The sequence below is a fragment of the Hibiscus syriacus genome, unplaced genomic scaffold (assembly GCF_006381635.1).
Source record: "Hibiscus syriacus cultivar Baekdansim isolate YM2019G1 unplaced genomic scaffold, ASM638163v2 tig00018568_pilon, whole genome shotgun sequence".
NCBI classification, from domain to species: Eukaryota; Viridiplantae; Streptophyta; class Magnoliopsida; order Malvales; family Malvaceae; genus Hibiscus; species Hibiscus syriacus.
In genome coordinates, this window is record NW_024062439.1 from 10 (window position 1) to 72,098 (window position 72,089).

A 72,089-nucleotide genomic window follows, 5' to 3' on the forward strand; every position below is an offset into this window, starting at 1 on the left:
TGTGGAAACCGATCGTGGAAAAGATCCAGTCTAGGTTAAACTGGTGGAAAGGCAGATCCTCTCTTTTGGTGGTAAATCTCAAAGATATGCATATATAAGATTATCAAAATGATATAAAATATATTTTTGTTAACGGTGATAGTGATTGATCTTTATATAACTTTTTAACAACAGTTGATGAGACAACTTGGAGTGGTGGAGAGAATTCTGGAGCCAAAAAGTGTAGCAATGGTGAGAAGAAAGCTTCTAGTTGAGTTAGGCCAGTCCCACTCCAACTAGTTGTGATTAAACTAAGATGATTTAAAATAATATATTTAAATATTCTAATTATTAGTAATAAACATCAAATACTCTTAATTATTTAGTATAAACGTCCAATTATCCATATTATATTGTTGATACTCAAACTTAAAACCTTTAAAAATAATAATCATTTTTAACTACTAAAATAATTTAATTTATACACTTAATTCATATTTTAGTTGTCATTTTTATTTCATTATATTTGTAAAAAATATTAGTCCCAAAATCACACAAATTTTGGTCTATCAGTCAATACGGAATATTCATCTAATCATTCAACTTTGACTTCAATAGTATCAATATCAGCTCATTCTTATATCTCAGATTAAAGATACAAGGTTGGGGGTCAAAATGGATTGGAATTGAATCTGAATCGTAGCATAACATATCTGGGCTGGATACAATGCATCACACAACACAGGTAGCAAAAATACTTTGAACATTCCTAGTAAAACACAACAAATTCAGTACTTCGGCCTCTCCAAGTAATGCTTATTCACCGTTACTGAAAAATTAACTAGCGTATAAATCTATTGCAGATGTTCCTCCTCTAAAGGAATCAAATACATAAGCAAAAAAAAAATCTCTTTTCACCGAAACTATGTTCATATATCCCCAGTCGCCTCCCTCCCAAAAGAAAAGGATTTGGTGAATGGAATCAGAAGCATCATGAGGCCATAACTGCTTGGTATCATCTCGATTAAATAAACCAAGCCATCTACCTTCATTTGTATTGTTGAGAGACCTCCCACACAAGCTTGTCCATGAATTGGCATTTTTGTCGAATCCCCAACCAGGGTTACTCTGCTTTATAAGATTCGCCCATATAGTAACCAGAAATTAGACTAGTCCAAGATGGATTTGGCAATTTTAGACACAAAACAAATAGAACACGAATATACCAACATAATTACCCCATATAGTAACCAGAAATTAGACTAGTCCAAGATGGATCTGGCAATTTTAGACACAAAACAAATACAACACGAATACCAACATAATTTCCACCATATAGTTTCTTAATGCGACTTCTGTTCTAGTAACAAAAGCTCAACCATAAAAACTGTGCCTGTTAGTCCCATTAGCCTTCTTGAAGTGCCAGGATATCCATGGCAGACATGTTGTCTCATATGTGTCAAATCTATTATACAAGTCCAAAAAGAATGCAAGGAAGCTAAAGTTCAGAAACCGATATCTCACAATGTACATCCCAGAAAGCATCATCCTCAAACGCAAATTGTGCATGAAAGAAAATTAGTAAATATAAATAGTAACCTGAAGAGAGAGAACCACGGTTTGCAAAGTTCTTCACAGAAGCAGGTGCACTTTTGGGAAGAGTTTTTGCAACTCTTTCCAACTCTTCTTGCTGTTTCTTTGCAGTTACTCTATCAGGTCCACTGTAGTGATCAATGATCTCTTGCAGTAAAGGTACATTTTCCATTTTTTCTTTGATGGCTTCCTGAAAAGTTAGAATGTGGAAAACATAGTATAAAGCTATTCATGAAGAAGTCATCTAAAAAAGACTATCAAGAAAACAAATTAGGGGCCTTTTTCAGAAAATGTTATCACACACAAAATAATGTGGATTTCACAGGTTAACTATTCAATTTATTATGAAAAATTTTGTGTGCTAAAAAACAATTTCTCCATGACCTTAATTCCTTATGGTGATTTTGTGGATTAGAAACTAAATGGATTTTGTCTCCATTAATGTAACTTCAGCCTTGTCCAAGTTCAACTATAGGATTAACTTGAAGCAGGATGTCCTCTAAAATTGAATAATCTTACTATCAGTAAGAATAAATATTTTAGTTCTCCATGTCATTCATACGGAAGAAATACATCCAAAGCAATGAGAAAAACAACCATGAACCATGATCAAAGCAATAGAACATACCTCCACTCTTCTTGATTTTGAATTCCTTCATATGACATGAGGAAAGGTTTCACCTTCTTAAGGGCATCTCTAAGAGACACGGGTGGTTTCTCATCAATATCTGGGTTAGTCTCAAAATCTGCCATCAAATATTCAGGCTCAAACTCTATCTGCAAGCCAAACAAGTAGATAAATGGTTTAAGATCCAGATTAACCCCAATAAATCATAGTCTGGCAATACAGTCGAGGCTGCAATGTAAAATTAATTAAGGAAATGGTTGAATTAGTTCAATATTGTTTCACGTGTTCTTTTACAAGTGCATTATCAGTTTTATCCACCACCACAACAACATAAACCTATTTGTTAGCAATGTTTACATAAGCCTTTAAAACAGTGATTACTACCAACAAGAAATCAGATATTCGATGGCTCACTAGACCAAATTGTTAGCACAAATGAATCATAAAAAATCAGCAAAAACACACATTAAATTATGCCAGCCTAACCAGAGGATGCAGGACTGCAATGTGAATATAATTTTACACCAACCAATTACTAGTATTACCACTTACCAGCCTTGCAGATTTAAAATACACCATTCACTGAGGCACGTCTTTCAGATTAAAACCTATTATTGTAATTGTCACCCCTAGAACCAATTTATGTTCTTGTTCAACGTAATGGTGTTTATTGACAGTTAGAACAGTTTGCTCCAACCCAAGTTTTCATTTATACTTTTTCTATGCTAAAAACAATCACCAGGCCAATTCCCATTTTAGCTGATAGCATACAAAGAAATAACACAATTTAATTTCTAATTATAGTGAACTGAAGTAATAATAATCATCCTTGCACAAATTTCAAAAGGTGAACAACTCACCATAAAGTTGGTATGCATCGCTTCCATGTAAGCATCGTCCAGAAGGCATGACTCTACTGGAAAGCTCTTCAAACCCTTCAACCAACTTAGCCATATTTTCGGCTCCAATGGTTTGGGCCAATTTCTCTCCATTCGCATCATCTCCTAAATAAAGATCATCTTCAAGCTCTTTAGCATCTTCTTCCAATTTCCTTGAGTATCCTCCGCGCCCTCTTCCCCTTCCCCTACCCTGTCCGACTGCCTACCTCTTCCTCTTCCTCTACCTCCACTCAAACCCATATCCTCCTTATATCCCTCGCTTCTCCTTGAAAGAATCTCCTTGCTTTCTTTACTGCTTCTTCCTTGCTCATCTGCGGCAATGGAGGCGGTTGCTGCCGTTGCTGCTCCTGCTTCGCTCGGATATGCCTATTTCTTCCTTCATCTGCAAGGCAGACTCCGGTTGCTTCAAGGGCTTGCCTCGTCCAGCACCCGATAATGATGCGACTAAGGGCATACTAGATGGAAGTGTTGGCTCCATCGACTGAACCGAATCGGTGGCCGGCTTCGCCGGGGAATCAACTTCGATTTCATCCTATTTCTTTACAAATATCGGCACTTTCGGTTGCCTTGGAGGCGGCACTGGCTCATTGGTACCTCGGCCTCGACCGGACGCGTATTGGGAAAAATGAGAAGAGAAAGGGGGAGTTTGGATTCGGAGGATAAGGGAGTTCCTCTTCCACGGCCGTGACCTAATCCGACGAAAGCCGATTCATTTGAGTCGGACCTTTTCTCCTCTGATTCGGATTTTGCGGTGGCTGGAGTGAATCCATCAAAGGAGAGTTTCCCCCAGCAAGGCCACGGCCGTCGCCAGATCTTGAGGAAGCGGAGAAGGGGGAGGATTGGAGGAAAAAGAGGTTCGTTTGGTAAGATGGGTATTGATCGTACAGGGTCCTGCCGATGGTTCCTCTCATCTGGGTCGGTCGACTCAAGATTGCTCTACACTCCCGCTACAACTGAAATGAGATCGTAGGTTATTATTAGGTTACACCCAAAGGAAAAATAGCGAAAATCCTGACCGTCCGATAGGATAGCAAGAATATGTACCTTTGGATCGAGAACGAGAAGTACACAAAGAAACAGTGAGCTACATATGCATTATATCTAAATTTAATCTTAGATAAAATTTAAATTCGATTTGATCTTGAATAATATTTATTAAATAATAATATTTTATTTAATAAAAAATAGAGATATAATTAAAAAATATATAAAAAAATACTATTATAATTATTTTTAAATATATAATGTAAAATTATATTTTTTAGATCGAATATTTTTTCCCCTAAATTTAAACCCAGCCCAACCCAAACTAAATCAATATAATTTTAAAATTCCAATCCAATCGAATTAGGTCAGAACCTATTGGATTCGAGTCTTATGTTTATACCTAATATCATACCCCTCTTATTTACCCCGTAAAAGTAATTAATTAAATCATTATTAGTTAAAATAAATTTGTTGATGGATTGATTACTTCACGAGAGAAAAATTTATATCAATTTATTTTTTATTAAATCAATTATATTACAAATTTTTAAATAATTAAATGGTTGAATTTTTTTGAATAAATATTATCTTATTTTAATCACTATTAATAAAAGAGGGTAAACCACACCAATGATCACTAATGTTTGAGTAAGTTTTTATTTTTCCCACTAAAGTTTCAAAAGTAATAAATTAGTTACTAACATTATCAATTTGTAACAAAATGGTCACTAGCGTTATTGATTATAACAAAATGGTCACTTATTCGTTATCTCTATTAAATTGAAGACATGATAATGTTGATAAAAAGATTAATATTTTAGTTTTATCCCTAAGCTATAGCTAAAACATCAAACAATTCCTTAAACAATAATTTTATTTAATTTATCCCAAAAATTTCTAATTTATAGTTTTTTTCAAACACCCCAACACTATAACTATATTCGAACCACATTCTTACAAAAAAAAAAACCAATTGTATTGATAAATGGAGTCTTTTCATTATAAAATACATGAGTATTTAAAGTCATATATCCAATTAATTTTAATGAAAAAAATAATACTTTGGGATGATTTTTGTTTTGTAAGGAAAGTGGTTAGAATATTTAAAGACAAACGAAATTTTGTTCAAGTGTGATTTTTGTTTTGTAAGGAAATTAGTTAGAATATAATTGAAATGATGCAATGTTTGAAAAAAGAAGTTAAAAGCTTTTGGGATAGATTAGATATAAAATCATTGTTTAAAGACATATTGATGTTTTAGTAATAGTTTAAGGGTAAACATAAATGTTAACCTTTTTATTAATTGTACCACATCATTAATTTAATAGAGATACTGGTAGAGTGATCAATTTGTTATAAATCGATAATATTAGTGACTAATATACTTTTTAAACTTAATTAATATAAATGAAAACTTACTTAAATATTAGTGACCATTATTGTATTTTTCCTTAACAATAACTATTTAATATCTCGTGAGATAATGCCATATATATCGTGAGTGTAGTAACTTGGTCGATATATTGCACAAACTGTAACAAACCCTTGATCTGCATACAAAGGCTCGGGATTCAGCTGAGATAGAGAGGAAGAGAAAGCGCAGCCAAATGTCGTCGCTTTTGCAGTCACTTTTGGATCCGAAGAAGAGCTGGTTGGCATCTCTGCATATGAAAACCCTTACCAGCCGTCTCAGCAAATACGGTAACGATTTTCCTCAAAATCTTAACTCTAAACTTTCCCCCTAAATTTCAATTAAATTTATTGGATAATTTGTTCAGGCCTTCGTTACGACGATCTGTACGATCCTTACTACGATTTGGATATCAAGGAGGCATTGAACAGGCTGCCTCGTGAGGTCGTCGATGCCCGTAACCAACGCCTTAAGCGTGCAATTGACCTCTCCATGAAGCACGAGTATCTCCCTGAAGATCTTCAGGTTTCTCTCTCTCTTTTTTTTAGTAGATTTTTGGAGAATCTTATTTGAGTATTAATTTTGGAGGATTGATTTTCTTTTGTGTAATTGTGAATAAGGATTAGCTTTTAAATGTCAGAAACCTAATATGAATCCTATTATAAATCCAATTACCTTTAAATCTGTATGTCATTATTATTTTGGGGGGGGGGGACTTGATAGAGTACATATGAATATAGTCTTTCAAAAAGATAGAATAATTATCCTGATTTCTATGTATAATATGGTTCTATTATTAGTTGTTTTTTTGCTTCCTAAAACTATAGGTAAATACCATTAGAATGGAAGTTGCAACACCGAACAAAACTATGTTGACATAAAACGCTCAATCCTTGTCTAAGGATTGAAAAATATTATACGGGGATGAGGAACTAATTTTATAATCTTTATCAATATGATTAAGATATGATATATTATTTTTGTCAACATTAGTAGATATCTTTATGTTTATAATTATCCATGCATGTTGCCACCCTTTTCATTTTTTATTGAACATGCATCTTTGCTTCATTACTGTGCTTTGAGATTAATTATAGTTCATTGGATCTTATCATTCCTTTGCAGAAAATGCAGACGCCATTTAGGAGCTATCTTCAAGATATGCTTGCTCTTGTAAGTTCTTGTACAGTAGAAGTTATGTTGATAAATTGACTTGAATTTTATTTTGAACAGTTTCAAAAAAGCGCACCTAAGAGCACAAACCATGTGCCTGATCAAAGCACTTCGTTCAAAAGGGTCTATCGTGCTTTTGTTGTCTGGTGCCAAGGTGCAACACCTTGATGATGCCATGTCAAACTGCTAGATTCTTGGTTATTAAATTCTACTTTGCTTTGCAAAATTCTATCTTTTGCACATACACATCATATTGTTCAGCGTCATGTTTGCTGGCAAAGTTTCTGTTTGTTTTTCACTTCGTTTATGGTGTAGTGTTAGAATTTTAAGCTGTGTGTTTTGACTGAAGCAAAGGCTGAAAGTCGATGTGAAATAAATGGATGGAGTTGGAGTATGTATTAAGAATTTTTTAATTGAATCTTGTAAAGAAGGAGAATGCAGAGCGTGAAGCTTTGGGAGCTTTGCCTCTGTATCAGCGAACCATTCCTTAAGGGTTTTCGAGTTGTATCTCGTAGTTAGCTGTTGAAATATTTGTTCAATTGATTTGCATGTCGACTGGTATTCCTATAGCAGAGCTGGACTGTGAATTTCGCCTTTTCCTAATTTTGGTTGGTTACACATTCATGTGTCAGTTTTTGAACTGAATTTCTGATTAAGCTCAAGTCTGTTGGCAATGCCCTAATATGATACAGAACTATGACCGCAATTTATGCTTTTGAATGCAAGCAAAGCCATTTTAGAATAAACAAACCTTTCTGTCAAGAGCTTTTATTGTAACTTTCATTTATAATTCAAATCTTAACTGATTTTAAGGCTTTTACTTTTTTATACATTTCACAGAAGAAAATAGTCTTAACACGAAAATACCGACAGTATGTATGCAGAATCATGTAGCAAAGAACCAATATTTGGCCATAAAATTCACCTTATAAAGGGGCCATTAAACAACAACAACAACAAAACCCAATTCCCATATGTATGGGGTAAAGGGGAGGTAGGGTAGTAAGCTGCCCCCAACGTCAGGTTGAGAGTAGCTTCCGTGGAAGACCTCCGGCAGTCAGAAAATTAAAATATAGATAAAATTCAATGCATATATAAATAAATACATAAATACATAGCTAAACAATATTCATATCAGTCATTAAAATCATATGTCGTCTGGGAATTAATCCCTGCATAATAATCCCTGCAAAAGAATCTCTGCATATAAACAGAAACATAAGACCATGCTAAATTTAAAAGAGAAAACATGAGGAGAATGATACACAGAAGTCAACGATAGCAAGCCCAGTTCTAATCCTTCATAAATACCAATAACAGAAACGTATAAAAAGTAGAAGTCATGAAAAATACTACAAAGACATTAAAAAAGACAGAGATGATACACCCTATAAATGTGACCCACACTACTCGATTATCCTAGTCTTTAACCTCCATATTTTCCTATCAGAGGTCATGTCTTCGGTAAGGGCTAAATCCCTCAAATCATATCTCAAGCAGTCTTCCCACTTCCGTCTTGGTCGTCCTTTCCTTCTGGCACCGTCGACTGTAATCGACTCTACCCTCCTGACCGCATCCGACGGTAGTCGCCTAAGGACATGCCCAAACCACCGTAGTCCTCCCTCCCTCAATTTTTCGGAAACAGACACCACCCCCAAGGACATCCTAATCGCAGAGTTGTCGTCATATCCCACAGAGTCCTACCACATGTCCATCAAAGCATTCTCATTTCTGCGGTCTCAATCCTCCTTACGTGATCTTTCTTGGTTGCCCAACATTCTGATCCATACAACAGCGCTGGTCTTATTGTCATTCTATAAAATTTTCCCTTAAGTTTTAGAGGCACCTTCTTGTCACACAGAACTCCAGTAGCGACCCTCCACTTTAGCCATCCCGCCTTTATACGGTGTGTAACGTCATCATCTACACCCCATCTTTATGTATCATAGACCCTAAGTACTTGAAACAATCCTTTGAAGGGAGAACGTATCCTTCTAGTCTTGAGAATTTCTTCTACTCTCATTACGGTTACCTTTTGAAGGCACAGCTTTTAGCATGAGCTTACGGCCACTTCTTAGTGGTAGTGAAGAGCTTGACCCAAGCTCATGCAATCCGTGAGGAGGTGAAACTCACTTGCTGTTCGGGGAACTTGTTTTCAGACTTAGGTGTAGAGGTGCCTTGAAACTCTGGTGTGTCATTTCCGTGAATGTCGTACAGCCCATCAAATTCAAGCTGCATACCTTGTGCATCACTCCTTGGCATTGACCGGGCCCTAGGAATTTCCCAGTTATCATTGTCCATTCCCGGCATTCTCTGAGTTCCTGGCATTCCAGGCATCAAATCTCCTGTACCCGGGCATGTGATCGGAAAGCCCCCAGGACCAGGACTCATAGGATCAACAGAAACATGACTGTTTCTAATACTTGCAGTACTTGTTGTCTTTCACCTGCAAAAATCCATACCCAAAAAAAAATGGAGTTATCAATAGTAAAGCCCATTCACACGGGCATTCCAACAATATCTGTCTAATCTAACCCATAAAATTTGACGGAATTTGTAAGCTACCACCTCACGTCTGAGAACCCATTGGCTTGCCTGAAGGTCAAGAAGATCACAAACCATAAATCCCAATCTTGGAGCAAGCTGAGGACTTGTAATCAATTCCTTAAATCTGCTGAAGTTTGCCATAAGATCGAGAACATCATGAACCACAGTTCTCGATCTTGGAGCAAGCTGAGGATTTGTAGTCAATTCCTTCAATCTGAAGCAGCAAACATCTTTTATGCGCTGTGATTGCCTGTCAAGCTGTTTACCAAAAGTGATTAATAACAGACAAAGGGCTTCAACATTCTCCTCTGCAGGGCATCCTCCACTGTCAGTGCCCAAAAGTTCCAGTTTGGCACAAAGGAAAAAAAAATGAGTTTGCATAACTTACTAAAATTCCAAAATCCATTAATCACAAAGGAAATATCGGCAATAACCTGCACAATGTGATAGCCTATCCTCTCAGGTACCATTTTTTGCTTCAGAAGCTCACCAATTAAACGAATATTTCCTAGAGTGCGGAGCTTGACCATCCTTTCTTTGTCTCTACGCTCCTCTTTCTCAGGGGCAGTCATCAGCTGCACTTCTTCTTGTCAGCTCCCTCGAATGCCTCCTGGAAGTTATTCAGGAGGACTCGCTTAAATGTGATATGTTTTCCGCCAGGTTCATCGGAAGGAAATGAGGAAGCTTATTATTCAGATCAGAACATAGGAGTGCATACATAGGACAGAAAGTGGGTTCCAGCACAAACTTGTCAAATATTAGACAAACAACCCCCTGTAAAAGCAGCATTGAAACCATCAGTGATTTCTTTTTACAACCTGCAGTAACTCTGTACATGTCTATGGATATAAACACATATACATACATACAACAGCAAGCGTGAAATGTACATGTGTGTGGATATATATACATACAGAGAAATAAATACAGAAAAAATATGCACCAATGTCAAAAAAATAACACGAATTCAGAAATAATAACCTTCAAGATATCAGCTGATATGATACCAGAATGAATAAGTTGGCTCTTAGAAAGATCATAATTCCCGGAGTCAGCTTTTTCAGTATCCTAAACAGAGAACATACACATTGAGAATAACAAGTAATTTCACTATCCAACAAAGGAAAGGATTGCCTTTCCCATCATGCATACTTGAAAATGAAACCACTTGGCAAGTTTGCAAGTTTAAAAAAATGTCCTGGCTAATAAGGAAATCAGATGACATTTGCATCTTTTACCACATAAATGACTTGCATCCGTTTAATTTAATAAGAAAAAGTTGTTCCTGCTACATGGGTTTGTTACATAACTATTAGGGCAACATAATGCGTCATGCAAGGTTTCTTTTATGGTTTGGAATAGATATCAGAAATACATACATGATGAAAAAAACTAAATATCAGAGCAAAACAGGTTTTACTGTGTTGATAAATATCAGAGACATATATTATGTAAGAAACATAATTCTAATATATTTACCCTTTAACAGTCTTTAGAACACGCTCTTTCTCGGAAAGATTGCCCCTTCTAGCCAACCATGGCACCTCAGCCTTGACCAAAGCTGGAGTAGGTCCTCCCTGGTTCAACAAAGGAAACCCAATTTAATACCAAAGCCAAATAACATAGATAGCTTGCTGAAGGGATTGCTAGAAATAAAAACAAAGCCAATGCGAATCCTCTATTAATTACAGAGTTCCGAGAGTTGAATAGATCATGGCGATTTAGTTTGTATGCTTCTGGCTGTCTGGAATCAAATCGGTTTCCCAAATCTCTATCCCGAAGAGATTTCCAGGACCTCTTCTCTCCAGCAGGAGGAATCTGTGCCGAACATCTAGACCAATCACATTAGTTTGGGCTCAGAGTAACACTTCTGCCTATAACTTGCTGGATCACAAAAGTACAAAGTATGAAGTAACAGGCGTTAACAATGAATTCGCAAAATTAATTGAAAATACAAGAACTTCATCAAGGAACTTAATTGCTATCAATATATTAAAATGTAAGATGCAAATGAGCGGTTAGATAGTACATTGCTTTCTCCACAAGCCCAGATCTTCATTGAAGATTTTCCCTTCAATATCTCGTTTTATTTTAATAATCTCTTTAGCAACTTCTATAGCCTAAAGAGAAAGAAAGAAGCATAATCACGTTTAATTTCAACATAATATATATGGAAAGGGGTATGAACATTGAACTACTTATTTTCATGATCATCTCACTACAACTGAAACAGGATGGTAACAGCTTTGAACAACTAGTAAGCAGATAAAAAGCATAGATTTGTTCTTTTGTGGATTGTTTTGGAAGTAAAATGAAACAACAGTTTGCTAATGCAGAGGCTAAACAAACTACTAAGCAAAAGTATGCACAATTACCTTCCTAAGCTGTAGGACCTGGTCCATACTGTACCGCACATGTTCACGACCCTTAAAGGAGCGTTTGGATGGGGGAATGTGGGATGCTCATGGGAATGGAATCCACATTCCCCGTTTAGTTAGTCCGGGAATCTCATTTCCGGTAATGTAATTACCAATAGTGGATTTTTTGAGGTATATTATCGGGAATGTCATTACCTCCATTTCCTTAGGTATTGTTGGATTACCAGCATTTGAACTAAAATGTACTTAATTTTTTTTCAAAATATTCTTCTTTTGTCATTGAATAATAAAAATTCTACGAATATTAAATTACAAATTTATCCTTAAACTATTTTAGATTTACAAAAAAATCTATAATTAAAATTTTATATAAAGTTCATTAAACCTTTTTATATTTTCAATTTTGTAAAAAAAATTATGAATTTAAATTTTTTAAAGAGAATATATAAATATTTCCAACTTGTTAAAAAACAAATATATAATAAGGACAATTTGGTCAAATATACATTCCAATAATCTTTTATTTCTTTAACCCAACATGATAATCTTATATTCTTGCTAAACCAACCAAACACAAAATACAACATTCTCAGTAATCCTACTCCCTGATAATATTTTATTCTCACTGGTAATCTTATATTCCGTGAATCAAACGCACCCTTAAATTCTGAGTCTCCAACCTACAACAGTAAGGAAACTGATAACTTCTTATTTTACTAATAAATCCATAATCGTTTTGGTAGAGTACACTATTCCTGTTTTCTGTCGGGACAAAAATTTATCCACAGAACAAACATGTAAAGTGGATTCAGCTTGATACGTGACTCTTTTAAGTCACTCTCTGGATACATGCCAGGAGCCATACGCCCATACCCTGTTCACTCTAGTCCTCGAGACAAGGGCATGGATATAGGGCATGGACATATGCATTCGTATCTACATAGCATCTCTTCAAATACAAAATAATCACTATTTATTTTAGATTACAATATAAAGAAAAAAAAACTCAACCTTGTACAGTTTTACTACGTAATTATAGCAAACAAATGAACTTCTCAACAGAACATACAAAATCGAATTATCATATACGCCGGGAATCAAATCCAACCTTATTAATAATATAAGTAAATAGAGAAAAAAACGCAGAAAGAAAAAAGAAAAGGGGAAAGTACATGAGGAGCTGCAAGTGCCTTAGAGAATCCAAATCATTCGCATCGATTAGGGTTTTGAACTGACGAGACACCTCGTTCGAAGCTGCTCTTATCGATTCTATTTCTTTCTCGATTTCTACCATTTATCTTTCCTCTACTATTTTATAGTTGTTATTTGCACCTGAGAGCAAAAAAAAGTAAAGGATTTAGACGGAAAGTGGCAAATAAGATGGACTCTATCTCTTCCTTTTGGATGCTGAGCGGGGAAGAAGAGGGAAAACGAGGGAAACATAATTTTGGATGCCAAGCGGGAGAGATTTTGGATGCTGAGCGGGAAAGAAAATGGTTTTGGCGCCTATTTTCATTTTCACCCCTATAAAATTTATATTAATAAACTATTTATAATTAATATTAAAATAATTATATATTATAATTAATATTAATATAAAATATAGTCTATAAAATTAATATTACTATAGGCTATATGTTATAAATTATATAGTATAGTTTATAAACTATATACTATATTAATATAAATTATAGTTAAAATAATTAACATTAATATAAACTATATAGTACATTAATATAAACTATAGTTTATAAATTATATACAATAGGTTATAAAGTATAAACTATATAGTACACTAATATAAACTATTGCTTATAAACTATAGGTTACATATATAGTTTATATAACATATAAATAGATTGTATATATACATATACTATAGGTTATATATATAGTTTATATATACTTTACATAGTTTGTACATACATATACTATAAGTTACATATATATAGTTTACATGTATACATATACTATAGGTAACATATATTAACTATTGTTTATGCATAATGTTCAGGGTTTATAGATTAGGGTTTAGGGTTTAAGATTTAAGGTTTAGGGTTTAGGATCTTTATAAACTATATACTTTATTACTTCATATAGTTTATGCATAGTATTTATGTAAATTATATATATATATATATATATAAACTATAGTTTAGGATTTCTATAAACTATAGTTTATATAAATAGTATAAAATATAGCATATAAATATAAACTATAGTATGTAGTATATAAATATAAACTATAATTTATATATATAGTATATGCTATATAAATAGTTTATATAGTTCACTAATAAACTATATATATAGGTCATATGTAAACTATATAGTTTACATAGTTTATATATATAGTTTATATAGTTTATACATGTATATATATATAGTATATATAGTTTTAGTTTATATTGTTTATATATAGTTTAAATACTACTATCTATAAACTATATAATTTATATATAATTCCATAAATTAACCCTAAATCATAACCCTAAACCTTAAACCATATATATATATATATAAACTATATAGTTTATATTAATAAACTATATATTTATACAATATATATTTATAACTATACATAATATATAAATATAAATTGTATAGTTTATATATATTTCATATATAATCTATATATAAACTATATAATTTATATTAATAAACTATGTAGTTTCTATATAGTTCATATATAAACTATATAGTATTATAGTTTTTACATGGTATATATAGTTTATAAATAGTATATATATTATATATATATATATATATATATATATATATATATATATATATATTTGTTTCAATTGTTTCTCAACTTTTAAAATGAATGCAATTTAGTCCATTTTATAAACATTTTGTAATCGTTTCGATTTGATCCCTTTGTGTTGTTTAATTTATTTAAATTTTAATTTGTAATTTCATATTTGTTCTATTTAGTCCTTAAAATTATATTTGCATCTGAAATTGACCCATACTTATTACTTATTTCTATTTTTTAATTGGCTCATAACTTTTAAAATGGGTATAATTTAGTACTTTGTTGTATTAATTTAAACCTCACAATTTAAAATTATTTCGATTTGATCCCTCATCAATTTGTGTTGTTTAATTTATTTAAATTTTTATTTGTAATTTCATATTTGTTTAATTTAGTCCTTCAAATTATATTTGCATATGAAATTGACTTATACTTATTACTTATTTATATTTTTTAATTGGTCCATAACTTTTTAAATGGGTATAATTTAGTATTTTTTGTATTAATTTAAACCTCACAATTTAAAATTATTTCGATTTGATCCATCATCAATGTGTGTTGTTTAATTTATTTAAATTTTTATTTGTAATTTCATATTTGATCAATTTAGTCGTCCAAATTATGTTTGCATCTGAAATTGACCCATACTGATTACTTATTTATATTTTTTTAATTGACCCATAACTTTTTAAATGGGTATAATTTAGTACTTTTTGCATTAATTTCATCCACACAATTTAAAATTATTTCGATTTGATCCCTCATCAATGTGTGTTGTTTAATTTATTTAAATTTTAATTTTTAATTTCATATTTGTTCAATTTAGTCCTTCAATTTGTATTTTTCATAAAATTGAACCATGATTATTTATATTCTTAGTAATTTACTCTAAATCATATACAATTACAAATTGCAATTCAATGTTCGCAAATGACAAAAATAAATAATCTAAAAATAAAATTAACCCGATTTGAACTCAATTTGTATCTGATAGAGATCCGACCTGAATTTTATCTGCCAATGATGTGACCCGATTTGAACAAGATCCGCCTGAAGTCAATCCGAACCTGAATTAACCTGCTTTTTAACTGCTCCGGACCTGAACTGTTTTGACCTGAACTGACATCGATCCGCACTAAAAGTAACCCGAACTGTACCTAGTGTCAAATCAACCTGAAAATGACCCGACTTGATTTGGCCTGGACCCGACCTGATCCGAATCAAAGCATCAAATTTACTTGACTTGACATGTATCCGATTTTATCCTACCTGACAGGATCCGACTGAAACCTGAACGATTATCCGATTTTACATCCCTACTAAAGAGGAGGATGGCACTACAAAAACTTTGGTCGGAGAAAAGAGATGACAATAGCTAGTTTCACTTCAATGTCTCGTCATTTAAAGTAGTCGTCGATGCATGTGCTGCTTGGTATTCCTTGCGGGATATCTCTGATCTCTCAAACCAAATAAGAAGCGGGAGATTTGACGTATTGCGATTGGTTCGTTTTTCTCCCGTCAATCGGGTTTTGTTAGAGATGAGATACATGATGACATATCCGCTCTAATACTTTAATTAAAATAATTTAACTACACCAACAGCTCCTTTAAATTGCATTTTCTTTTTACCTAAACCATAGTATAAGTTCCATAGGATTATGTTTTATTAAATTTAACATTCATGTACTTTCTATATTAATCCAATTCATATGACTTTTTAAGGAACCGAACTCTAAAATTTTGTTATATATACAATAACGTAAAAAAAATTATTTGCGTCATGATAGAGTTTTACTTATTGACAAAGTTCATAATCAACTACTTCTTCCGTCCCATTAATTTTAAATAATTAAATTTTATAAAATATATATTTTTAAAATTACTTGAATTAAGGCTTTTAAAATATTTTTTATAATTTTTCTAATAATAACCGGTCAAAGTTTAAAAAAAAATTAACCAAAAACAAATCAACAGGGGACAAGAAGAGTAAATACTTGGTAGACGATTAGAACCAACCCTTAGAGGTGCCCATTTACCTGAAAACTTGGTAATATTATAGCAATAAGCAAATAAAAATAAAAGTTGCATGAACAATTGAATCATTAGCCAAGAATCAAATTTTGTTCAACAAAAACGGAAATGTTTTAGACTAGCATTATTATTATTATTATTATTTATTAATCAATTAATGCTTTTACGCTTGGGAAAGATAAGAAAAATGTATCAAAATTAGCCATGGTGGTGCTTTTCATCTCAATAAACACACCGCTGAATGCCCTGTTGAAATATACGTCTCAATAAAATTGTACCTGTCCTCGGCAGCTGCACTTTATCCAATAATACAAGTTCTTGCGGACACAAAACATTTAAAGTAGCATGCAGAATTTAGAATAGGCTCCGACAGGCCTCAACCTCGAAAGCCGAAGAATCGAGCAGACCTTGCCCAGAAGGATTCGAGCTAACAATCCTCATTGCAGCATCAAACATGGCTTTCTGGTACATGTCATCCTCCATCTTCTTGAGTATTTCCTTCACCTGCTTAAAATCTAACCCCCCAGCCAACACTAGTCTCCCAATTATTTCTCCAAAATTGTTTGGTGCTTTCGGTAAGTCGATGGAAACATCATCCAACAAGGCATCATAGAGGAGGCATCCAGTTCCGATGTCTCTAGGGGTAAAAAGTTTCTTAATCAACATGTGTTCGAGAAGTTTCGAAACCGGCTCAACACAAGGTGAGCTTTTGTCCAAGGCAATGGAAATGGCTTCTTTCACAACCTCAGGATGGTAAGATTGAGATTTTAGTTCCTCCACACACAACAAAGCTTCTGTTGGTTTTTTGGCAAAGTCCCACATTGGTTGTGTATAAGGAGGAGGGGAAATTCTTTTGTTATAAATAAAGCCATCCTCCTCCTTAGTTAAGCATCCCACAAATATAAGCCTTCTTCTATATTAAAGGCTATTTGCACTCTTTCTCTCTCTTTGTAATATTTCCTCTATTAGTTTTAGTAGTGTTAGAGGAGGTATGAATAATTTTGGTCTAACCTCGTTAAATTTTGGTGTTCTCTTTTATGTCTATTTAATAGTTATTGTTGGGTATAGTTGTTGTTAATTATTGTCCTATTAAAATTACTTGTCTTAGTAGTTCTGTCTAAAGAAAGTGGGTTTTAAGAGGGACCATTGTGACCCCTCCTCTTTCCTGGGAATCTACCTTGGGGTGATTTTTAGTACAATCATTTTCACACTAGTCACCTAGATAATAGTTTTCAAGGTAAATTTGTTATTATTGGTGGAAATTAACCCGAATTCCACAACAATTGGTATCAACGCTCTTGGTTTATTTTAGTATGCTCTGTGGTTGTGGCTTAGGCTGATCTTCCACATCAGAAAAACTTTCCTTGGGGTAATTGACATTCCGCATTGACAACTATTAAATAGAATTTGTAGCAGAAATGGCAGACGACACAAAAACATCATGTTGAAAACATTTTGATATTTCGATATAACAAATTAAGATAAATGAATTTTAAGATTTTATAAGTATTCGATATAATTATTCGAATATCAAAATATTACACCAAATCTTTCAAATGTCATTTTTAATCCTTACTCAAGTGTAAAATTAAGATTTAAACTTAAAATAATTTCAAAATAATTTTACAAAATATTTCGAACCATTTCAAAGCCAAAAATTCCATATTGCTCAGAGGGAACCGATTCCCCCCAAGGGGGTACCGATTCCCCCCTGAATGGTTTTTCTCCGAGAAAAACAGAATGCTCAGAGGGAACCGATTCCCCCCAGGGGGTATCGATTCCCCCTATTTAACGGTTGAAATATTTGAATTTTATACTTAGGGAACTGATTCCCCATGAGGGGTACCGATTCCCCCCACGCTCCAAGCTATTGTATTAATGGTTTTCACACTTAAACGGCTCCATTGACTCCACTAATCATCCCTAACGTTCAGAATCAATTGAGGGAGTATTTAAACAAGTTCTGAAGCCTTTGATCAACAAGAAATATAGAGAAACAAGAGAGAAAGCATCAAACACCAAGTTTGTGCAAATCAAGCCAATTTTCCTTTCAATATTCATTTTGCTTTCAAGAACACCATTTGTGCTCATTTGTAATTATTTTTGAGTGTTCTTTTCTTGTTCTAGAATTGTGCAAACATCTTACCTTGTGAGGTTTTCCTTGTAAGTTTGTAAATTTGTGTATTTCTCTTTGAAAAAGAGTGTGCTCAAGAATTTGGGATATAATTCTTGAGAGAGTTGTAAGGTTACTCTTTTGTCCTCAAAAGAAAGAACAAATTAGTGAATTTGTTGGAAAATCCTTAGTGTGGATAGCTAAGGTAGTGGACGTAGACTTTGGTTGAGAAAGTCGAACCACTCTAAATCGCTGTGCAATTACTTTCAATTTTTTGCAAAAGCTTCCACCAAATGTTTAATTGCCAATTCACCCCCTCTTGACCGATTCTGTCAATCGATTAACTCAACAATTGGTATCAGAGCTTGACTCATTTGAAGGTTTAACCGCCTCTTGAGTAGATCCGGGAAGAGTTAAATCGATAAAGATGGCGTCCACTTCCGGTTCATTCTCCATGGAAGAATCCAGACCAATTGACGTGCCTCCACACTTCAATGGAACAAATTATCGTCGTTGGAAGAAGCTTATGATGATATTTATCCAAGCATTTGATATGGAAGATTGGATGATGATTGAGAAAAGATATTCTTCTCCTACAAAGAAGGCAAAGAAGTGGAGTGATCAAGAACGGAAGAAAGCTCAACAAAATACAAAAGCTATGCACATATTGTGTTGTGCAATTGATCCTAATGTATATAAATGAGTTTTTTCTTGTTCAAATGCCAAGGAGATGTGGGATAAGCTTGAGGAGATCTATGGAGACAAGGAAGAAGAAGAACCAATAAAGGTGATGTCTCTATTAGCTCTCACAGAGCCAAAGGTATCTTCTAACTCAAATAGATTAAATTCAAAATCTTTTAATGAGTTACAAGATACTTATGATGAATTATTTTTGGAGTTTGAGACCATGAACTCTAAATACAATAAATTTATTTCTAAATTTATTGCTAAAAATGATCTTCTTTTGAAAGCTAAAACAGACTTGGAAAATCAAAATGAAATGTTGAGAAAGGAGTTAGAGCTTTCAAAAATAAAATCTGAAAACTTTGAAAAAGAAATTTTCAAATTAAACAAACTTCTTCTAGAAACGAAAATGGATTTTGAAAATCAAAATGAAATCTTGAAGAAGGATTTAGAGCTTTCAAAAATGAAATTTGAAAGTATTGAAAAAGAAAATTTCGATTTGAAAGTTAAGCTTGAATGTTTAACAAAAGAAAAAGAGATCATTTTAAATAATTCATCTAGTTCAATAATGACAATATGTTCACATTGTCATTATCATGGTCATAAGGAACATACTTGTCCTTTAAAGAAAGGAAAACAATTTAAAATTAGACAAGTATGGGTTCCAAAAGGAACAAGAGGCATTGAAACTAATGTTCAAGGATCCAAAGAAATTTGTATATCAAAATCTACTTAAATGTCTCTTGTAGGTGAGTGAGAGCAATGATGATGAAGATGATGATATTCAAGATGCCCTAGCCACACATGAAAAATGAATGGGTAACCTCTAAACTTAATGTTTTTATTTTATTTGGTTGCTCATTTAGTTTATGCATGCATGAGGTTTTTAATTCTAAATGATTATGTTTTATCTCATGTATGTTGAAAAATATTGTATGATGAACATAATAATTTTTGGTAATGTTTTATAAACTCTAGTTCATCATATTAATTTTTGGTCAAAATTGTTTTCAAAATGTAATTGATATCTCTTTAACAATTGATATCAATTTTTCAGGAACTTTGGTTTTGCAAAAATTTTGACCTTAAATTTTTCTTAATGATTATGCATTTTTTTTAATATTATAAAGTTTTAATGCATAACATTTTTTACAAAAACTTTATGCATGTGCTCTTAATCTCGATTATCAACATTGCATAATGTTTTGTATGTGAATGGATTAAAGCATAATCTGATTAGATGAATTTGACAAAAGATACAATGTCTTATTTTTTAAATTAAGTGTTTAATTGATTGACATTGCATCTACTTTGATTATGCTTGTTGGTCATAGAATAGGAAACATTTACATGGTGCATTTAAATTCTATCAATATGACTAATTTATGCCTAGTTGCTAAGGATGAGCATGATAGTTGGTTATGGCATAGGAGACTAGGACATGCTAGCATGAGTGTTTTGCAACGGTTAGTTCAAGGAGAATTGGTTCGACGGCTGCCTAAACTAAAATTTGATAATGATAAAATCTGTGATGCTTGTGCTAAAGGAAAATAAAAGCGAGTTTCTTTTAAATCCATTAATGATGTGTCAACTAGTAGAATATTACAATTGATCCATATAGATCTTTTTTGGGCAAACTAGGACTACTAGCTTGGGTGGAAAACAATATGTATTTGTCTTGGTAGATGACTATTCTAGATATACTTGGGTTCTATTCTTAAGTACTAAAGATGAAACATTAGAAAATTTCATCACATTTTCAAAAGTAATCCAAAACGAAAAAGGTTACTCTATCACTAGTGTTAGAAGTGATCATGGCACTGAATTTGAAAATCTTGGATTTAATGAGTTTTGTAATTCTAATGGTATTAGCCATAATTTTTCAGCACCTAGAACCCCTCAACAAAATAGAGTTGTTGAGAGAAAAAATCGAACTTTAGAAGAAATGGCTAGAACCATACTTTGTGAAAATAATTTGACAAAATATTTTTGGGCGGAAGCCACAAATACCGCTTGTTATGTTGTAAATCGAGTAATGATTAGGCCAATTTTAAAGAAAACTCCATATGAAATTTTCAAAAATAAAAAGCCTAACATTAGCTATTTTCATCCTTTTGGATGTAAATGTTGTGTTTTAAACAACGGTAAAGAAAACCTTGGCAAATTTGATGCTAAAAGTGATGAAGGAATTTTTCTGGGTTATTCCTTAAATTCTAAATCTTATCGATATTTAATAAAAGAACTTTGGTTGTAGAAGAGTCTATACATGTTGTTTTTCGATGATAATCTCCTTCCGAGGAAGGATTCTTGTTTGAATGATGATGTAGGTATTATAAATACAAATGACGTTAGACATGACATTGGAGAATCATTATCAAAGGAAGAAACAAAAGATGAGGAAACTCATAATCCTCTTGAGAATCCAACCATTGAAGAAAGGGAAATATCTTATCCAAGAGAGTACAACTATGTCAAGGATGGTGAGATTATAGGTGATCCATCCAAAGGGGTAACAACTCAATCTTATCTTAGAAATATTTGTAATTATGTTGCATTTATTTCATGCATAGAGCCTAAGAATATTAAAGAAACATTAAATGATGAACATTGGATTATGGCTATGCATGAAGAATTAAATCAATTTGAGAGAAGTAAAGTATGGACATTAGTTGAAAGGCCTAGTAATAAATCTACTGTAGGTACTAGATGAGTATTTAGGAATAAGCTTGATGAAAGTGGTAATATAGTGAGAAACAAGGCTAGACTTGTTGCTCAAGGGTATACTCAAGAAGAGGGCATAGACTATGATGAAACATATGCTCCCGTAGCTAGGATGGAAGCAATTAGAATGTTATTAGCATTTCCATATTTTCATGAATTTAAATTATATCAAATGGATGTTAAAAGTGTATTTTTAAATGGTTTTATAAAAGACGAAGTGTATGTGGAACAACCTCCAGGTTTTGAAGATTCAAAATTTTCGGATCATGTTCTTAAATTGACAAAAGCGCTTTATGGTTTAAAACAAGCTCCTAGAGCTTGGTATGAAAGATTGTCAAACTTTTTAATTGAAAAATGTTTTTCAAAAGGGAAGGTTGACACTACATTGTTTTTAAAGCATAAAGGTAAAGATTTATTAGTAGTTCAAATTTATGTTGATGATATAATATTTGGTTCTACTAATGATGTTCATTGCCAAGAATTTTCTCTAAGCTAATGCAAAGTGAATTCGAAATGAGCATGATGGGGGAGCTCTCATTTTTCTTGGGACTCCAAATCAAGCAAAGAAAAGATGGCATCTTTAATCAAGCTACGTACGTCAAAGATATGCTCAAGAAGTTTAGACTGGAAAATGGGAAACCTCATGACACTCCAATGAGCTCTTCTACAAAGCTTGACTTGGATGAAGGAGGTAAATGTGTGGATGTTAAATTATATAGGTCAATTATTGGTTCTTTGCTCTATCTAACTGCAAGTAGACCAGACATTATGTTTAGTGTTTGCTTATGTGCTAGATTTCAATCATGTCCTAAGGAATCACATTTACTAGCTGTTAAGAGAATCTTTAGATACCTTAAAGACACTCCTAGTTTAGGACTTTGGTATCCTAGAGACTCTAGCTTTATCTTGCATGCCTTTTCTGATGCGGATTATGGAGGATGCAAATTAGATAGGAAAAGAACCTCCGGTACTTGCCAATTCCTTGGAAATATGTTGATTTCTTGGTTTTCAAAGAAACAAAATTGTGTTGCATTATCTACCACTGAAGCCGAATGCATTTCAACCGGTAGTTGTTGTGCACAAGTTTTATGGATGAAACAACAACTTTTTGATTATAGAATTAAAGTAGGTACCATTCCTATCAAGTGTGACAATACTAGTGCTATTTGTCTCACTAAAAATCCCATCCAACACTCTAGAACTAAGCACATTGAAATAAGACAACACTTCATTAGAGACCATGTCACTAAGGAAGATGTAGTTCTAGAATTTATTGATACTTTGCATCAATTAGCGGATATCTTTACAAAACCTTTAGACAATGAACGTTTTTGGATACTTATGAGAGAATTAGGTTTAACTGACTTATCTTCACTTAGTGTTTAAAATAATTTTAGCACTTTTAAGACTAAATGAAAAATGCTTATAATAGTAATTTCTGATTACATTCATTGCTATTAGTTAGGGGGAGTTTATGATTCTTGATAAAAAATTAACTTTATGTTCAAATGTAGTTTAATGATTAATTTGATTGATTGAACATAATTAATTTTTGATATATGAGTTGCCAATACCACTAGAAAAGATTAATTTAGCATTTTGAATTTTTTAAAATACATATTTTTTAATTATAGGGAAGAGGGAATCGATACCCCCTTGAAGGGGAACCGATTCCCCCTTTGAATGGGAACAGATTCCCCCCTGGGGGAATCGATACCCCTATGGGGTTCTGGTTTTAACACGGGTAGAACTCAATATTTGCTCAAACCCTCTCTTCTTTATTAAACGTCGTTCATCCTCTTTTTCTCTCTAAATCTCCATTTTTGCCAAAATCATCAAATACAAGTCATAATTAGATCTTTCTTCAACTTCTAATCCTTGCAAACAACATCACATTCTCTTAAAATCCAAATTTTCAAGATAATATTTCAAAATCCTCTATTTCATTGATTTTTGAACTTAGGACTAGTTTTGATTAGTTCTAAGATGAACATTACATCGGGCATTGTTTATATGATGATTTTCAAACATTATTTTCCAAATAGTTTTTCAAAACATTGCCCTTTAGTATTCGGTTTAGAGAAACTTGAAATATTGAGGACTCATTTGAGTTTTGGGTTTGATTATATTGCATACATGTGTTTAAATTTGCAGGTTACATATTCTATTCCGATTCTTAAACCATGTCAAATCCTAAACGACCTAGGACATTGTCAGTCGCTCAAGTCAAAACCGACCTCTTATTCCTCCACCCAATCCAAATAACCCAAATATGACCATTTTGAACTCTTGTTTCACGTACCTGGTCGTAGACAAGATCTATATCATAGGTACCATACTTATTTTGAGTCATACAAAATCCAGGAAGAACGTATCCCTTCGATTCAAGCTATAGAAGATATGGACTTCCAATATCTTCCTACTCTTAAATCCTAGAAGTTTGATAAACTCTTTAAACTCAAACATTTGGTTTATCATCAATTAGTCTGTATTTTTCTATTCCAATGTGGTATGTGTCCAAAACGAGCGCCGATATGAAATTATAGAAATTCGATCCTATCTTTTAGGACAATTCATTTTTATTGACTCCGGTACAATCGCTACCCATTTCGGACTAGATAACTCAGGTTTAATGAAAAAGAGACTGTGGATTCACCCTATAAGTCTAAGGATAGTGAGAGTACCCTAAGAACTTATCGTGATAGATTTCTTCATTATATGATCTCTTGGTGGTTTAGATCATCCGGAGGTAGGTACTCCCTTAGGAACATAGATATATGGTGGATATATTGTATCCAACATAAAAAGAAGATTAATCTGCCACAGATCATCTTTAGTGAGTTTCCATAAACATTGTTCCTTCCAAGAATATAGAAACCTTGGTTTATGGTTGTCTCCTTAGTAATTTGTTTATCAAACTCGGTCTTTGGGTCAATGTGTTTATCGTCCCGAACTCAGAACTTTTAATTGTGAAACATTTTGATGTTCATGGATTGTTTTATTTTGGGTGTTTGAATTTGTTGGATAATTGGATATTTGAACTTACATGTTTATATATTTGGTTTGATTTTCACTTTTATTTTGAGCTTAATGTTTATTTTTGCATCATTTACATATTAGTTGCATTATGGCCAATTTTTTTGCCATTTCACATTGTTTATAAATATTGAATTATGAAACTAATAACTAATCTTTCTCTTGATTATGATCTTAGCAGCTTACGTTATATTTAGTTATCAATTGGATAATTGTTTTTCAAAAACTTGTTTAAAATCTTTTAAATGTCTTTTTGATTTAACAAAAAGGGGGAGAAATATTAAAGTTTTTTTTAAAGGGAGAAGTGTTAGAGTAAGGGGGAATAATTTCAAAACTTGATTTCAAAATCTTAAAATTACTAAAATGTTTTGTTATATCAAAAAGGGGGAGATTGTTGAAAACATTTTGATATTTCGATATAACAAATTAAGATAAATGAATTTTAAGATTTTTCAAAAAGATTTTATAAGTATATTCGATATAATTATTCTAATATCAAAATATTACTCCAAATCTTTCAAATATCATTTTTAATCATTACTCAAGTATAAAATTAAGATTTAAACTTAAAATAATTTCAAAATAATTTTACAAAATATTTCGAACAATTTCAAAGCCAAAAATTCCAGATTGCTAAGATCGAACCGATTCCCCCCTTGAATGGTTTTGCTCCGAGAAAAACAGAATGTTCGGAGGGAACCGATTCTCCCCAGGGGGTATCGATTCCCCCTTGTTTAACGGATGAAATATTTGAATTTTACACTTAGGGAACTGATTCCCCATGAGGAGTACTGATTCCCCCCACGCTCCAAGTTGTTGTATTAATGGTTTTCACACTTAAACGACTCCATTGACTCCACTAATCATCCCCAACATTCAGAATCAATTGAGGGAGTATTTAAACAAGTTCTGAAGCCTTTGATCAACAAGAAATATAGAGAAACAAGAGAGAAAGCATCAAACACCAAGTTTGTGCAAATCAAGCCAATTTTCCTTTCAATATTCATTTTGCTTTCAAGAACACTATTTGTGCTCATTTGTAATTATTTTTTAATGTTCTTTTCTTGTTCTAGAATTGTGCAAACATCTTACCTTGTGAGGTTTTCCTTGTAAGTTTGCAAATTTGTGTATTTCTCTTTGAAAAAGAGTGTGCTCAAGAATTTGGGGTATAATTCTTGAGGGAGTTGTAAGATTACTCTTTGTCCTCAAAAGAAAGAACAAATTAGTGAATTTGTTAGAAAATCCTTAGTGTGGATAGCTAAGGTAGTGGACGTAGACTTTGGTTGAGAAAGTCGAACAATTCTAAATCGCTGTGCAATTACTTTCAATTTTCTGCAAAAGCTTCCACCAAATTTTTAATTGGCAATTCACCCCCTCTTGGCCGATTCCGTCAATCGATTAACTCAACACATCCGCAAGAAATGCTGTGACAAATGTTAGATTTACAGTGGAGATTTTTGATGGCACCGATCATTTCGGCATGTGGCAAAGTGAGGTTCTAGATGCCCTATTTCAGTAAGGTCTAGACATTACTATTGAAGGAGAGAAACCAAATGATGTTGAGGAGAAAGAATGGAAGAGGATCAATATATTGACATGTGGTACTATTCGATCGTGTCTTTCTAGAGAGCAAAAGTATGCATTTTCTAAGGAAACTTCTGCAAGTAAATTGTGGAAGGCACTGGAGGAGAAATTTTGAAGAAAAGCGGTTAGAACAAGCTCTACATGAAAAAGAGATTGTTCCGCTTCAACTATGTACCAGGTACCACTATGAATGATCACATTACTAGCTTTAATCAGCTGGTGACTGATCTGATGAATATGGACGTGACTTTTGAAGACGAAGATCTGGCTCCGATGTTGATGGGATCACTTCCTGATGAGTTTGAGTATCTTGAAATTACTCTATTTCATGGGAAGGTTGATGTTTCTCTCAGTGAAGTAACTGATGTCTTGTATAGTTATGAATTGAGAAAGAAAGACAAACAAGAAAATACAAGTGTCGAAGCAGAAACTCTTGTTGTTAGAGGTCGTTCGAATAGTCAGAATAAAGGAAGGATAGGGAGATCGAAGTCAAAGTCCAGATTGAGCAAAGATGAATGTGCCTTTTGTTGAGAAAAAGGGCACTGAAAGAAAGAATGTCCCAAGCTAAAGAATAAAGGAAAACCTAAAAGGGGAAAGACTGTCTCAGAATCAAATGTGGTCGAGTATGATGATACAAATTTAGATTTTGCATTCGTTGCTACGCCATCAACCAACTATTCCAGTTCATGGTTGTTAGATTCAGCATATAGCCACCATATGACCCCCAATACAGAATGGTTCTTTGATTTTAAAGAACTAAAAGGTGGAATTGCTACACAGCAAATAATTCCCCTCTTGACACACTTGGGATTGGTTCATTTCGCTTGAGGAATCAGGATGGATCAATCAGAACCTTAACATGTGTCCATTATGTACCAGATTTAATGAGAAATCTCATCTCTGTGGGAACCTTAGAGTCAAGAGGTTTAGAAGTGAGGGAAAAAGATGGGATTATGAGGATTATCTCTGGTGCACTGGTGATAATGAAGGGAATCCGGAAAAGAAACAATGTGTATTACTTTCTGGGTAGTACAATTGTTGGGACAATAGAAGTGGCAGCTTCTACTAATAAACAGGAGTCAGAAGCAACCAGGTTATGGCATATGCGCTTGGGGCATGTTGGTGAAAAATCCTTGAAATTGCTGATAGATCAAGGATTATTGAAGGGTGTTTGGGCTTGCAAATTAGCTTTTTGTGAGCATTGCATCAAAGGGAAGAAGACAAAGGTGAAATTTGGAACAATAATCCATGATACTAAAGGTATTTTGGATTATGTTCATTCAGATGTATAGGGGCCTTCCAAGACAACTTCATTGGGAGGAACACACTATTAAGTCACCTTTGTTGATGATTTTTCCCAGAGAGTTTGGGTGTATACAATGAAGACAAAGGATGAGGTACTAGGATTTTTCCTTAAATGGAAAAAGATGGTGGAGACTCAAACAGGCAGAAAAATCAAACGTCTTTGTACAGACAATGGTGGAGAGTACAAAAATGATCTATTTCTAAAAGTCTGTGAAGAAGAAGGTATTGTCAGGCATTTCACTGTCAGATCTATACCACAACAGAATGGGATGGCAGAGCGTATGAACCAGACATTAGTGGAGAAGGTTCGGTGTATATTGTCTAATGCTGGGTTAGGCAAAGAATTTTGGGCTGAGGCTTTGGTCTATGCTTGTCACCTTGTCTACCGCTTATCATCGACTGCTATTGGTGGTAAAACACCATTAGAGAAATGGTTTGGAGAACCTGTTACAGATTATGATTCCTTACATGTGTTTGGTCCCGCTGCATACTACCATGTTAAGGAGTCAAAGTTGGATCCAAGAGCAAAGAAGGCGATCTTTATAGGGATCACCTCTGGTGTGAAAGGCTATCGTCTTTGGTGTCCAGAAATAAAGAAAATAATCTTCAGCAGGGATGTTACCTTTGATGAATCTACCATGTAGAGAAAGGTGACTTCAAAAAAATTGGACCAGACAGATGGAACTCCCAAACAAGTGGAGTTTGAAGGAATCAGAATTGACCCAGCCAGTAAAGAAACTGATGTTGACTCTCCTATGGTAGAAGAAGAGTCAGATGAAGAAGAGGTTCAGACCCAAGAACCTCTATAGCAACATGAATCAATTGCACTCAGAAAGGGAAAGAGAACCATTAGACAACCTGCTCGTTATGCTGATATGGTCTCTTTTGCATCACCAATTACAATTGATGACGTTCCTGCCACTTTTAATGAAACAGTCCAAAGTTCAGAACACAAAAAGTGGAGGATCGCCATGAATGAAGAAATTCAATCCCTTCAAAAGAATTAGACGTGGAAACTAGCTAGTCTTCCGAAGGGAAAGAAGGCAATTGGGTACAAGTGGGTATATGCAAAGAAAGATGGATTTTCTGACAAGAATAACATCCGCTACAAAGCAAGATTGGTGGCTAAAGGCTACGCTCAAACTGATGGAGTTGATTATAATGAAGTATTTTCTCCAGTTGTAAAACATTCCTCCATCATAATTTTGTTGGCTTTGGTAGCACAGTTGGATTTGGAACTAGTTCAGATGGATGTAAAAACTGCATTTTTACATGGAGACTTGGATGAGGAAATCTACATGACTCAGCCAGATTAATTCAAAATTGCTGAAAAAGAAAAGATGGTGTGCAAATTAGAAAAATCGTTGTACGGATTGAAGCAATCTCTAAGGCAGTGGCACAAGCGATTTGACAAGTTTATGATAGGGCATAAGTACACAAGAAGCAAATATGATCATTGTGTTTATTTACGTAAGCTACAAGACGGATCATATATATATCTTCTTCTTTATGTTGATGATATGCTGATAGCTTCCAAGAGTCAGACAAAAATTGTGAAACTAAAGACTCAATTGAACAAGGAGTTTGAGATGAAGGATCTTGGTGAAGCAAAGAAGATTCTAGGAATGAAGATATCAAGGGATAAGAAATTGGGGAGGCTTGGTTTGTCTCAGAAAGAATATCTGAGGAAGGTACTAAAACGTTTTGGCATGAATGAGAAGTCAAAACCAGTTAATACATCTCTTGCTCCTCATTTCAAGCTCGGTGCATCCATGTCACCTAAGGATGATGCAGAACGAGAATACATGTCAAATGTTCTATATGCAAGTGTTGTTGGTAGCTTGATGTATGCAATGGTGTGTACAAGACCCGATATTTCATAGGCAGTTGGGGTTGTGAGCAGGTATATGCATGATCCTGGAAAGGACCATTGGCAAGCTGTGAAATGGATTCTGCGGTATATTCTGAACATCGTAGATGTTGGTTTGATCTTTCAGCAGGACAAACAAGATGGTCAGTGTGTAGTTGGGTATTGTGATTCAGACTATGCAGGTGATTTGGACAAGCGTCGATCAACTATTGGTTATATGTTTACATTTGCAAAGGCACCAGTCAGTTGGAAGTCCTCCTTACAATCAACAATGGCTTTGTCTACTACAGAGGCAGAGTATATGGCAGTTACAGAGGCTGTGAAGGAGGCAATTTGGCTTCAAGGGTTGCTTGGTGAATTGGGAATGGAACATAAGCACATCAAAGTGCATTGTGACAGTCAGATTGCTATTTATTTAGCAAAGAACCAGGTTTACCAAACAAGGATGAAACACATAGATGTTCGATATCACTTTGTACGATAAATTCTAGAAGAAGGTGGAGTCATAATCCAGAAGATTCGGACGACTGAGAATCCTGCTGATATGTTGACAAAAGTGGTAACTGCGGTCAAGTTTAAACATTGTTTAGACTTGGTCAATATTGTTACAAATTGAAAGATGAATTTACAGACACTCTGAAGATTGAATTTTTGAGAGATGTGTGTGGAATTTGCCAAGGTGGAGATTCGTTGGTTTTTTGGCAAAGTCCCACATTGGTTGTGTATAAGGAGGAGGGGAAATTCTTTTATTATAAATAAAGCTATCCTCCTCCTTAGTTAAACATCCCACAAATATAAGTCTTCTTCTATATTAAAGGTTATTTGTACTCTTTCTCCCTCTTTGTAATATTTCCTCTATTAGTTTTAGTAGTGTTCGAGGAGGTAGGTATAATTTTGGCATAACCTCGTTAAATTTTGGTGTTCTCTTTTATATATATTTAATAGCTATTGTCGGGTATAGTTGTTGTTAATTATTGTCTTATTAAAATTACTTGTCTTGGTAGTTCTGTCTAAAGAAAGTGGGTTTTAAGAGGGACCATTGTGACCCCTCCTCTTTCCTGAGAATCTACCTTGGGGTGATTTTTAGTATAATCGTTTTCACACTAGTCACCTAGATAATAGTTTTCAAATTTGTTATTATTGGTGGAAATTAACCCGAATTCCATAACAATTTCATCCAGCAGCCTGACATTGAAATATTCATCCAGCAGCGCTTTCGTCTTTCTCTGAAGATCATTTGGATTTAGGTTTTCATGTGGAGCTAGAGGTTTCTCCTCAACTAGGGACGCAACAGCAGCCAGGGGCACATGTTTGATAGAAAGAGAAGGTTGTGCAATAGACTCAGCACCACAAGTAGTGTTGGATTGCATAGCAGGAAAGGTTGAACTACCCTGCAATAGGGCGCTTGTCCTACCACTTCCTTGAGGCAACAATCTTGGGTTCATTGAAGCTTTATGGATTGATGGCGATGGACCATGCCCTCCAGGAAGTGTACCCTGTGCATCACCCCTTGGCATTGACCGGTTCCTAGGAACTTCCCAATTATCATTGTTCATTCCAGGCATCCCAAGCATTCTACGAGTTCCTGGCTTTCCGGGCATCAGACCTCCAGCACCAGGGCATGTGATAGGAAAACCAGGACCAGGACTTGTAGAACCAGTAGAAACAACGCGACAATTTCTAATACTTGCAGTAGCACCTGGACGCAGACCAAGATTCATTTTAGCCTCAGAATGGATTTCATTAATTGTTTTGGCTTTCACCTCCAGCAATCCATACCAAAAAACAGAGTTGTCAATATTAAAGCCATTGACTTGGAGATGTCAACATCATCTATCTAATCTACCCAAGAAAATATGATTGAATTTATGAGTTACCTCCTCTCGTCTGGGAACCCATTTATTTGCTCGAATATCTAGAACATTACGAACCATAAATCTCAATCTTAGAGCAAGCTGAGGATTTGTTGTCAAATCCTTCAATCTGTTGAAGTACGTATCATTTATGCGGCGTGATTTGGGGCTCTCATCAAGCTGCTTACCATCACGCCGCTTACCAATAGTGTTGAAGAACTGACAAATAGCCTCAACATTCTCCTCTACAGGACATGCTCTATTGTCAGGGCCCAAAAGTTCCTATTTGGCACAAAGGAAAGAAATATGTACAGTGTAACTGGCTAAAATTCCTTGATCCATCGATGAGAAAGAAGTATCGGTAATAACCTGCACAATGTGATGGACTATCTTCTCAGACACCATTTTTTGCTTCAGAAGCTCACCAATTAAATGAATATTTCCTAGAGTGCGGAGCTTGACCATCCTTTCTTTATCCCTATGCTACATCTCTTGCTCAGGGGCAGTCATAAGCCGCACTTCTTCCCTGAGCTTATAAGCTTCATCAAATGCCTCATGGCAGTTATTCAGGAGGACTCGCTTAAACGTGATATCTTTTCCGCTAGGTTCATCGGAAGAAAATGAGGGAAGCATATTATTCAGATCAGAACATAGGAGTGCATACATAGGACAGAAAGTGGGTTCCAGCATAGCCTTCTCAAATATTAGCGAAATAACCCCCTGTAAAGACAGAATAATACCATCAATGATTTCTTCCTACAACCTGCAGTAATATAAAAGAACACAATATACATGAAATGTATGTGTATGTGTATGGATATATACATGTAAGCATACATAAAAATAACTAGAGAAAAATATCTGGTCATATTAAAAGACATGAATAAAGAATGACCTTCAAGATATCCGCTAATGTGATACTGGAGTCAATAAGTTGTCCTTTTAGAAGATCATACTTCTCTGGAGTGAGCTTGTTCAGTATCCTGCAAAGAGACAAAATCAGAAAAAACAAAGTGTCAGAATTCCTAAAATTAAGGATAGATTACTTACCTTATTCCTAGAGTTTCCTTGTACAGTAGGATCTAATCTTAGTCTCTAATTTTTAGGGATTGTTCCCTTATTTACACTTAGACTAATCTATAAAGGCTGTAAACTATTTAGTAAATGATAACAACCTTTATTTTAATTTTGTTCATGGCATCAAAGCTTTAAGGTTTTTTTATCATGTCATCTCTAATCTCTCGTCCCAAACGTCCCTCCTCTTTAATCTCTCTTGCCTCATGTGTTATTCCTTCCCATGGGTGACACAGTCGAAACTTCATCCGAGACTGAAACCTCACAAATGATTCCAAATATCAATCAAGGAACCCCTCAAGGGGGCCTTCCTCTCTTATGATCACTAATCATCGACTAGATGGGAAAAATTTCCTACAGTGGTCCCAATCGGTCATTATGGTGATTCGTGGTCGTGACAAACTATGATATATCAATGGAGACATCCCACGACTAGCCATAATAGACCCAACTTATGGCACTTGGGAACTCAACAACTCAATTGTAATGGCTTGGTTAATTAATTCAATGGAAAGCCATATTAATCGCACCTACCTCTTCTTCAAAACTGCAAAAGATATGTGGGATGCAATCAAAGAAAACTACTCGGATCTTGGAAATGCTTCCCAAGTATTTGAGATCAAACTGAAGTTGAAGGACATCCAACAAGGAACACTTGAAGTAACTCACTACTACGATAATCTGAAAATTTTATAGCATGAATTGGACATGTACTATGAGGCAGACTGGGGAAAAGGCATGGAGCACACCAAGTTTATGAATCACGTCAACAATGAATGTCTCTATGAGTTTCTAGCAGGATTGAACCGAGAGTTAGATGAGGTCCGTGGCCAAATTCTGGGTAAAACCCCCTGCCAACCATTGGTGAAGCATTTGCAGAAGTTAAAAGAGAAGAAAAACGTCAACTTGTCATGATGGGTGATTCAAAGGAACCTAAACCTGTGACAACTGCTAGTTATCGTCCAACTGAAAACTCAACCCTTATCTCTAGAGGTTCATAACCATAAAGGTCCCGTGCTGAAAATGATTCGATCTCAACCAGGCCATGGTGTAACTACTGCAGCCGTGTAGGATATACCAAAGAAAAATGTTTCAAACTCCATGGCTATCCTGGAAAAAACTAGAAGGAGAATAAGACTACAATGCTGTCCACTAATACCTCCACTGTTGCAGATGATGTTCTCGACGTTCGCCTAACCAAAACCCAACTTGAGACACTCTATAAGTTGCTTGGTACTTCTACGGCTAGTGGTTCTCTAGCCACCCAAGGTACTACCCTCATCATTGTCCTTGAACCTGACAAATCCTCCTGGATACTCAACTTCCGATCACAGGACAGGTAACCCCACTTTGTTTCACACTTATACACCTTGTCATGACCAATCCCGAATCCGCATAGCTGATGGATCCTACTCACTGGTGGCTGGAATTGGAAGAGTAAAATTAGCATAAAACTTCTCCCTTGATAAAGTCCTACATGTTCCAAAATTGTCCTATAATTTACTTTCAATCAGTAAACTTACCAAGGATGAAAATGTTTTTGTTGAATTTTCTACAATTGGTTGTGGTACAAGAACAAAAATCGGTGATGATGATTGGCACTGCTAAAGTTGATGATGAACTCTATGTTTGGAATAAAGACAGTACACAAGAAGGATTGACTCTATCTACTTCAAAAGAGGACATAATTATGTTATGTCATCGTAGACTATGACATCCAAGCTTCTTGTATTTGAAGAAACATCTTCCTTTGTTATTTCGCAATAAAAGTGTGAGCTCCTTGAAATGTGAAATTTGCCAATTATCCAAACACACCCGTGTACCATACCCGTTAAAGCCTTATGTTCAGTCTCAACCTTTCTCGTTAATATATAGTGATATGTGGGGAGCCAGCCGTGTACAAAAAATTATGGGGGCTAGATGGTTTATAACTTTCATTGATGACCACACTAGGGTTTGCTGGGTATGCCTCATCAAAGAAAAATCTGAAACACCCAAAATCTTCCAAAACTTTCACTCAATGGTTCGAACCCAATTTAATTATACCATACATACACTCCGAACTGACAATGGTAGAGAATATTTCAACTCTGTCCTAAAATGTAACCCCCCAGACCCGGTCTATAAGTTAGACTCAATCAATTCCTTAACCAAATCTCAAATAAATAATAAAAAAATGCTAAAATACTAAGCCTTTTGGATTCATAAGCTCGATTCGGGAATTTCGGGTCAGAATTTGGCAAAACGGACTTCGGAATCAGATTCAGGACGTCGAAAAACATAAAGTATGACCTTCCGGATATTTAAATCCTTGGACAAATTCAAAGTCAACGGGTTTGACTGACGATTTGGAGAGTTTCGAGTTCGAATTTGGTGAAACGGACCCCAAAAACAGATTCGAGACGTTGATAAATGTTAAAATAGGTATATTTGAGAAAAATAAATTTAACGACCGGTCAAAGTTCTAGTCAAAGGATGTCAATAGATGATCAACCATTTTACGAAAATAACACCCTTTTAAAAATAATTACAAAAATAACACCTTTTAGAAATAATTACTAAAGTAGTACCTTTTAAAAATAATTACGAAAATAGCATCCTTTTAGAAATAATTACTAAAATAGCACAATTTAAAAATAATTACGAAAATAACACCTTTTTCAAGATAATTACCAGAATACCACCATTTTCAAAATAATTACCAAAATACCACCGGGTCAACGTTCATCGGGTCGGGTTAACGGTCGAGTCGGGTCAACGGGTCGGGTCGGGTCAAAACCAGGCAAACAGTTTAAAAACCGGTCAAACCGATCATTTTAACCTTCCCCACGGGTAGTGGCGGTGCGTGGGCCATTTTCCGGCGTCGGAATAATTACGAAAAAATTCATAAAAATTATTTTAAGCGATTTTGAGGCACTTACAAAGCTCGGTTCACAATTTTGAACGGTGGAGAGCTCGATTTCAACAAATCGTAAACTTTGACGGAGACCAAGGATGACACCGGCGGACTCGAAACGGCACAAGGAACACGATGGTGCGGGAAGTGTCGAAAACGGAGCAACGATCGACGATGAATTTAAGATTTTCTCAGCGATGGAGCTAAAAAAACGTCGAGGCTTTGACTTGAAATTCACGGCGTTTGGCAGCGTTTCACTTCAATTAATTTAAGAGGTTTGTTCCTCGCTCGATGATGAACACGATGGTGGTTGTAAAACGATGATCGGAGGTCGGATGACATCGGAATAGTGGTTGGAAGTTAGGGTGCGAGAGTGAAGAAAATCTTAGAAATTTTTTTTTCTCTTATGATAACTCCTTGCATATCTGATTCCCATTTATTAGAGTGTCTGCCTACACTTTTTTGGGTAAATTCAGGGTTTAGTCCCTAAATTTCCTTAAACTTTAAAACATGCTACAAGTTTTGAGAACTTTTAATTCAGTCCCCAATTTTTACCAAATTGTTTAATTTCATTTTTTTTCTTCAAATTTTCTGGGTTGTTACAATTCTTCCCCTTTACAAGAAATTTTATCCTCGAAATTTACCTTATGAAAATAGACGAGGAAATTGAGCCTTCATTGACTCCAATGTCTCCCAAGTAGCTTCTGAGGGGCTACGATTACTCCACTGAACTTTGACCATTGGAATACGCCTATTCCAAAGAACTCGCTCATTCATCTCTAAAACATGAACATGCTCCTCCTCATATGACAAATTAGGTCTCAGCTCTACCTCGTCAACCTGAATTATGTGTTCCGGATCTAGACGGTATCGACTCAACATACACATGAAAAACATCATGAATACGATTGAGCTGGGGAGGCAACTCAAGCTGATAAGCAACAGGTCCAACTTTCTTCAAAATACAATACGTCCCAATAAATCGTAGACTCAGTTTACCCTTATGTCCAAATCTCAATACCTTCTTCCATGGGGATACCTTGAGAAAAACCTGATCTCCAACCTCAAACTCGATATCCTTACGTCACTTATTTGCGTATGATTTCTGCCTATCTAATGCATCTTTTAAGCGATCACAGATCAATCTGACAGTATCTTCAGTCTCTCGAATCAAGTCTGGACCCAAAGTTTTTCTATCATGCAACTCTGTCCAACATATAGGAGTACGACATCTACATCCATACAGAGCCTCGTACTGTGCCATGTGAATACTTGCATGGTAACTATTATTATAAGTAAACTCAGCTAACGGCAAGAAATCTTCCCAACTACCACGGAAATCAATCACACAACCCCGTAACATATCCTCCATCACTTGTATAACTCGTTCAGATTGTCCATCAGTCTGAGGATGAAAAGTTGTACTGAAATTCAAACGAGTACCCAGAGCGTCGTGCAAAGCTTTCCAGAACTTGGAAGTGAACCTCAGATCTCTATCAGATATGATAGACAACGGAACACCATGAATTCTAACGATCTCAGAAATGTACAACTTAGCCAGTTTGTCCAGAGAATAATTAATCCGGATAGGGATAAAGTGCGCTGACTTGGTGAGTCGATCAACAATCACCCAAATGGAATCCTTTTTAGAAGGAGTCAGAGGAAGACCAGTAACAAAGTCTATCATAATGCGCTCCCATTTCCACTCAGGAATCTTACTGTAACAATCCAGATAGATGCTGGTGTTCTGCCTTAACCTGCTGACAAGTCAAACACCTCGCCACAAAATCTGAAATATTCTTTTTCATACCAGTCCAGAAGTAGCGCTCTTTGAGATTATTATACATTTTGTCCCCTCCAGGATGCATAATATAAGGACTACTATGAGCCTCCTAAAGAATAACTCGTCTCAACTCATCATCTTTAGGAACGCAGTAACGACCGTGAAAACACAAAATACCATCCTGATCCACAGTATACTCTGAACTCGATCTTTGCTTAACTTGCTCAATAATGGGAAGCAATGAGCTATCCAGAAGTTGTTTGGTCTTAATCTCCTCGGCCAAAGTAGGTTTAACCTGCAACTGTGCTAACAGAATATTATCATCAAATAAACTCAAGTTGGCGAATAATGCTCTGAGATCTAATATCGTCTTACGGCTCAAGGCGTCTGCCACTACATTAGCTTTCCCTGGATGATATTCTATCTCTAAATCAGTCCTTTAGAAGCTCCAACCAGCGACGCTGTCTCAAATTTAATTATTTCTGAGTAAGCAGATACTTCAGACTCTTATTATCAGTATACATATAACACTTTTCTCCGTAGAGGTAGTATTTCCAAATCTTTAAAGCAAAAACCACGATAGCTAGCTCCAGATCGTGAATAGGATAGTTACGCCCATGCGGCTTTAACTGACACGACGCATAAGCGACAACCTTCCCAACTTGCATCAAAACACATCCTAATCCAGAATGAAAAGCATAACTGTAGATAGAAAAATCTTTCCCAGATTCAGGCTGAATCAGCATCGGGGCTTGAGTTAGAACAACCTTCAATTTCTCAAAGCTAGCTTGTTGGTTCTCAGACCAAACAAATGGAATATTTTTCCTCAATAGTTTCGTCAGAGGAGCTGCAATAAGGGAGAACCCCTCTACAAAACGACGGTAGTAACTAGCTAAGCCCAAGAAACTACGGATCTCAGAAATGTTCCTGGGTTGCTTCCAGTTCAATAACCTCTACTTTGCTTGGATCCACCCGAATACCATCAGCAGAAATGATATGTCCAAGAAAAGTCACTTCGCTGAGCCAGAATTCACACTTGCTCAACTTAGCGTATAGCTTATTCTCCCTTAGAGTCTATAGAACAATCCTTAGATGCTCCTCATGTTCTTCTTCACTTCTAGAATACACCAGTATGTCATCAATGAACACAACTACAAACTGGTCCAAATAAGGTCGAAACACCCTATGCATCAGATCCATAAAATCAGCAGGGGCATTTGTTAACCCGAATGACATCACTAAAAACTCATAATACCCATACCAAGTACGGAAAGCAGTCTTCAGAATATCCGAGTCTTTCACTTTGAGTTGATAATAACCAGACCTTAAGTCTATTTTTGAAAAGATAGAAGCCCCTCGAAATTGGTCAAATAGATCATCGATCCTGGGCAGAGGATATTTGTTTTTAATCGTGAGCTTGTTCAGTTTCCTATAATCAATACAGAGTCTCAATGTCCCATCTTTCTTCTTGACAAAGAGAACTGGGGCTCCCCACGGTGATACACTGGTCGGATAAACCCCCTTTCCAACAACTCCTGGAGTTGAACTTTCAGTTCCTTAAGCTCCTTTGGGGCCATACGATAAGGAGCCTTTGAAACGGGAGTGGAACCAGAATAAAATTCAATCTCAAACTTAACCTCTCTATCCGGCGGTAATCCAGGCAACTCATCGGGAAAAACATCATAAAATTCCTTGACAATCTAGATGCCTTCAATATTAGATTGAGAACTCCTAGTATCCAATATATAAGCAAGAAACGCCTCGGAACCTTTCCTGATCATCTTCTCAGCTACCAAAGAAGACACAACATTCGCCAGAAATCCACGGCGTTTCCCGATCATTACAATCTTTCGATTATCCGGGGTCTTCAGAACAGCTCTCTTGGTCTCAAAATCAATATTTACTCGAAGTTTGTCCAACCAATCTATGCCGAGAATCAAATCAAACTCTTCCAAAGGTAACTCCATCAGGTCGGCCAGAAAAATCTCCCCATTGATCTCTATAGGACACTCTCTAAAAATACGATCCAATACTATAGACTTGCCTAAGGGACTTTGAAATATCACCGAATGCTCAGTATTCTCCACAAGAATATTTAGACCCTTAGAAACGGAATGCGATACATAGGAATTGGTAGAACCACTATCAAACAATGCAAAGTAGGGAACTGAATGAATAATAATAGTACCTGCAGTCATATTAGGCCCACCGCGATCCTGTCAAAGTCTGGCAGTGTAAACCAATGCAGGCTGTCTGGCCTCAGATCTGACTGGACCCTACTCTGAGATGCTCGACCTCTACTAGCCGATCCAGGTGCTCTCTCCTAAGTACGACCCCGTGCTGGAGTCTAGACTGTATTATGAGAACTAGCGGGAGTACGAGCTCGCGTTTGAAATGATCGATCTCGCTCTGGATAGTCCCTCAAAAAATGGTCACCAAAACCACATTTATAACATATGCCCAATTTCATCCTGCATTCTCCAAGATGATGTTTTCCACAGTAATCACATGTCTTCAAAGGTTGTAACCCAAAAGATCCCCCATGTCTAGAAGAATGTACAGCTGAAGAACTGGATGCCACAGGCCTGACACTCATACCACCTCTCTGAAAGGATTCACCCTACCTCTCTTGCTGGGGTGTGCAGAAGAATCTACAAAACCAGAAGGCCTCCTAAATCGGGTTTGAGTTCGATCACTATCTCTCTTGTGCTCCATACCCAAATGCTCTATTTCCTCATCAGTCTTGGCTATCTCAACCAATTCATCAAAATTTCTCTCGGTGGGTAGCGACACGACTCCTGATTTCATACCTGAGTCCATTCTCGAACCTCAAGCATCGATCTGTCTCAGTGTCCACAAGTCTAAGAGCATAGCGGCTCAATCGGATGAACTCAACCTCGTAATCCATAACAGACATGCTACCCTGCTCCAGATTCTGAAACTCTTGACGTCGCTCCTGCAGGTAATTCTCTCCAATGTAGCGACTTCGGAAGCACGTATTGAAAAGATTCCATATTAACTGGTTTCTCGAAATACTACCAGAAATTGATTGCCACCATCTAAAGCTCTCTTTCTTCAACATAGTTAGGCCCCCCTTCAACTTCTGTTCAGGTCTGAGGTTCATCTCAACCATAATCCTCTCTGTCCTCCAGCCAATACTCAACGTCTTTCGGAGGTCCACCAGTAATACCCTCGAATGGAACTGCACCAGCAGCAACCAGAGAATTTGAAATCTCAACTGCAGTCATATTACTAGGGGCTCTGGCAGCTTTCTGAAACATGCGTAATATAGCTCTATTAATGGCATCTTCGTTCATGTCAGTATCCCCATCTTCAGTAATGGGAGGATCTCTCACAGGAGTAAACTGATCATCATGAGAAAGGGTTGGATCTACTTGCGGAACAGGAGGATCACGTGGTGACAAAAGGTCGAGCGACTCGCCCTCGACCACGGCCACGTCCTGTCCTACGACCTCTAGCAACACTCATCGTTGAATCTAAAAGGCTCTAAAGAAAGAATTTGAAACATATATCAGATTAGCATCAGGGATCTCGAGAAAACTTTAAATCATAATATAAGGTGACATTTTTTTCCTTTCAAAATTTCTTAAAAATCCAAAGTTTAGGACTCATATACAGTCTGAGTGTTTAAAACCGAAAGCTCTGATACCACCAAATGTAACCCCAGACCCGGTCTGTAAGTTATACCCAAACCTAAGTGGTCACATATCTCATTCATTATATTTAAAACAACTTATAATACATTAGATATAATACAGAACACAATATTAATAATACAGATATATCCAAAACGATAGTAAATAAATGTCACCAGATACAACTGAAAAACATATAGAGATATATGTTCATACAAAATAAGTAGTTGATCTCCCCTGATGTCAAATATGCTAGCTTACAGTCTGCTGTTATCTGAAAAAGGCTAAAAACTATAAAATGAGCTAAAAAGCCTAGTGTGCTCCAAACAGTGTATAAAAACATACGAATAAAATATTTCAGTAAAATCGGTTATCAAACATGTTTTAAAATATGAACACTACCCCCATCCGTCAAGTCCAAAATGTGTAGGTTCTTCAAGTCCAGTAAAACCCTGAGCACACAGCCGAAGAGCCGATAAGTAAGGCCCTGAGCACACAGCAGATGAGCCTCCAGGTATACTTCCTCCAACATTATCCCCCCAAATAAATCATGTTCCGCTCATAACGGATATATATATATATATTTAAAACATAATTCAGGTCAAGTAGTAGATCAGAATCCATGTCATGTATCATATAAAAATCCAGGTCAAGTATCATATCAAAATCTCGTCAAAAATCAAATAAAGTATTCATATGATAGTTTAGAACAGTAAGATAACACCGTCAGGAAACACACCTATAACAGTATGAGAAATCAGATATGAAAGCCTATTACTGGATCTGTCGATCACGCTCTGCTGCAGCGCTAGATCTTACAAATTAGAAAAATCCATATTGGAACCCTAATATAAATAATCTAAATCTTATTTAAATAATATACGAAAATCAATGGGTAATTTTTGTAGTACGTGGTTCGGGCTAATCTGACGAATGGAAAACATCGGACCTAACTGATCCCCTTTTAGGTGAATCACGAGTACCTTCATAAAATATTTTACTCAACCAATTCTTTAACCAAATCTCAAATAAATAATAAAAATGCTAAAATACTAAGCCTTTTGGGTTCATAAGCTCGATTCAGGAATTTCGGGTCAGAATTTGGCAAAAACGGACTTCAGAATCAGATTTAGGGTTTAACTGACGATTTAGAGACTTTCGAGTTCGAATTTAGTAAAACAAAACCCAAAAATGGATTCGGAACGTTAAAAAATGTCAAGATAAGTATATTCGAGAAAAATTAACGGTCGTTTAATAATTACGAAAATAGCACCATTTTAAAAATAATTACGAAAATAGCACCCTTTTAAAAATAATTAATAAAATAGCACCTTTTAAAAATAATTACAAAAATAACACCCTTTTGAAGATAATTACCTGAATACCACCATTTTCAAAATAATTACCAAAATACCACCCGGTCAACAGTCAACGGTCAACGAGTCAGGTCAACGGTCGGTTCAAGTCAACGGGTCGGGTCGGGTCAAAACCGGTCAAACAGTTTAAAAACCGGTCAAACCGATCATTTTAACCTTCCCCACGCGCAGTGGTGGCGCGTGGGCCATTTTTCGGCGTCGGAAAAATTACGAAAAAATTCCTAAAAATTATTTTAAACGATTTTGAGGCACTTACAAAGCTCGGTTCACAATTTTGAAAGGTGGAGAGCTCGATTTCAACAAATCGGAAACTTTGACTGCTTCACCTCCTCACGCACTACAGTCAACGGAGACCAAGGATAACACCGGCAAACCTCGAAACGACACAAAGAACACGATGGTGCGGGAGGTATCGAAAACGGAGCAACGATCGACGATGAATTTAAGATTTTCTCGGCGATGGAGCTAAAAAAAGTTAAGGTTTTGACTTACAATTCACGGCGTTTGGCAGCGTTTCACTTCAATTAATTTAAGAGGTTTGTTTCTCGCTCGATGATGAACATGATGGTGGTTTCAAAATGATGATCGAAGGTCGGATGATGTCAGAATAGTGGTTGGAAGTTAGGGTGCGGGAGTAAAGAAAAGCTTAGAAATTTTTTTCTCTTATGATAACTCCCCGCATATCTGATTCCCATTTCTTAGAGTGTCTGTTGACACTTTTTTGGGTAAATTCAAGGTTTAGTCCATAAATTTCCTTAAACTTTAAAACATGCTACAAGTTTTGAGAACTTTTAATTTAGTCCCCAATTTTTACCAAATTGCTTAATTTCATTTTTTTCTTCAAATTTTCTGGGTTGTTATATAAGCCCTTACCTTTCTGACCAAGGCATCATACATCAAACTTCTTGCCCCGACACGCCTCAACAAAACGGTATATCTAAAAGAAAAAATCGACATCTCCTTGCTGTGGCTCGAGCGCTAAAGTTCACCATGGGTGTCCCAAAATACTTGTGGGGAGAGGTTGTCCTCACTGCTTGCTACCTCATAAACTGTCTACCATCAAATGTATTAAATTTTCAAACACCTCTATATACACTTCAAAAGGCCTTTCCCTTATTTCTTGTTCAAAACCTACCAACAAAAATATTCGGTTGCAAAACGTTTGTCCACAATCATCAACCCAATCAATCCAAACTTGATCCTCGATCCTACACATGTGTCTTCATTGGCTATTCCCCCATATAAAAAGGCTATAAGTGTTACTCACCAACCTTACACCGAATGTTTCTCTCGGGATGTCACATTTTTTTTAGAATGAACCATACTTTGCAGCATCTCATCTTTAGAGGGAGACTCTCAATGAAGATGAGACCTTTAATACCATTCTCATTATACCTCATGATACAACCTCTACTATCACAAACAAACCTAACAACCCAACAACTATTGTAATTCCAAATTTAGGGACTGTATCTCCTGTGCAGCAACAAGAAATTAGCAGAATCAATCACACCACCGAAGAACAACAACAACATGATACAGAAAGGTAGCAAGAACATACTCTAGAACTTCGGGTATACTCTCGATGACTTCATCCTCCTGAAGCTGAAACAGCAGTGCCAATTTCATCCCCACCCGAGGACTTTTCTGAAACAGAAGTCTCATCTCTATCACTTAAATCAACTGAGTGAAGGCAAGCTGTAATGGAAGAAATAAAGGCTCTTAAAGATAATGAAACATGGGAAATCTCGGATTTACCAAGTGGTAAGAAGATTGTAGGATGCAAGTGGGTCTTCACTACAAAATTTAAACCCGATGGCAGTATCAATCGATACAAGGCTCGGCTTATGGCTAAGGGCTTCACTCAAACCTATGGCCTTGACTACGATGAGACATTTGCACCAGTTGCCAAGCTAAACACCATTCGAGTTCTCCTATCCCTTGTTGTCAACTTGGATTGGCCTTTGACCCAATTGGACATAAAAATGCTTTCCACAATGGGGAATTAAATGAGGAAGTGTACATTGACTTCCCACACGGGTTTGAAAAGAGCAAGGACCAAGTGTGTAAGCTAAAGAAGTCCTTATATGGACTAAAGCAATCTCCAAGGGCGTGGTTCAACCGATTTGCCAAAGCTATGACTAGTAGAAGCTATACTCAAGGACATGTTAACCACATCATGTTCTACAAACACTCGAAAAGTGGAAAATGTTGCATTCTCATTGTCTATGTGGACGATATAATATTAACAGGGGATGATTCAAGCGAAATTAAAAGTCTAAAAGAGTTTCTTAGTGTTGAATTTGAACTTAAGGACTTGGAGAATCTTAGATACTTTCTTGGAATAGAGGTAGTAAGGTCTAAGACAGGTATTTCCATCTCCTAAAGAAAGTATGTTCTTGATCTGCTTTCAGAAGTTGGTTTGTTGGGCTGAAAACCAGTCGAAACTCCTATGGAATTCAATCTTAAATTAGGGACTGATCAGGATGGAGAAGATGTCAACAGGGGGAGATATCAACGACTAGTAGGGAGACTTATCTACTTATCTCACACTCGTCCAGTCATAGCTTTCGGTGTGAGTGTTATCAGCCAGTTCATGCACGCTCCAAGGGAGAAACATATGGAAGCTGCATACAAGATATTAAGGTATCTCAAGGGGGCTCCGGGTAAAGGCCTGCAATTCAAGAAAACTGCCAACCGAAGTGTAGAAGTATACACTAATGCAGACTAGACAGGTGTTGTTAACAAGAGTTCTACAAGTGGTTCGCTCCAGGGAGAAACATATGGAAGCTGCATACAAGATATTAAGGTATCTCAAGGGGGCTCCGGGTAAAGGCCTGCAATTCAAGAAAACTGCCAACCGAAGTGTAGAAGTATACACTAATGCAGACTAGACAGGTGTTGTTAACAACAGACGTTCTACAAGTGGTTACTATAGCTACGTTTGGGTAATCTCGTAACATGGAGAAGTAAAAAATAGTCTGTCGTAGCACGCAGTAGTACAGAGGCAGAGTATCGAGTACTATACCATGGTATATGCGAAGGAATCTGGATACAATGACTACTGTGAGAACTAAAAGTGTCATATACAAGACCTATAAAAATGCATTTTGAAAACCAGACAGCTGTCAGCATAGCACATAATCCTGTTCACCATGATCGCACCAAACGTGGAAATTGATCGTCACTTCATCAACGAAAAAATTAACTCGGGAGAGGTTTGTGTTACCTACATACCTACGAGACAACAAGTTGCAGACTTGTTGACCAAAAGTGTTAGCATAAACATGTTTGAAGAAATTATTGGCAAGCTGGGTTCGATAAATATCTACACTCCAGCTTGAGGGGGAGTGTTGGAATTCCTAAAATTAAGGATATATTACTTACCTTATTCCTAGGAGTTTCCTTGTACAGTAGGATCTAATCTTAGTCCCTAATTCTTAGGGAGTTACTAATTTTTAGGGATTGTTCCCTATTTACACTTAGACTACTCTATAAAGGTTGTAAATTATTTAGTAAATGATTACAACATTCTTTTTAAGTTTGTTCACAAAGGAAAGGATTGCCTCTTCCTGTCATGCATACATGAAAAATCGAAACCACTTGGCAAGTTCACAGACAAGGAAATCATGGTTAACAAGGGAATCAGATGATATATATATTTGAATCTTTTACTACAACCAATTTTTATCGTCACGAAAGCATCTGATATTCATATGCTTATGAAACAAAAATTTCTAATACCAATCATATCAAAAAGACATTAAACTTGGCAGACCTTGAAAATTACCAAGTTCTAATCAACAAGTACAAGGTCTTTTTTGCGATTTGTGAATAGATATCAGAAATACATATATGATTACAAACCTATATATCATAGAAAAACTTGATTATACTGTAAGTTGATAAATATCAAAAACAAATATATGACGCAGGAAACATAATTCTAATATATTTACCCTTTAACAGTTTTTAGAACACGGTCTTTCTCAGAAAGATTCCCCCTTCTAGCCGACCATGGCACCTCAGCCTTGATCAAAGCTGGAACAGGTCCTCTCTGTGAACAACAAAGTAAACCCAATGTTAATGCCAAAGCCAAATGACATACAAAGCTTGTTGCAGGGATAAATAGGAATAATTACAAAGCTAATATTAAGACATCATTAAATACATAATTCCTTGTATGTTACCATCACGGAAAAAATAATCACCGGGATTGGTACTAAAGCCAAACAACTCATATGCTTCATAACTATATACAATGGATTCATCATTATATATCAAACAAATTTAAAGAAAATTCAGAGATATCAATATGTGTGTAACTTATTGAAGCATTTCTCTATGATTGGTACATGTACTTATAGGTTAAGACTTTAACTGGAGTGGAACTACATATTAAAGCATTAATGCCTAATCAAAACTCATCTCTGAGTTTTATTGACTGAGAAATATGTTGCAAGATGCTTCAAATACTCACACAGCAACTCAACACTGATAATAATGGTCAAAGATGCAGGAAACATTAAATAGACAAAAAGAATTTGAATCTTTTTATGATATCCCTTGCTTATAAGAGATTTGTGCCCTTGGGAACTGAGAGTTGGATTGATCTTGGCGATTAAACTGATTAGCTTATGACTGTCTGGAGTCGAATCGATTTCTCATATCTCTATCTCGAAGATATTCCCAGGGCCTCTCCTCTCCAACAGGATAAGACTTTGCTGAACGGCTAAACCAATCACGATTGTCAGGCTCTGAGTAACGCTTCTAACTATAATTTGGTGGCTATCAAAAGTATAGAGAATGTAGTAACAATTGTTAACAAAGACTGACTAATTGAAAAAATTATTTAAAAATACAACAACTTCACCAAATAAGCTAATTACTATTAAGATATTAGAAAATGAAAGGAAAAAAGGTTGTTAGAGTGTACATTGCTTTCTCCACAAACCCAGTTTTGATCCTCACCGAAGATTTCCACTTCAATATCTCGTTTGATTTTAAGAATCTCTTCAGCAACTTCTACAACCTAAACAGAAGGCAATAAGCATTATCAGATAGAGAAACAAACAATAATGAAAGTGGTATCGTTTGATTTCAACACAAAAAAATATGAAATATAGCATGAACGTTGAACTACTTATTTGCATGATCGATTCAACATAATTCAATAGAATGCTAACAACATTGAACAACTTGAATGCAAAAATAGAGCATTGTTTAGTTCTTTTCTGGATTTATTTGGAAGAAAAACACAATAATAGTTTGCTGATGCAGTGATGAAAGATACTACTAAGCAAAAGTTTTGTATGATTACCCTCCCTAAGCTGTAGAATCTGGTCCCTAGTATACCGCACACATTCACAATCCTCAAATCTTGAGTCTCCAGCCTACAACAGTATGGAAATCGAAAACTTCAGATTCTACAACCCATATGTATTTCAATATGCTGCATGATGACATTTAATTAATGATCTAAAGAATAAACCAAGCAACAGAAAATGAAAACTACAAGGTATACTCCTAACATGTTAATAAAAAACTAAACTTATCTAACATTAAAAAACATAAGCTAAACATATCTTAAGTATTAAACAAAGAATAGAGAACCACAGTTGAAATCTGGTTTGTATCATAAAGATGTTACCACAAGACCCAACCTTTTGCACTCCAAAATCCTCAATAAGACTTAGTTAAAATCCTATACACTTTAAAAAAAAATTATTCTTCATCAACTAAGAAGATCAAAAAGCAATTGAGTGACAAATATGTAATTGTAAGTTATTATCTTACACACAAGAAGTAGAGTTAAAAAAACTCCATAAGAGTGTATACTTAATAATGTATTGTTAACTTCTTTAATTAGACTTAAAAAGACACGTGGAAATCGATTAAACCAAAAGAGTTTTTAGCTCGCAAGTCACAACAATCAAAAGTAAGGGAACAATAACCACGTTTAAGATCCTTAATCTTTTTTATCAATGGAACACCTCACTTGTATAAACTATGTAAGATCCTTATTTTTTTATTGTAGATCTTTTAATATTTTTATTTGTCCATATTTAAATCAAGTAAACGTACCAAGTGTACCAAAGAATTGGGACAAAGCTGATTACATTTTTCCTATTTAAAGATATAATGTAATATCTAACAATATATTATTTATTCAGCTAATAAAGGGTTGCTATTAAAACTAAATCACTCTTTATTTTTTGAAGTTATAATACAATACCTTACTCTGTGCTTTGATTTGACCATATGAACGACAACTGATCAAATACCACGTTGCTATTTAAAAGCACAAAGACATAAATGTAAAGCCTTTTAGGTGGAAAAACAAATGCAATGTTTATTTCAGAGATAGTATAATCAACAATAAGAATAATACAATCAAAACTGCATGACAAGGATTCAATATTCGAAAGAGCAATACCTAACAGCTACTTCACTAATGATTTTTTTTTCAAAAAAATCCTAATTTAAAAGCAGAAATCCAAAAAATGACCCCTAGAATAAATCAAAATGTCTAGATCCAAAAACAATTGAGATGTGAGTTTAATAGAGAATGGATAAAAAGGTTGAACCTTAAGAGAAAACGAGGGAGCAGCACCGCCATGGGGATGAAAGGCAGGAAGATCAGAAAAAATGAACCGAATGCTAATAAAGAAGAAGACGACGATGAAGGGCCACTAAAAAGTCTGTTCCCTCGACCACCACCAGGTCTCAAACTCAACACCATCTGATCACCTTGCTGCATAACGAGATCTTATCACGTGAGACTCAATCTCCGCCAACCGATTGATCAAAAGAAAGCAAAAGAACAAATAAACTCAGTGAGATGTAAAAACGCTGAATCGGAATATATGGAAAAAAAATTAAGAAAGATGGGGTTTTATAATATAAAAGAAGATGATAGAAATTAAAGAAGAAAAGGAATTGGTGTCTAGAGATTAAAAGTGAGAGTTTCTCTCTCTTATGAGGGAAAGCAAAGAAGAGAGAACGTATGTGAGGACGGTACTCGAGATGAAAAACAAACCCTCCTTTAACAGACTTCTCTCTCCTATTTTTTTTTTGTTATTTTTTCCTCTCTTTTAATTTTCTTCATTAGTGGGGATGATTAAGGAAAATCAAAATAATATAAGACTACGTAAAGACGTTATAAAAAATGTTAATATTTTTTAATATTTTAATAGAATATTATTTAAAATATTAATTTTTTATTAAAATAATTAATATCAGACGTTATCTAAAATATTATTTTTTTTATCATAAATATTAATATCGAAAATATTAATTTTAGATAACAAAATTAACATTTTCGATAAATAACATTTTAATTAGCGCTCTACCGAAAATGTTAAAAAATATTAACATTTCCGATAGCGCGTTATATTAAACTGTCGTATAGCAAAACTACCCTCTTTATTGAAGAAATTACACCAATACTATTTCTAGGGTAAATTACATTGATGATCCTGAAATTACACCATCATTATAATTATTAAATTGTTAATTTATATTAGGGTAAATTATTCATTTAGTACATAAATTTTCAGTTTTAGAATGTTTTAGTACCTAAACTTTCATTTTTTTTTTAAAAAAATCATACTTAAAATTTAGTTTTTTGTTTCATTTTAGTACCCACCGTTAAAAACTTAACGCGCTAAGTACATAAACTATTAGTTTTGATCTGTTATAGTACCTAAACTTTCAATTTTTTCAAAACTTAACGTTAAATTTTGAAGGCTTAATACCAAAATAAGTGTCCAAACTATATCTCTTTTCCCACATAGGTGCCTAAACTATTTTTTTACTGATCCTGATGCCTAACGTTACAAACGTTACCCATTTACGTGCATGGGTCATCAACGGTATTAATTCCTCCGTTAAGTGACACATGTCAAAACCTGATAATTTTAAAAATTATATTTAAAATTAAAAAAATAAAATTATATATATATATATTAAAAAGAAAACACAAATTTTTGAAATAAACTCAAAACTTTGAAAACCTTCATTGTAAACCCTAAACCCACATCAACCACCACCTTTTGCTGTCAACGAAGCTCCATCTGACCTCCCCTCCCCCTGGTAACCAAAACCCCAATGAAATAATGATCGATCGACGATGAATCAACATTTTATACCCCACGAACCTTAGGATGAAAATCAAAATTCCGACGACTAATCGACGAAAACTACGATGACATATGAGTAGGATGGTAGGGATTACGTCAGTGGCAGTGGTCATGGCCGGAAATGGCGGCTGATTAAGGTTAGGATTTGGGATTTTTTGGGTTGTTTTATAATATAAGAAAAGTTAGTGTTTTTTATAAATACCATAATTTTTTTAATATTAAAAACAAATTTCAAAATCACCAAATTGTGACACGTGTCACTTAATGGGAAAAATTAACGTTGTTGACGGCCATAGCACCTAAATGGGTAACGTTTGTAATGTTAGACACCTAAATGAGTCAAAAAATAGTTTATGCACCTATTTGGGAAAAACAATATAGTTTGGGCACTCATTTTGGTATTAATAAAATTTTTAATGGGTGTACTAAAATGAAACAAAAACTAAACTTTAGGTGTGATTTTGAAAAAAATTTAAAGTTTAAGGACTAAAACGGACTAAAATTGATAATTTAGGTACTAAACACGTAATTTACCCTTTATATTATTAGGATCACTACGGTTATTAAAAATTGACATAAGGGGCATAATGCAATAAAATAACTCTAACGCACTGTCAAACTTGACTGTATTGTTTTTTTTTTAACATTTGACTACTCAATGTTTAGTTTTGGGTCAAAAACAACCAACAGTTGATGAAAACCGTTAGTCAACTTATGGTCAATGTCTAATGCTGACAAAACGTATATACATGGACGGAGAAGCTGATGTGGCTTGTTAAGCTCATGATACATGATGACGTGGCAGATCCACGTTGACTAAATATTGACAAATATTTATGTTTATTAATTAATAATTATTTTTTATTAAATTAATAACAACTAATCAAATATTGTCACGTGACGCATAGAATTTTTTATTAAATTAGGAAAAGAGGGATTAGAACTCCAAAAGATGCACCCATTGGGATTTAAACTTGGGTCCAATGGATGAATAGCTCAATACCTAAGCATCAAACCAACTCACTTAGATGTTATTACTATGCTAATAACAATATTTAAAATATATTGTAGCCATCAAAACCACAGCACAAGCATTTTATAAACTTTTATTTTAAAATTTATTTTTTATTAAATTTAAAATATATATTCACTAATTAAATTCATATTAAAAATGATTTAATCTTTTATTTTAAATTTATTTTTATTGAATTTTAAATTTATAAACTTTTTTTATTTTGTCTTATGTCCAAAAGAATTAATACTAAGAAAAATTTAATAATTAATTTTACTCATAAGATTAAATTAAATATAATTAAAAGATTAAATTATAAAAATGATTAAAAGATTAAATTATAAAAACAATTATTTGTAATTAGAGAGTATATAATTTAATAAAAAAATAAAAGATTGAATCGTTTAATTTTCTGTTTAAAGTTTATAAATTCAAAATTGTTTTTTAAATATGAATTTAATTAGAGAGTTTATAATTTAAATTTAATAAAATAAATAAATTTAAAATAAAAGTTTATAAAATGTTTTTGTTGTGGTTTTGAGGGCTACAATATACTTTAAAGAATTTTATTAGCATAGTAATAACAATTAAGTTTGTTGGTATGTTGGTTAGGTGTTGAGCTTTTTATACACCATACCTAAGATCAAATATTTTGAGGTGCATCTTTTTGGAGGTTTAATCCTTCATTTTCTAATTTAATAAAAAAAATATCACCTGTCATGTGATAATATATGATTGGTTGTTATTTATTTAATAAAAAATAATTATTAATTAATAAAAATAAATCTTTTGAAAGTTTAATCCTTCATTTCCTAATTTAATAAAAAATCTCATTTGTCATGTGACAATATTATTATTAATTTAATAAAAATAATAATTAATTAATAAAAACAAAATATTTGGTGATGTGACATCACACGTGGATCTGTCACGTCATCATGTACCATGAGTTGGAAAAATCACGTCGCATCAGGCGTTGACCGTTAGTCATTTTCATCCACCAAAGGTGTTTTTTGACCCAAAATTAAACGTTGAGTGATCAAATATTTCAAAAAATCACAGACAAATTTGATAATACTTTCGAATATTAAGGTTATTTTTATTGCGTTATGCCTTAAATTTATCGTAATCAATAAATTATTTTATGAATAAAGTGATATTTGGTTAATCATAGCGGTTAAAATATTTTATTTAACCATAAAATTAATATAAGTTACTTTCAAACTGATACAACGATTGATAGTGAGTAATGGAAATTTTCTTACTTCTAATTTGTATTAAAATTTGAGGAGAATAAAAGATATTTTTGACTAATTTAAATTGAATAAAATGAAAAAATAAGAAGAAGCATGGTTCAGTAATCTTTCCAATAAGAGAAATCACGAGTAACAGTAAAAACAAAAAAATTAATCTTTTAATAATGAAAATCATTTTTAATAATGACTCTAATGAAAGTTTTTATATTTTAAGAACCAAAATAAAAGCACTGAAAAGGTTTTAGATTTTATTTATTTATTTGCAGTACAGTAAATTTTATCTTTTGCAACATGTCTTATTTATACGTTAATCCCATTTTAGTTATTAAATTCCTAGCATAAATATTTATAAAATTTCAAAGGTTTTTGACCTCTAAACAAGCCTATTCAAAACAAAATATGTAAGTATAAAGATTTGTTTTGGTTCTTAAAAAAGTTGATCTTACAAATAAACATCCCGAACAAATTTTGATAGGAAATCAAGATGCTCTAACAACACCACCATGAAAAATCTTAAAACGATTTTTTTTCATACGAAACCAGACCATGTATTCCACCTTCAGCTTGCGCGGCACCAGTTCGAACCTGTTCCGGTTTTGCAACACAACAGCAACAAAACTCAATTACAAGCAAGGAGAAGGAAAGATCAACATTTCAAGGGGTTGAATCAGTGATGGGCCAAGAAACTTTTCAACATTATCTGTATAACCAAGTTAGAATAGCAATGTGTCGTTGTCAAATCATACCTCAAGCCTCAATGTGCCTGATTTTAAGAGCTCGTGTGCGGATGGTAAGGAGGAAGCACCGAGATCTTGGAATCCTTGCTTGACTGCTTGCATCGTGTAAGGTATAAATTTTAGTACAGAACCCTTATCTGCAACAGCTCCAACGACCCCTTGCGCAATCTTCAGCTTAGCGGTATCACCCAAATATCTTTGATCACTTCCTTTGGTCATTGCTTCTAGAGAGCCCATGCCGCGATACTCTTTGACACGTTGACCATTCTAGTAATACAAATCACAAGAATTCGAACAAAAAGATTGATAGAATTAAATGTAAAGTGAACATATGTAGAAGAAAATTCCCATTGGAACATGAAAATTAAAAACCAACAAAATCAAAGGTATAAGTAGAAGAAAATCCACATATAACAAATAATTCCAAATTCAAAACCCGTGCTCTTAGGCACACATTGTATATTTACTTTTGCCATACACATTTCAACTTTTCACCATAAGAAATAACTCTATGGTGAGCTCAGATTCTAAGATATAAATAATCCCCAAATGAAAGAAGAACATGCAGGCTAAAAGTATATCAAATAATCTTCACAACTTCTGCTAATTAGCTTGATCTACAAGTTACAATGACTTTATTTATTAATTGTATATAGAATAAATTCAATTGATTTGGACTATAGAGTTTTGGGTCAAGTTCAAGTAGAAAAAATTTGCCATTAGATAAGACTCTATGGAAGAACTAGATCTGAACTAACTGCTGTCTGGTTGGCAACACAATTATGTGATAGTGCCTAAAGCTACAGAAAGCAAAAGCAGAGCCATACCTTATACTCATAGGCTCCAGGAGCTTCAGTGCTTCCGGCTAAAAAGCTTCCCATCATCACAGTAGATGCCCCCAAAGCCAAAGCCTTGACAATATGTCCGGAGTTGGAAATGCCACCATCGGCAATCACAGGCACACCATGCTGTGCCGCAATTAATGACACCTTGTAAACGGCTGTTGCCTGAGAGGTGCCAAAAAGAATTTCAATTTGTAACATATAATGAAAGAAATAGTATAATAAAATCATAGTTCCAATTAGTTCTTTAACGTTTTCAAATGCTATTGTTTTGTGCACAGATGGTAGACGTAGTTAAAATGCACTATAAGCACCTAATAAGTCTCCAATGTCTCGCAGAGTTGAAACCAATAACAACAGAAATTGCAAGACCAGAGACCATTCGAATAGCAGAACTCGTGCAAAATTATCGAACTATAAGGCGAAACTCGGGCAAAGTTATCTAAGTGAATGAATGAAATAAACGTTCTTTTTTTCCTTTACCTGTCCCCGTCCAACAGCACAAACCTCTTGAGTGGTGCAAATGGATCCAGACCCCATCCCAACTCTTAATCCGTCGACACCCGCCTGAATCAAATTATGTGCTTGAGCCATAGTCACCACATTCCCGCCAATCACATCCAACTGAGGATATGTCTTTTTGATGAACTTGATCATCTCAATCTGATATATAGAATTACCCTGGGAGCTATCTAAAACAATCACATTGGCCCCTGCCTTCACCAAGTGCTCCAACCTCTTCTTATCCGACTCTCTTGTCCCTATAGCCGCACCCACCATCCATTCCCCGTCGGCACCGACTGTCCCTGCCCCTAATTTCGGGTACCCCTTCAGCCTCACCACATCCTCTTTCATCACCACATTGACGACCTCACCGTCCCTCTCCAACGCCACAAAATCACATTTCTTTTCCTCAAAAATCCCTTCGATCTTTCCCAAATCATAATTCCAAGGAACATACTCCACAGTCTTACAATCCCGCTTGTAATCAATGAGTTTCACTTGTTTATCTCTCAGACCGTCGCAATCAGAAGACGAGATGTAACCCAAAAGTTTGGATGGTAGACCACCTGTTCGAAAAAATGCATATATTGAAAAAAGACATAAAATGATTAACCCAGCAGCAAGGATTGTAAGTAGCATGTAAATTACCTGATTCGGTAATAAAAACATATCGTCCATACGAAGCGGGAAGAGCGTCTTCAGGAGAGACGAAGGAAACTGAAGGAGTGATAGGAAGCCGAAGAGACTTGGCAGCACGGATGATGGAAGCTTGTTGAGAAGGAGTACAGTTGGAGTGAACAATGGCGATACCGCCAAGTGCAGCCATTGAAGCAGCCATGTAAGCTTCGGAAACAGTGTCCATAGGGGAGGCGACGCAAGGGATAGAGAGACGGATATTACGGGTAAAGCGGGTGGACAAAGAGACGGCATCGGTGGGGAAGTCAATGTAGTGAGGGTGAAAGATAACGTCGTCGTAGGTGAAGGAGTAGCCTCGGCTGAATAGCTCGGTAGCTTTGGTGCCGTCTTCTTCCATATCCTTTGCTTCTGCTTTTTGGCAGCTTTTGGGTTAGGGTTTAGCGGCTAACTATGAAAAGTATTAATGTCGGGATCATAACGAGGGGTTATTAAATAATAGCGGGGAATTTGTGCTTTTTGCAAGGGATGCTTTTTTAGTGCTTGTCTATTTGGCATTTGAAACTAAAAGCAATTCATTTCAATAATAAAAAAAAGAATATGAAAAACTACTTAATATATCATTTAGCTTTATTCGTTTATTTATTTATATTATTAATTTTTTAATTTTATCAATTATAATATTAAATTTTAATTTTACATTCAATCATATCATTCCACTGTTAGGTTAGTAACGAAACGATGACATGACTAACAATTACTACGTGACCTGCCACCAAAATGGTGTGATTGTTCTTATTCCTAAAACAACGTTGTTTTAGACACTGAACTTTAAAGGTGTATAAATTTTATCAATGAACATTTAAACAACTTATTTTTTAGCATTTCACTTTTCGTTCGTCATCGACAACCAAACACCGCTTGTTATCAGCCATATTCCGTGGCAAGATTGATATTTCAATTTTTATTAATGATATTGTAACGCCACATGTTACGGGTTAAGAGTTTCGGCCTAACTCGATGTGGACCTTGATTTAATTCTTTATTTCATATAAAGATTTGACCTGAGTCAAAATGGTTTTAGGCTTGGGTTTAGCCCAATAAAGAGTAAAAAAGGGGTAGTTTCAGTCACAATCAAAGTTTGAGGGGCCAAGGAAGTGAATACACCATTTTATTTTCAAAAGCATGAAAACCCATTAAGATGGATGATATCACGTCTAAATAATTGTTTCTGTTTTCCTCTACAAACCTTGTCTCTTATTCTCTATTCACTTCCTCATTCACCTAGTTTTAGCAAAAGGTCAAAGCTTTACAATTTGCAATCTTCACTCAGCAAACTAAAGATAATAATCAAACTCAGTACCTCCAGAGCTTTCTTTTAAGACCAAGAGATCAAGTTTTGGCCATGGTTGCCACAAGTGGGTTTTATGGGGGTTTAAGAAACTTTGAGTTTAATCTATTTTTTAGGAAGTTTAAGCCTTAGGAAGTATTTCTAAACCTTTCTCAGCTCTAAAACTCAATTAGTAACCGTAGTATTTTCTTCTTGCTAGTGAGAGAAGTTAGAGAAAGCTTCCAAGCAAGCGGAAAGAGAAACTTACCTTGGGTTGAGCCTTTGACTCTCTCAGTAGGTTAGATAACTAGGTAACTCAATTTTAACTTCTCTGTACCACTTGTAGCTCATTTAGGTGAGATTGATAGGTTGCTTAAACTCGAAGTCGTGGTAATTTGCATCGTTTGAGTGTTTTTAACATGATTGCATACTCTTTATGACCCATATAATCAAATAAAACACTTAAACATCAGTTGGTGACCTCAATGGGGCATTTGGGTATGGAAAGATATGTTTTTTGTGCCAAAACAGAACACCTAATAGCTACTGTATCGATATTGTAAGAACAATAGCGATATTGTTCTTCAGTTAGGTATAAATTGGGCAGTTTTATAAGGGCAATATCAATACTCATTCATTGAGTATCGATACAAGGACGAGAGTATTGATACTCTCTATAGGGGTATCGATATTGGTGTATTTTTCAAAACATTGAACTGAAATTTGGTATCAATATTCAGTCAAGTATAGATACTCCAGCACCTAAGTATCGATACTTATCCTCGAGTATCGATACTTTATTAAGCAAAGAGCCCATATCAGTCAGAGAATATCGATACCAAAGGTTTCAGTATAAATATCGAAAGGTCAGTATCGATACCCCATGGATATTTTAGGATAAATAATCCAAGGATTAAGGGATTAGACCTGAGGTAACCCAAATATGCTATAAATAATCCAAGGATTAAGGGATTAAGGATAAATCTTTATATGGGTTGTGTCAAGCTCCCAGGAACTGGAACACTAAATTGAAAGAAAGTCTGGTTCAAATGGGGTTTTAAGTGTTAAAGGAAGATGCATCATTATTATTTCACTCCTTCAAGGGGAAGTAACCTATGTACTTGTCTATGTAGATGACATTGTAGTCACTGGTCAATCAGCAGTTGCAATCGAACGAGTGGTTCACTTACTCAGAGTTAATTTTTCATTGAAGGATCTTGGTGAATTGCATTATTTTTTGGGAATTGAAGTCTAGCATAGTGCTGAAGGTTTAATGTTGTCTCAAAAGAAGTTCATTGTAGAATTGTTTGAAAAGTATGGTATGTCAAAGGCTACTCCTACCAGCACTCCTATGGTAGTATCTAATAAACTTCAAAGAGATGTTGGAAAGCTTATTAAAGATGCTCGAGAATTTTGAAGCATGGTTGGAGCATTGCTCTATGCATGTCACACGAAACCAGACATAGTATATAGTGTGAGCAAGGTTGCTCAATTTATGCATGAGCCACGTGAGAATCATCTGTTGGCTGCCAAACGCATTTATGGTACCTAGCTGGCACTGTTGAGTATGGTTTAGTTTTTAAACCGTTAAAAGAAGCACTTAGAGTTGTAGCATTTGCAGATGCTGATTGGGGTGGTTGTGTGGATGATCGAAGGTCCATGTCAGGACATTGTGTTCTAGTTGGTGGTAACTTGGTATCATGGAGTACAAAAAAACAGAAGGTAGTCTCTAAATCTACCATGGAAGCAGAATATCGCAGCCTAGTAGATGCTGTTGCAGAAGTTACTTGGATTAATGTCTTGTTGAATGACCTTGGAGTAACAAGGCAGGAAAAATCGATCATATGGTGTTATAACACTAGTGCAGATATCCTTGAGTGCAAACCATGTTCATCATGCACATTCTAAACATGTGGATTTAGATGTTCACTTTGTCAGGGAGAAAATTGCTTGAAATCAATTGTATGTTAGCTATGTTTCTGTTCTACATCAACTTGCAGATGGGTTCACAAAGTAGTTAACCAAATTAGCCTTTACATTATTTCGAGAGAAAGTGCATGTATGTCTGATAAAGGAAGGGGAGAAGAAGAAGAAAGAGGAATGTTAGAAGAATGAACATGTTGCATGGCGTGCATGAAGAAGGTTAAAGAAGCCAGCAGTCAGGCTCATGCTCGAAGGAGTGCGCAATGCTGCAGACGATCGAAACCTTGGGTTATTAGGCTGTTAATAGGCACGGTTATCCTTGTTGAATCTGTTAGGAGGATTGCTTCCTTGTTCAGCAACCTAGATACTATATAAACAATGTAATACTTCACAAGGTTTAACAATGAAAATGAGGATATAGTTCTCAATCTTTTATCAATTTCTCAACAGTTAGAAATGTGACAACTCGCCAAAAGCCAAACTCATCATAGGTATAATCGTTTGGCTCGAAAACTCTCCTGCATCATTCAACCCAAAGTCTCCAAATGATACAAGCAAAACGTGTAACCACTTCTTGCGAATTCTTTGAACCACCCAAGTTACGTTTAATCTAGCTACTAACATCGAAAGACCAAAAATCACCTCTCGATCCTATGATACAACGACTCTAAACACTCTTGGCAATGTCACAGTCTTGAAGGACATGAATCAGAGTCTCTTGAGCATACCTGCAAGCAACACAGTAGGCATTCACCGAAACTCCCCAAGAATATAAGCATATATTTGTTAGAATTCTATCGCACCAGGCCAACCAAATAAAGAACTTCCATTTAGGGATAATTGGCAAACGTCAAATCCATGAGAAATCAACATATGACTCTCTCAGATTATTAACGGTGATGGCGAGATAAGCCGAGGCATTCACCGAAACTCCCCAAGAATATAAGCGGATATTTTTAGAATTCTATCGCGCCAGGTCTACCAAATAAAGAACTTCCATTTAGGGATAATCGACAAACGTCAAATCCATGAGAAATCAACATCCGACTCTCGAACTCAGATTATCCCAATAATATAAGCGGATATTTGTTAGAATTCTATCGCGCCAGGCCAACCAAATTAAGGACTTTCATTTAGGGATAACCGGCAAACGTCAAATCCATATATATACATCCTGCGAAGACGAACAAATAGGGAGAGGGTATCCCATGACCTCGAGTGCCACCTGCGAAGGAAGAACAACAAAAATTTTATTTAGATCCCAAGCATTTGCAGACGTTATATACTCGCAGACCTCAGAGTTTTCCTCCATAATGCGACTTTGGACAGAAGTGTTCAAATATAATGGTTGCTCAAGCCAATTATCCTTCCAAAATAACGTGTCCCGACCATTCCCCATCTGTTTCACCATCCCTGCAGCTAAACCGCCAAGTCTAAAAATTACATTTTTCCACATATGAGACCACCAATCCTTAGGTCGTGGATGAGTTGCCGCAAGGGACGGGATCACCATACAAACTATATCGAACTTTGAGCACACGAACTTATAAACTATTTGGTTAAGAGATGAACCTCCATGCCATTTTCTGAAGGACATCATTGTGTTTCTCCATAGAATGTAAACCCAAGCCACCAAATTTTGTCGATTTGCATACCTTTTCCGAAGCAACAAGATGGGTGGACCTTTTCTCTAATGTAATACTCCACAAAAGCTTGTATTCAGCCAGTCTATCTTCTTAACAGTGCTCGAAGGTAACTTAGCCATCAACATGGTGTAGGTAGGAATAGCTAAAGTAACCGAGCGTATAGGGGAGAGAAGGCTTGCTTTCGAGCTATTGAGTCTCGACTTAACTTTGTCCACAATCTCCCCATAAGTTACTTTAGATACTCGCCCATGTATTAAAAGCACAACAAGATAATTGCTCAAGTCCAACGTGTGGCTCATATTCAAGATTCGTCCGAAACTACGGCCATTCCCTGAACTAGCAGACGGAGAAATAAAAAACTTTGATTTTTCGAAGCTTACTTTCACACCAGAAGTAGAACAAAACTGATCAAGAACATCTTTATAGGTATTCGCCTGTTGCTCGTGGCTCTACCAAACATAAATAAGTCATCCGTGAAGAAGAGATGGGAAATTTTGGGACCATTTCTACCAAGCATAACAGGCTTCCACAACCTTTTATCAACATCATCATTTATTAGATGACCATGTCTCTCCATACAAAGAACAAACAAGTGTGGGGAAATTGGATCGCCTTGGGCTAAATTTTTTTGTCTTTTCACCATTCCAAAGCACCGAAAGCTTAGAACCTCGAATGCAAAAGTTAATAAGATCAATCCGTAGCCGAGGGAAATCAAACTGAACAAGGGTATCTTCAAGAAAATCCCACCGTATCCTGTCATAAGTCTTTTCAAGGTCAATTTTAATGGCGACTAAACCATTTTTGCCTTTGCACTGTCTTATTTTGTGAATCACCTCATGAGCAAGAAGAATATTATCCGCAGCTTGTCTATCGGGAATGAAACTAGCCCGAAGGGGACTGACAAGATTATTCAAAAGAGGTCGTAATCTGTTAACAAGAACCTTAGTGATGATTTTATAGGCCACAGTACACAAGCTTATCGGTCGAAATTGTTTAACCGATTCGGGAGAGGGTACCTTTGAAATCAAAGCAATCAATGTCCGATTTAGCTCAACAGGAAAGACATCCGAATCAAATGCTATCCTTACAATCAACGTAAGAGAGTCACGAAAGGTGCTCCACAATTTTTGGTAAACACCGGCATGAAACCCATCATCCCCAGGTGCTTTCCAAGGTTTCATTGAGAATAGAGCGCCACAGACTTCATCCTCTGATACATGCTGGTCCAAAGTCTGGCAATCATCTAAGGAAATCTTAGGGCAAGTTAAACTTGGCAGAGTGGCGACCATTTGACTATCAATAGAGAACAAATTATGAAAATAATCCTGAACCATCGATAGAAGCTCTTTAGGATCACTAACCCAATCACCATTCAAACCCGTAACATATATATTTTATTCTGTCTTTGAAGTGTGGTAGTCGAGAGATGAAAAAAATGAGTATTCTTGTCCCCATGCTTAAGCCATTGAACACGAGATTTTTGAAGCCAGAAAAGCTCCTCTTGCTCAAGGATCTTATTAAACTCCAGGATCAGCGCCTCTTCGAGGATATTCATCTGATGCGTGCGAGCAGTTGGAGGGATATGTTGGATACCATTAATCCTTGCCATCAACCATTTTTTCAGACCAAAATGGTTACCAAAATGATCCCGGTTCCAAAGAAGTAGAGTATCCACCAACTTCCGGGAACCATCAATAAAATCTTGGCCTATCATAGACCAAAGTTGATCAATCATATAAAAAAACCTCTTCCGCAAAGCACATGGCTTCAAAGCGGAACGGACGGTTTACCTTATCTATAACCTGAAACGATTTCAACTGTAGGAGAAGCGGGCAATGATCAGAATGAAGTCGCGGAAGATGAGTTAGAAGTGCTTCAGGAAAACGGGTTCTCCAACTTGTATTAGTCACTACTCTGCCTAGCCGAGCATGTATCTTCGCAATTCCATGTCGCATATTCCACCGAGTGAAAGGTGGGCCTTGAAAACCTACATCAAGCAAACCACAATTAGAGAGCATGTCATGGAACAAACGACATCGATAATCCGAGGGCCTCCTGCCACTAAACTTCTCATGCATAAACAGAACATCATTAAAATCACCGACCACGACCCAAGGGAGACTTACAGAACCAGAAAACTCCACAAGACGTGACCAAAGCTGCCTTCGAGACTCCAGAACTGGATTAGCATAAACTATCAAAAGAACAAACGGTACACTGTTAGCAAATTTCACCATACAATGAATTAATTGCAGGGAAGAATAAAGGAAATCCAAAGAAACATCCTGGTCATTCCAAACAACCCAAACACCACCAGCAAAACCCATCTGGTCCACAATATAATCCTTCGGAAAATGGAGTTTCTTGGCCTCACTTTGGGTCGAGCGACCAGAAATACGGGGCTCCAAAATAGCAAAAATACTTGGTTTGTAAGTAGATATAATTTCCCGAGTGTAGACGCTCATTTTCGTCCATATATTTTTTTTTATACATATATATTATATAGTTTGCGAATGTTTTTGAAATACATATAATATATATATAATTTTGAAAACGGTTTTTGAAAATATATATTATATAATTTTTGGAAAACTTTTTTGGAAACATATATATAATATATGATTTTTGAAAACATTTTAATATATATATATATATATTTTTGAAAACATTTTGAAAATATATTATATAGTTTTGAAATCATTTTTAAATATAATATATATTTAAAAAAACATTTTTGAAAACATGTAATATATAATTTTAAAACATTTTTGAAAATTATATAATATAATTTTGGAAAATATTTTTAAATATATAATATATAGTTTTTAAAAATATTTTTATATATTATATATTATATTTTATTATTATTATTCTTTTAATTATTATTTTTTCTTATTTATTTATTTCTTTTTGTTTTTCTGATCCAGGGTCCAAGTCCAATAAGGGTCCACGTCCAACCAGCCCAGGTCTAGTAGGGTTGCAAAACCCTAATCTATCAAGATAACAAGCACAGTGCCGCATATGATCTTGGACCGTTGGATCTGACCCAATCCAACGGTCGAGATCAAGCATTCCAGAAGATTTGAAGTCACCGGTTAACCGAGGATCTCGGCGGCGTGCAGCACCAAAATCGGAGCTACTCGGACTGAACCATCTGAGATCACCGAGAACAACCCCGGAATATCCGGGATTGACCCCGTCATCACCGGAAACAACCCCGTTGGGGGATGTATAAATACCAACACAGAACACAGGAACAAAACACGAGAATCATCAACAACCGAGAGCAAAACAGTGAGTCCACAACCATCAATACAAACAACATCAACCAACAGAGCCATAAAAAACCCGAAGCGAAGTACAACAGAAATATCAAAGCAAAACACAAAGCATAACATTCACCAACAAAAAGGACAAAAGCCGAAGCCTTTCTCTCGTCCATAAGAGCGAAGAGCGGCACCGGAGAGGACGGAACCACTGGAAGACGAACCATACGACGGAAGAGGGGTAAAAAACAGAAACCTTATTTTTTTAGATCTACGTCGGAAAAAGCAATTTTAGGTGGTTTTGGGTTCGGATCCGGGCTCTCGTGGGTGAGGAGAGCGCTTTGGGTGTTTTAGGTTTGCTCGGCCACCGTCGGCGATAGCCGGCACGGTGGCCGGAAATCGCCAAGGGAGAGGAGGCGATAGTGTTCTCTGGTTGAGAGAAATGAGAGCTTGGAGAGAATTGTGAAAATGAAGGGGAAAAGAGTGATTTCGGGTATTTATATACCGAGGACTAATGTGCAATTACAGGATTTTTAAATCTTCTCCGCCATCCCTCGAACTTCGAATCGTTTTACAATCTGGTCACTGTATGCAATTTGGCCTCTGAATTTTCGATTTATTCAATTCAGTCCCTACTTTTAATTTACATTTTTTTCATAATTTGACCCCTAACTCTTTTTTTATTTTGCAGTTCAATTTTAGTACCTGATTAATCCATCCATTTTAATTTGTTTTAATTTAGTCCTTTAATTTTTTTCCTTTTTAATTTTAGCATTTTTTTTAGTCATTCATTTTTATCTTAATTTTAATGTGTTGTAAATAATTTATTACTTTTAAAATCTAGCATTTGTATTATTATTATTTTTTCCTTCCTTTTATTTATTCAATATTTACTTTTTTCTTTCTCTTTCCCCTAACAATTTTGACTTTGTAGAGAAATTCCAATTGATCAAAGGTGAGTAATTCGAATCGAGTAATTTAAATTTTCTAATTTTCGCTATAAAGACAACCGACAAATTAATTGGTACCGAAAGGGCGGTTCAAGGGTGCTAATCCTTCCTTGACCGTAACCGACTCCCGAACTCGACACGTTTCTGGTACAACGCAGATCAGGTAAGATGGTGTCCGGCCCACCTAAATTCGTTTCAAAGTGGTCGGTGGCGACTCCAACCCGATCAATTCAAGTCGAAGCCCAATTCCGGGCCCAACCCGAAAGACGGTTGCGACAGCTTGGCGACTCCGCTGGGGACAGGTAAGTGAGTCAGGCCGAAATTAATTTTTGGTTGTCTTTTTTAGCGAAAAATTACAAATTTTAATTTTAATTTATTTATTCGATTCCAATTATTTATCTTTGATTATTTTTTTCAAATAAATAGTTGTACTAACGTTTTTTAATGATTTCAGATTTTTCAAAATTGTCATCTCTAGCTCTATACCCGAGCTCCGAACCCTTTTAAGTGGGGGCGAAAGCGATGCCTTCGTGTGAATTTATTCACCGTATGGGCCTAGCAAGTAACCTTCGGGATTCATATACCTTATGCCTTCGTGTGAATTTATTCTCCGTATGGGCATAAGGGAATGTTTCCTCTCGAGTTTAACTTAGTCCACACAAGCTTATAATGGGCTTAGGACTAAGGGTCTGGCAAGCCCAAGGGGGCACCGGCAAGGAGAACTCGAGTACCTTTTTTAGAACCTAAACTGGGAGAGTACAGGGAATTAGAGCCCACCCCAAAACCTCATTTCAGACCCTAGGCTGCTTTGATTTTATTTCCTACTTTACTTTCTGTTCAAAGCATGTGAACTAGAAATTTATGCGGTTAGGACTTGTTCAAAATCAACTTGTGGGATAGAGATCATGTTCGGGTAGGAATAATAAGCATGTGAGGTAGATATCATGTGGGGTAGGACTTTCATTTTTATGATCATTTTTTATTATTTTTCACATCACTAACTCTTTTCATCTTTCTTCTATTTTATTTATTTTCATCACTTGCATTATTCAAAAGAGGTGTTGATCCACCAAAAACGTGTTTGTTAAACATGAATAATCTGCATTAATGGACAAAGGGGTTGTAATACAAGAGATGAAAATACATAGGACAATCTACAAGGTGACTATGTGGTCCCCACAAGTAAAGAGTAGATCACTCTGGTGCATTATAAAAGACTCAGGATGAAACGGGTATACACCAAGTAATGAAAGTCTATATTTGAAGAATTGACTGCCAAAGGTTGCAGAGCAAAACGAGGAAAAGGTCACTGACCCGGTCGATCCTTTCAAAAACTACAAGAACAAGATGGTAAAACACTAGCTGAACTGGATGTCATTACTGACGAATTCAAGAGGCAAGCTTCGGATAATTTCTCTCGATGGAAGGCTCCAATGACACTTTCGTTAGAAACAAGCTCGGTAGAAAGTGAAAGTCGAAGATGCAGTCCTTCGAGATCTTTTTTTTTGGGGCAAGCATCTCATTATTTGCACATTTTAGCCAAAGGAGCCGGAATGGTGCAACAGGATATTCAACTAGTGAAAAAGACGAATTAACTTGTCAGAAGCTGTACAAGATTTGTACCATCAAAAGAGTTTTTTTGTCTCTTCAGACGTAACACTTTTGTCACCAATAAGGGTTATTCAGAATAACAGGCACATTTTTTGGATCAATGCCTCGGACATTTCATGCATCACATATTTAGACATTTTGCATTTCTTATTTTCTTTGCATTTTGTTATTTTCTTTGCATTCACATTAACTAATATATACATGTCTCATCAAAAGGAGTAAATACTGGATACACCGCCTCAAGTATTGGACACACCCCATCCACATAACACTCGTTTGAAGAAGAAGAGGATGGAAGCCAGAATTACACAAATCGAGGAGAATATGTTAAAACTACAAAAGGAGCTAGAAGACAAAATAAACCAGAACAGTCGAAATACTCTAGAAACAATCACAAAGAACCAAGAGTCCTTGGTTGATCAGATCGTTGCCAAGTTAATTGGCCTACAACAGACCAGTGCGCCTGGGGCAGGTTCATCGGAAGGGGTAACTATACAACCTACCCCACAAGTGGTTATCTCACCTGAAATCTTACCAGAACTTCGAGGGGACTCATCTGCTGCAAAATCAAAGCCCTTGTCCTCTGTATTTAACCCTAAGAACAATCCGGGTTATTACCATGTACCGGATTTGGATGAAGAGGAAAAAGAGAGGAAGATGGAGGAAAAAATCAAACAATTGGAGGACCAAATGAATATAGTCAAAGGAGACCGTGACTACCATGAGATCGATGCAACGGAACTTAGTCTAGTCCCGGACTTGGTTCTTCCCCCAAAATTTAAGTCCCCGGAGTTCGAGAAGTTTGACGGGAATAGTTGCCCATCCGCGCACATCACCATGTTCTGTCGAAAGATGACATGATATGGAGGAAACGACCAACTCCTGATCCACTGCTTTCAGGATAGTCTGTCGGGCTCAGCCATTCGGTGGTACAACCAGCTAAGCCGATCAAATATCAAGACCTGGAAAGACCTGGCCAAGTTATTTCTGGAACAATACAAGCATAACAATGATATAAGGCCAGATCGAGTTATGCTACAAAACATGGAAAAGAAGCATAACGAGAGTTTCAGGCAGTACGCACAAAAATGGAGGGACTTGGCTGTGCAAGTTCATCCACCGTTAGATGAAAAGGAAACCCGGAAACTTTTCGTGCAGACTCTGAAGGCTCCATACTTCGGGCACCTAGTGGCCATCACGTCAGGAAGCTTTTCAGACTTGGTTATGGCCGGAGAAATGATTGAGTCGGCCATAAAGCAAGGCAAAATTAAGGATGGGGAAGCCAGTAAGAAGCCTCCTATGAGGGAGAGGGATGGAGAGGTTAACAACATCAAACACTCCAGCAAAGGTGTTACAATCTCCAGCCCAAAATCAACTGCAGCTGTACCGTTAGGTACTTCTAAACAAGATTCCAGGAGAGAAAGGGAACATTTCGACCCAATTCCCATGACCTACAAAGAGCTTTACCAGCAACTTCTTGACACCCATGTGGTGTCACCATATCCAGTAGAACCCATGAAGCCCCCATACCCCAAGTGGTATGATGAGAATGCGTATTGTGAATATCACGGCGGAGTCCCAGGGCACACAATTGAGAACTGTTACGCATTCAAGAGGGTTGTACAAAAGATGCGTAACCAGAATTGGATCGACTTCAACAACTTGGGGGCATCCAAGTGAGGAATATCATTTCATCATTTGAGGCATTCTGTTTGACTTTGTTTTTCTTCCATTTTTTTCTCAAGTTTTTGTAAAGACATCTTAATCAAATTTATGTTACTTTAAAAGATGTTAAGCAATGGATCATATTTGCAAATTTGCAATTCTTTGCATATCATTTGAATTAAGAAACTCTGTAAACGGTTCAAAGTTACGAATCTTTGACGAAGTAACATGATTTAAAACAAGGACTTTGATCTTATCCAGAATATACCCTCAAACACCATTCTTGGAATTAACCAATCTTCCTTTCATAAGGTACGGACAACATGGGGCATCATTTGCATTTGACAATTACTATGTTTTTTATTTAAGATGTTCAATGACGATGAAAGAGTCGAGTAAGTGAATCTAGTTTAGGTCAGTTGCTTGAAAATTGAACTCTAAAGATGAAATTGTTGACTTTCAACAAATACCTAGGCTATAACAGGTTCTTCTTAACAATCTTAAGAAATTAAATCCTTAAAAACTGAGCTATTCCACTAAGGCAATTGGTTATAGAGGAAACTTGAAAGCCCTGGCCTTATGAGTAAATTACGTTCAAACCATGACATTGCTCGGACACTTGGCAATTCGGTGTTTGCTCCACTGCTCTTGTCAGGCTGAAGACTCTGTGATGAGATGAACCCTTCAGTTAACTTGATAACTGTGATTATGATATTAAGCTGTCCCTCTAAAGCAATTGGTTAAACACCCCGGCTTTATGGATTCAGCTAGTCAGATAACGCCAAATTAAATCAAATTTATCTAAGCAAGAAATTTTCGGTAAAATGGACTAAGGGAGTTAAGGAACACCTGTTATAGTTGACTACACACAAGCACTCAAGAATTTCATTTTTAGACCGATATTTTTTGCACTGCCTTTGTTGGAAGAGCCTACAAAGCTTGAACAAATGAAAAATTTCAGAGGACTGAGATAAAAGGTCTAGTAATTGATCATGCTAGTTGCGTCATTTTGTCCGCACCCAATTAAAGTGCCAAAGCATGTGGCGATATTTAAAAAATGACATTTTTTTTACCAAAAAACCTTAGAAAGGAGGCCAACCTAAAGACGACTCGTCCCTTTGAACATTTATCAAAGATTTGTAACTCTGAAAGCATTAAAAGAGCTCTTGATTCCTTTGATATTTTTTGAAATCACATTTACAATTTGATTCAATTGCGAACAATACTTTACAACATTTTTATCATTTCTCTCTCCTGAAACAAGAAAAAAAAAACGTTTTCAAACAGAACAATCTCAGATATGAAATGTCTGTAAAGCCCAAGCTCGAGAAGCAAATGGGGCACGATCGATTCCATGGACCAGATTGGCAGGCAAAGTACGAGACTCCGTCCAAGAAATAACACATAATTTATTCATGTTGCATGCATCTTAGACATACTTAGGTGCATCACATTCATCATTTTAGCATACATAATTTTGCAGCTTTCAGAGTCAAGCTTCGACTTCAGGATGAAGGCTAATCGACTTGCAAGCACCTTTAAAGAATGATGGTGTAACTCAGCAGCAAGAAGTTACACCTCAACCGACTTTACATATCTACAGATCTCAGAACCAATTTCAGATGGGTTCGAGAATCAATTCAGATCAAATTCAGTTCAGCTCAACTCAACAATGAGCAACATGTTTCCAGTTTATGTCTTCAAGCTAGATTTCAATTCCACAACGGAAGATATTTGGCTGTCAGAATTCATCAACGGGCTTTCCCATAAAATGAGAGTCATCCAAAGATTGTCTTACTTGGTTCTCGCTCAGAGGAACCACCGGAAGAATCATGACCGTTTTCGACCCGTAAAGGGAAGTCATTTTTAAACAAACTATTTGCAGCTTAGCTCAAGGCCAGAAGGGCTATCTGCCACCAAGACCTTCGAGTTCGACTACGCTCAGCTCCAAGGCACATCATTTGCAGAATAGCTTAAGTCGAGAAGGGCTATCTGCCAAAGACCCCCAAGTTCGATTACACTCAGCTTCGAGGGCACATCATTTACAGCATAACTCAAGGCTAGAAGGGTTATCTACCAACAAAAGACCTTCGAGTTCGACTACGCTCAGCTCCAAGGCATATCATTTGCAGCATAGCTTAAGTCGAGAAGGGCTATCTGCCAAAGACCCTTAAGTTCGATTACACTCAGCTTTAAGGGCATAACATTTACAGCATAACTCAAGGCTAGAAGGGTTATCTGTTAGCAAAGACCTTTGAGTTCGACTACGCTCAGCTCCAAGGCACATCATTTGCAGTATAGCTTAAGTCGAGAAGGGCTATCTGCCAAAGACCCCCAAGTTCGATTACACTCAGCTTCGGGGGCACATCATTTGCAGCATAACTTAAGTCGAGAAGGGTTATCTGCCAACAAAAGACCTTCGAGTTCGACTACGCTCAGCTCCAAGGCATATCATTTGCAATACAACTTAAGTCTAGAAGGGTTATCTGCCAACAAAAGACCTTCGAGTCCGACTACGCTCAGCTCCAAGGCATATCATTTGCAATACAACTTAAGTCTAGAAGGGTTGTCTGCCAACAAAAGACCTTTGAGTTCGACTACGCTCAGCTCAACGACACATCATTTACAGCATAACTCAAGGCTAAAAGGGTTATCTGTGACCAAAAGACCTTCGAGTTCGACTCCGCTCAGCTCCAAGGCACATCATTTGCAGCATAGCTTAAGTTGAGAAGGGATATCTGCTAAAGACCTTCGAGTTCGATTATATTCAACTTAGAGGCAAATCAGGCTTACAGAATAGCTCAATGCAAGAAGGGCTATCTGTCAATAAAACTGTCGAGTTCGATTCTAATCAGCTCGATAACACCTCAATCACACTACTGTCCGGCTGTAATCGAGATTTTCAAGTCCAGAAGAAGATCTGGGTTAACTGTGCCTCAGTGATAAAAAATCGTTTTCCAGCAACATAGCTTAAGTCGAGAAAAGCTATTTGTCAACAAAGACTTTTCGAGTTCGATTTTATTCAGCTCGAGGGCTTGTTAAATCAGATGGTGAAGTCAAAGAAATATTTTCCAGCCGAATTTTTAACCAAGGTCCTTAAACTAAGGAAAAGACCGAGGTTGACTACAATTGGGCAACAAGAAGTCGCACTACGTTTCAATTCCATATCATTTCAAGATGAACTCGACTTCGCGACGGAGGAGCCATCCGTAACTCAATTCGACAAGGAGCTATTTTTCAACCCCACTGAACGAAAATTTGCGTCTTTTTATCTTTGTCCTATTTTTCATTCCACGAAAAAGAACAAAGAGGGGCAGCTGTAGACGCTCATTTTCGTCCATATATTTTTTTTATACATATATATTATATAGTTTGCGAATGTTTTTGAAATACATATAATATATATATAATTTTGAAAACGGTTTTTGAAAATATATATTATATAATTTTTGGAAAACTTTTTTGGAAACATATATATATGATTTTTGAAAATATTTTAATATATATATATATATATAATTTTTGAAAACATTTTGAAAATATATATTATATAGTTTTGAAATCATTTTTAAATATAATATATATTAAAAAAAACATTTTTGAAAACATGTAATATATAATTTTAAAACATTTTTGAAAATTATATAATATAATTTTGGAAAATATTTTTAAATATATAATATATAGTTTTTAAAAATATTTTTTATATATTATATATTATATTTTATTATTATTATTATTCTTTTAATTATTATTTTTTCTTATTTATTTATTTCTTTTTGTTTTTCTGATCCAGGGTCCAAGTCCAATAAGGGTCCACGTCCAACCAGCCCAGGTCTAGTAGGGTTGCAAAACCCTAATCTATCAAGATAACAAGCACAGTGCCGCATATGATCTTGGACCGTTGGATCTGACCCAATCCAACGGTCGAGATCAAGCATTCCAGAAGATTTGAAGTCACCGGTTAACCGAGGATCTCGGCGGCGTGCAGCACCAAAATCGGAGCTACTCGGACTGAACCATCTGAGATCACCGAGAACAACCCCGGAATATCCGGGATCGACCCCGTCATCACCGGAAACAACCCCGTTGGGGGATGTATAAATACCAACACAGAACACAGGAACAAAACACGAGAATCATCAACAACCGAGAGCAAAACAGTGAGTCCACAACCATCAATACAAACAACATCAACCAACAGAGCCATAAAAAACCCGAAGCGAAGTACAACAGAA

General features: G+C 35.7%; 5 protein-coding genes and 2 pseudogenes across 5 annotated transcripts; 1 reads left to right on the forward strand and 6 right to left on the reverse strand.

Moving 5' to 3' along the window:
- Nucleotides 1–1,477: 1,477 nt before the first annotated feature.
- On the reverse strand, nt 1,478–4,010 carry LOC120209252 (annotated as a pseudogene).
- A 1,628-nt stretch (nt 4,011–5,638) lies between these two features.
- On the forward strand, nt 5,639–7,336 carry LOC120209254 (cytochrome b-c1 complex subunit 7-2, mitochondrial-like). Its single transcript, XM_039208307.1, has 4 exons — nt 5,639–5,787; nt 5,865–6,022; nt 6,623–6,691; nt 7,099–7,336. The coding sequence occupies exons 1-4, from the start codon at nt 5,694–5,696 to the stop codon at nt 7,159–7,161; spliced, it is 384 nt and encodes a 127-aa protein (XP_039064238.1). The 5' UTR covers nt 5,639–5,693; the 3' UTR covers nt 7,162–7,336.
- Nucleotides 7,337–8,753: 1,417 nt separating this feature from the next.
- Nucleotides 8,754–11,825, reverse strand: LOC120209265 (annotated as a pseudogene).
- A 4,779-nt stretch (nt 11,826–16,604) lies between these two features.
- Nucleotides 16,605–31,108, reverse strand: LOC120209253 (eukaryotic translation initiation factor-like). The gene is made up of 2 exons (XM_039208306.1): nt 30,870–31,108; nt 16,605–17,176 (listed from the first exon to the last, which is right to left on the reverse strand). Exons 1-2 carry the CDS (start codon nt 31,065–31,067, stop codon nt 16,739–16,741), a joined length of 636 nt encoding a protein of 211 aa, XP_039064237.1. The 5' UTR covers nt 31,068–31,108; the 3' UTR covers nt 16,605–16,738.
- Nucleotides 31,084–32,015, reverse strand: LOC120209266 (eukaryotic translation initiation factor-like). Its single transcript, XM_039208312.1, has 4 exons — nt 31,920–32,015; nt 31,575–31,832; nt 31,172–31,460; nt 31,084–31,088 (listed from the first exon to the last, which is right to left on the reverse strand). The coding sequence occupies exons 1-4, from the start codon at nt 32,013–32,015 to the stop codon at nt 31,084–31,086; spliced, it is 648 nt and encodes a 215-aa protein (XP_039064243.1).
- Nucleotides 32,016–32,033: 18 nt separating this feature from the next.
- On the reverse strand, nt 32,034–32,832 carry LOC120209268 (eukaryotic translation initiation factor-like). The gene is made up of 3 exons (XM_039208313.1): nt 32,828–32,832; nt 32,446–32,533; nt 32,034–32,270 (listed from the first exon to the last, which is right to left on the reverse strand). Exons 1-3 carry the CDS (start codon nt 32,830–32,832, stop codon nt 32,034–32,036), a joined length of 330 nt encoding a protein of 109 aa, XP_039064244.1.
- Nucleotides 32,833–53,220: 20,388 nt separating this feature from the next.
- On the reverse strand, nt 53,221–55,904 carry LOC120209256 (inosine-5'-monophosphate dehydrogenase 2-like). Its single transcript, XM_039208308.1, has 5 exons — nt 55,476–55,904; nt 54,807–55,393; nt 54,309–54,488; nt 53,491–53,748; nt 53,221–53,329 (listed from the first exon to the last, which is right to left on the reverse strand). The coding sequence occupies exons 1-5, from the start codon at nt 55,858–55,860 to the stop codon at nt 53,258–53,260; spliced, it is 1,482 nt and encodes a 493-aa protein (XP_039064239.1). The 5' UTR covers nt 55,861–55,904; the 3' UTR covers nt 53,221–53,257.
- Between the last annotated feature and the right edge of the window lie 16,185 nt (nt 55,905–72,089).

Bases quoted from the DNA above. Each gene is read 5' to 3' on its own strand.
- LOC120209266 (XM_039208312.1), bottom strand. From the start codon at position 32,015: ATGGTCAAGCTCCGCACTCTAGGAAATATTCATTTAATTGGTGAGCTT. The intron at 31,833-31,919 runs GTTATTACCGAT...TGTGCCAAATAG, and splicing joins TAGTCCATCACATTGTGCAG to GAACTTTTGGGCCCTGACAA. The intron at 31,461-31,574 runs GTAACTCATAAA...GGATTGCTGGAG, and splicing joins GGGTTCCCAGACGAGAGGAG to GTGAAAGCCAAAACAATTAA.
- LOC120209254 (XM_039208307.1), top strand. From the start codon at position 5,694: ATGTCGTCGCTTTTGCAGTCACTTTTGGATCCGAAGAAGAGCTGGTTG. The intron at 5,788-5,864 runs GTAACGATTTTC...TAATTTGTTCAG, and splicing joins CAGCCGTCTCAGCAAATACG to GCCTTCGTTACGACGATCTG. The intron at 6,023-6,622 runs GTTTCTCTCTCT...ATTCCTTTGCAG, and splicing joins ATCTCCCTGAAGATCTTCAG to AAAATGCAGACGCCATTTAG.
- LOC120209256 (XM_039208308.1), bottom strand. From the start codon at position 55,860: ATGGAAGAAGACGGCACCAAAGCTACCGAGCTATTCAGCCGAGGCTAC. The intron at 53,749-54,308 runs GTATGGCTCTGC...TTGTATTACTAG, and splicing joins CTGGAGCCTATGAGTATAAG to AATGGTCAACGTGTCAAAGA. The intron at 53,330-53,490 runs GTATGATTTGAC...AAACCGGAACAG, and splicing joins CAGGCACATTGAGGCTTGAG to GTTCGAACTGGTGCCGCGCA.
- LOC120209253 (XM_039208306.1), bottom strand. From the start codon at position 31,067: ATGCAATCCAACACTACTTGTGGTGCTGAGTCTATTGCACAACCTTCT. The intron at 17,177-30,869 runs ATTGTTATGGAA...AAACCAACAGAA, and splicing joins ATGTCAGGCTGCTGGATGAA to GCTTTGTTGTGTGTGGAGGA.
- LOC120209268 (XM_039208313.1), bottom strand. The intron at 32,271-32,445 runs GTCATTCTTTAT...CTGTCTTTACAG, and splicing joins CATTAGCGGATATCTTGAAG to GGGGTTATTTCGCTAATATT.